Raw genomic sequence first — 72,089 nt, 5'->3', positions numbered from 1 at the left:
CTACGGTGAAGCATGGTGGTGGCAGAATCATGTTGTGGGGATGTTTTTCAGCAGTAGTGACTGTGAGACTAGTCAGGATCGAGGGAAAGATGAAGCAAAGTACAGAGAGATCCTTGATGAAAACCTTCTCCATAGCGCTCAGGACCTCAGACTGGGGCAAAGGTTCACCTTCCAAAGGGACAACGACCCTAAGCACACAGCCAAGACAACACAGGAGTTGCTTCGGGACAAGTCTCTAAATGTCCTTGTGTGGCCCAGCCAGAGCCCAGATTTGAACCCGATCCAACATCTCTGGAAAGACCTGAAAATAGCTGTGCAGCGACACTCCCAATCCAACCTGACAGAGCTTAAGGATCTGCAGAGAAGAATGGGAGAAACTTTGAGGCACCATAGATCATGCAAGAGGATTGGAGAGCTCCAATGCCCGTGGTAACAATCGTAACCTTCGTTATGTTGCACTATATTGGAACACTCCAACATGGTATCACAATACCAAATTAAATGCTGTAGTAATAGTGTCTTCAATCCAATGTGAGAGTCTGTTTCGATAGGCTCTTCCCCAGAACTCTGGTTAGGCTGGAGGATAACACTCTTGTCTGCACCCATTTGGAAAACATTCAGCTCTCACTGAAATAGCATGAAGTTCACCAGCCCTCTAAGTAGACATAATAGCCAACAGGAATGCCACCTTCATGGATAGGTGCTTCAAAACCGTTAACCCCATGGGGCTCGAAGGGTGGCTTAGCAAGTGTTGACAGCACCACATCAAGGTTCTAGTTTGGCACCGAACGGGCCTTCGCTGGATGCAGATTTCTAATTCTCTTCATAATCTTGGAGAGCAATGGGTGGCCACCCATGGGTCCCTCCGGACCATGGTCATGGCAAGCCAAAATTGAATACACTCTCAAAGTAGGTGCTCCTAGGCCCACATCAAGCAGTGATTGTAAAAAGTGTAAAACTGTTTGTACATCACACGTAATGGGGGCAACATTATGACCCTCACACCAAGTAGAGAATATGCCCATTTTAATGGCGTATTGGTGGAAAAAAGCCTGGCATTCTGCAACGTGTTCACCACATTGTCCTGAATGCCTAGACTTAGCCATTTGACGCCTCTCAAGCCCAAAGCTGGAGGTGGCACAGGTCCAGATGCCAGAGCGTCCCCCGAGCCTGAGAGAGCAGGTTGGGTCTCTGTGGCAGCTGCCATGGGGTCCCAGAGAGGAGGGACATGAGGCTGTACCATGGTCATCTCGGCCAGTATGGGGTTATCAGGAGTAGCCGGTGTCCCTTAAAACTGACCCTGTCTAGCGTCGCTGTGATCAGGGGAAATGGTGGGAACGCATAAAGTATCGTTGCCAGCCAATCATGACCGAGGGCATCCAAACGCAGAGGGCCTGAAGGGTCCGACATCGAGAATGAGCTAGGACAATGACTGTTCTCCTGAGATGCAAACAGGTCCACCTGCGCTCTCCCGAACCTTTCCTACAGCTGTAACACCACCTGAGGGTCTAGACTCCAGTGAGCCATTTCTCGAAAGCATGGCCATTACCCAGTTCAAGACCCCGGGAATGTGTGCTGTCCGCAGCAACGTTAAGCGGGTCTGAGCTCACAACAAGAGCCCCACGGCACCTCCACAAAATGGCTCGGATCTCCCCCCGATGAATAATATACGCCACTGCCGTGGTATTGTCTGATCTGACCAGGACATGCTTCCCCTCCAAGTGGGGCAGTAACTGTTGGGAGTGCCTGGCGAACCGCCCTGAGCCCCAGCAGATTGATGTGCTTGCCACTCTACGGGGGGCTACAGCGTCCACTCGCTGCCATGCCTCTGAACACTGCCCCCCAACTTGCTAGCGAGGCATCGGTGCACACTTGCTCCCTGCGGTGGACTCCCTGCAGTGGCCATTTCAAAACGATTGTAGAATAAAAAGGTACGGCCCAGGTCTGGCCTACATACTGCACAAAGGTATGGTTGAGTTCCCGCCTAGGTCCCCGGTACAGAGGTGGGCCAGATGCAGGCTGCCACACAGACCTTATATGGATTTACATTAAACCAGCTACTCCACAAGTTAAAGGGGAATTTCACCCTGGTGGAATCTGGGCTTGTTTTCATAATATCTGAGGCATTTCTAGGACAGTGAGATGTGTTTCACACATAATTGCCCAGAAGGAAGGCAGGTCAGGGCTTCACGCACTGCATGATACACCCTATGATGGCTTCCAGTGTATTGATGAGGAAAGGGGGTGAGATAAAAAAAATAAATGTAATCTTGCTTTGTGCCATTTTGAAGGCTTTATCTGTTTTTGTGGGTTTAGATATGGTTGTCCTTGTTTGATAGAGCCGGATTCATTGCTATATATACAAGCAGACAAAAAAATATTCTCTGAAAGACTACAAGTTGTGATGGGCAGTGCTTCGTGCTCTGGCCCACGTCCCTCAATTCAGACTTGTTTTAAAGGAGGCAGACACTAACAACAATCCTTTGGGTAAAACCGAATGAACTGAAAAAACGCAATGGCTTCAACTCTCATTAACAAGATGTTTTGTGCTGCTGCTATGTTGTTGCTACCATGTTGTTGTCATGTTGTGTTGCTACCATGCTGTGTTGTCATGTGTTTCTGCCTTGCTATGTTGTTGTCGTAGGTCTCTCTTTATGTAGTGTTGTCTCTCTTGTGGTGATGTGTGTTTTGTCCTATATTTTAATTTTAATTTTATATTTAATCCCAGGCCCCGTCCCAGCAGAAGGCCTTTTGGTAGGCCGTCATTGTAAATAAGAATTTGTTCTGAACTTGAATCAAATCAAATGTATTTATATAGCCCTTTTTACATCAGCTGATATCTCAAAGTGCTGTACAGAAACCCAGCCTAAAACCCCAAACAGCAAGCAATGCAGGTGTAGAATCACAGTGGCTAGGAATAACTCCCTAAGAAAGGCCATTTAACTCTATTTAACTAGTTAAATAGAATAAAAATGACGGAGCATCTATTAGCATCTATTACAGAGAACATCATTAACCAAAGCCTGGAACACAGCTGGGGAGTTGATGGTGACATTCAACCATACATGTTTCAACCAGAATATATAATTGGATTTAGCTAATGTTATTAGCTCAGCTACAGCCGATATTAGCACCAAGAGGGCAGATGACAAATACGCTGCCTAGCTAAGCATGTTATTTTTCCTGCAAGCCACCTAGCTAGCTATGTACCTTTTTTAGTTTATCTACTGAAACCCATATTGTGTATTAGAGTGGGGGGAAATTGTTCTGTTTGCTAACTAGCTTAGTTAGCTAAACAACTACAACTACTGGTAGTCATATCTATGACTAAAAATAGAAGAGGTTTTACAAATTGGAGCTCTTTTGTAAGGCTAGCTACTAAACAAAAAGCTATAACGTTACAACCAGCCACCTAAAGCTAGGTTCACCAGTAAATGTCTGACTGGAGCTGGCTAGCTAGTTAACCTGGTGCTTACTAATTTGTTATGTGCCATGCCTCACATTTGTAACTTGTTAGCAAATATGTGGAACATAAGCAACAGTACATTTTACTAGCTAGCTATGTAACATAATTGATGAGGGTTGACATTGGTTATGATTATGACCTTGGATACATGTCAATCTCACAAAATTATAGGCATGACGCAAGATAGGATTCCAAACAGATGTAAATAACAAGTATTGCATATCCAGCAAGCTAGCTAGCTAAGTCTACGAGCAACTAGGAGAAACAACAATTTACTATTGTAAATCTCTACAACTGAAGCTGGTTTTACTATAAAACAATTGCTGAAGCATCCCTGACAGACATGGCTGTAGGTAGTGGTGGAAAAAGTACTCAATTGTCATACTTGAGTAAAAGTAAAGATGCCTCAATAGAAATTGACTCAAGTAAAAGTGAAAGTCACCCAGTAAAATACCACTTGAGTAAAAGTCAAAGTATTTGGTTTTAAATATACTTAAGTATAAAAAGTAAAAGTATAATTTCAAATTCTTTATATTAAGCAAACCAGACAGTACAATTTTCTTTTTTTTATTGACGGATAGCAGGGGTACACTCCAACATTGACATAATTTACAAATGAAGCATTTGTGTTTAGTGAGTCTGCCAGATCAGAGGCAGTAGGGATGACCAGGGAAGTTCTCTTGATAAGTGTGTGAATTGGATCATTTTCCTGTGAAAATGAAAGTATAAAGTACATTATTTATATTAGACTAGATATTATTGCAAATGTTATCTCTGTGCCTGTGCACATGTATGCATGTTCAACTAGACTACCCTAATGTTGGTGATATGCTGGGGCACGGTCAAACTGTTGTTCAAACTGTACAATGGAGTATATATTTGTAGTTGTCTTACATTCCAATACCGTGGTGCCTGGGCTTCTTCCTGGATTGGATTCTAGATACAGAATTCCCTTGCCTGCGTGTATCATAACTGTATTCCTGTCGGGGGATTAGACATTATGCTGGATTTCAAGCAGGTGACACATGAGGAACTGGATGGCAGTTTTGTCATGACAACACCTCCCACAGCTTTGCAAGTATTCCCTGAATTTACTCTTTTTTTTTGAATGACAATTTCATAATGACCACCTCTCCCATGTGCTGATCACCAGTTCTCTTAGCTACAGATGTGATTTCACCAAAAACAAATGTTCAGCTGGAGAAGCTGAAACTCATGCTTATGACGATGAGCTTGTCCTGTCTGCGGTGAGTCTGCCGAACGCTGGGACAGGACAGCCCCCACTCCGACATCTGAAGTATCGGCCTCCACCACAAACTGGCAGGACGGGTCAGGGTGAACTAAGATGGGAGCTGTGGTGAAACGGTGTTTGAGATTTCGGAACGCCCGGTCAGCAGCTGGGGAACACGTGAATGGAACCTTGGGAGAGATGAGTGCAGACAGGAGGGAAGCCAGGGAGCTGTAACCCCGGATAAAGCGGCAATAAAGTTGGCGAATCCCAGGAAACTTTGCAGCTGCACCTTGGACATAGGCTGTGGCCAATCCACCACCACTCTCACCTTCCGGGGATCCATCTGTACACTCCCTGCACAGCAATGATGTACCCCAGGAAGGGGATGGTGAAGCGATGGATTTCGCACTTTCCCGCTTTCACAAAAAGCTGGTTCTCCAGGAGGCATTGGAGAACCTGTCGGACATGGAGCACGTGTTCTTGGGCAAAGCGGGAGAAGACAAGGTTGTCATTGAGGTAGACTAAGACGAACCGGTTCAACATGTCAAACAGAGAACATCATTAACCAAAGCCTGGAACACAGCTGGGGAGTTGATAAGGTCAAATGACATGACCAGATACTCGTAGTGACCGCTGGCCGTGTTGAAGGCAGTCTTCCACTCGTCCCCTTCCCGTATCTGCACCAGGTGGTAGGCATTCTGTAGGTCCAGCTTGGAGAACACGGTGGACCCCTGGAGTGGCTTGAAGGCAGAGGAGATGAGTGGTAGCGGGTAGCGGTTCTTCACCATGTCGTTGAGGCCCCGGTAGTCGATGCTGTTGGTGGAGGCAGAAGGACAGATGAAACCTGCATCTAGGGAGTCCTCAATGTAGGTCTCCATAGTCTTGCTCTCCGAAACCGACAGAGAGTAAAGTCATCCCCGGGGCAGAGTGGTGCCTGGGAAAAGGTCTATCTCACAGTCAGGGTCGGTGCGGCGGAAGCGAAGTGGCCTGGGCTTAACTGAACACCTCCCGGAGGTCCTGATACTCCGCGGGAATGGCGGAGAGGTCCGGGGCAACTTCCGAGCCCACAGGAAGATGTCCCGGGGCAGGCTGCGCTGACTTCAGACAATGGGCTTGTTAGACTGGACTGCTGGTGCCATTCCGTTCTATGATGGGATTGTGTTGCTGGAACCAAGAGAATCCCAAAACCACAGTAACCTGAGGGACTTAATCAGCATAAATTGGATTGCCTCGCAATAGTTCCCTGACACTCGTATGTTGATGGGAGTGGTATTGTGAGTGACCCGGCCTATAGAGCGTCCGTCCAGCACTCTCCCGCATGGGAAAGGAGAGAGACTGAGTGGGGATGCCCAGCTTGGATGCCAGGGTAGCGTCCAAAATACTCTCATCGGCCCCAGAGTCGACGAGTCCCCAGAGTGATTTCGACTGGTTCCCCCACAGCAGGGTGGCATGGAAAGGGGTGTGAGTAAGGGTAGAGGAAAAGTTATCCATAAGGCCCACCAGAGTACTCACCCCTTCTTGATGAGCCTGGATTTTTAATGGGCAGGTAGCTACAAAATGTCCCATTGCTTAACAACTATAGACAGCTCTGGGTGAGGAGTTGGCGTAAGCGCTCAGCCGGAGTCAATCTAGCTCTGTCCAGGTGCCTGGACTCCGAAGGAGGCGAGTCTGCAGCCCTCGGTGACTCCCGAGAGAACTTGGGTGACGTTGGTTTCACTCGGACATGTAGACTTCGGAGGACTCCGAAGGGCGAACGAGGGAAACAGGGCACAGATTCCCTCTCCCTTCTATCCGGATGGTCTAGGCTTACAGGGAGTCAAGGTCCATGGGCAGCTCCCGGGCTGCAAGCTCATCTTTGACCACCTCCGATAATCAGTGAAGGAACCTGTCGAACCATGCTTCCGGGATCCAGGAACTCTCAGCCGCCAACATGCGAAAATCCACTGCATAGTCTGCCACACTACGATAGTTTTGACATAGCTGGAGCAGCTTACGAGAAGCCTCTCTCCCGGACAACGGAGAATCGAAAACCTTCCGAACTTCCGCCACAAACTCCTCTAGACTGAGGCAGATGGCGGACTGTTGCCCTCACACTGCCGTAGCCCAGGCGAGTGCCCTCCCGGACATCAGCATTATGATATACTCTATCCTCGAGCGGTCCGAGGGGAACTAAGAAGGCTGCATCTCGAAAATGAGGGAGCACTGGGAGAGTAAAGCCCGGCAGGTTCCAGAATCTCCAGCATAGAACTCATGAGGTAAGCAGGGTTCTCGGAAAACTGGGGTAGGCTGGGTGTTTACGGGTGTGACCCGCTGCCCAGTGGGGAATCCTCAGAATTGCTCCAGCAAAGTCTCAAATGCCTGGTCATGGAGTCTGCCAGAGTATGGAGTCTCTCCGTAAGACATTGCAGTAATTCCTCATGTCGTCTAATGGTGGCTCCTTGCAGGGAGACAGCATTGTGGAGCTGGTCTGAGTCTGCTGGGTTGGTCATGGCCAGTTCATACTATCACGTTTTAGGGAAGACCCAGATTCAGACCGTACCTTCTCCACTATGCAATCTCGTTTCTGAGCTGGTCATGGGTGCACCTCAACCATGCTCAAGGTCCTAAATTATATAACTGCCATCGATAAAAGACAATACTGTGCAGCTGTCTTCATCGACCTGGCCAAGGCATTCGACTCTGTCAATCATCGCATTCTTATTGGCAGACTCAATAGCCTTGGAGTTCAGTGTGTCAAATCGGAGGGCCTGTTGTCCGGACCTCTGGCAGTCTCCATGGGGGTACCACCCAGGTTCAATTCTCAGGCCAAACCTTTTCTCTGTATAAATCAATGATGTTGCTCTTGCTGCTGGGGATTCTCTGATTCACCTCTACGCAGACGACACCATTCTGTATACATCTGGCCCTTCTTTGGAGACTGTGTTAACAAACCTCCAAACGAGCTTCAATGCCACACAACACTGCTTTTAAATGCTATTAAAACTAAATGCATGCTCTTCAACCGATCGCTGCCCGCACCCACCTGCCCGACTAGCATCACTACTCTAGACAGTTCTGACGTAGAATATGTCGAACTACAAATACCTAGGTATCTGTAAACTCTCCTTCCAGACTCACGTTAAGCATCTCCAATCCAAAATGAAATCTAGAATTGGCTTCCTATTTTTGGAACAGACATAACAAGACATGACAGTACCCCCCCCCCCACTCACCGAGCGCCTCCTGGCGCACTCGAGGAGGAAACCTGGCGGCAACGGAGGAAATCATCGATCAGCGAACGGTCCAGCACGTCCCGAGAGGGAACCCAACTCCTCTCCTCAGGACCGTACCCCTCCCAATCCACTAGGTACTGCTGACCACGGCCCCGAGGGCGCATGTCCAAAATCTTACGAACCCTGTAGATGGGTGCGCCCTCGACAAGGATGGGGGGGAGGGACGAGCGGGGGCGCGAAGAACGGGCTTAACACAGGAGACATGGAAGACCGGGTGAACGCGACGAAGATAGCGCGGGAGAAGAAGTCACACTGCGACAGGATTAATGACCTGAGAAATACGGAACGGACCAATGAACCGCGGGGCCAACTTGCGAGAAGCTGTCTTAAGGGGAAGGTTCTGAGTGGAGAGCCATACTCTCTGACCGCAACAATATCTAGGACTCTTGGTCCTACGCTTATTAGCGGCCCTCACAGTCTGCGCCCTATTACGGCAAAGTGCCGACCTGACCCCCTTCCAGGTGCGCTCGCAACGCTGGACAAAAGCCTGAGCGGAGGGGACGCAGGACTCGGCGAGCTGAGATGAGAACAGCGGAGGCTGGTACCCGAGGCTACACTGAAAAGGGGATAGACCGGTAGCAGACGAGGAAGCGAGTTGTGGGCGTACTCTGCCCAGGGGAGCTGTTCTGACCAAGACGCAGGGTTACGAAAAGAAAGGCTGCGTAAAATGCGACCAACAGTCTGATTGGCCCGTTCGGCTTGACCGTTAGACTGGGGATGAAAGCCGGACGAGAGACTGACGGAAGCCCCAATCAAACGGCAAAACTCCCTCCAAAATTGAGACGTGAACTGCGGGCCTCTGTCGGAAACGACGTCAGAAGGAAGGCCATGAATACGGAAAACATTCTCGATAATGATCTGAGCCGTCTCCTTAGCAGAAGGGAGCTTATCGAGAGGAATGAAATGAGCCGCCTTAGAGAATCTATCGACAACCGTAAGAATAACTGTCTTCCCCGCTGATGAAGGCAGTCCGGTGATAAAATCTAAAGCGATGTGAGACCACGGTCGAGAGGGAATGGGAAGCGGTCTGAGACGGCCGGCAGGAGGAGAGTTCCCAGATTTAGTCTGCGCGCAGACCGAACAAGCGGCGACAAATCGACACGCGTCACGTTCCCGAGTGGGCCACCAGAAACGCTGGCGAATGGAAGCGGCGTACCCCGAACGCCGGGGTGGCCGGCTAACTTGGCAGAGTGGGCCCACTGAAGAACGGCCGGACGAGTAGGAACGGAAACGAACAGAAGGTTCCTAGGACAAGCTCGCGGCGACGGAGTGTGAGCGAGTGCTTGCTTTACCTGCCTCTCAATTCCCCAGACAGTCAACCCGACAACACGCCCGTCAGGGAGAATCCCCTCGGGGTCGGTGGAGACCTCAGAAGAACTGAAGAGACGAGATAAAGCATCAGGCTTGGTGTTTTTGAGCCCGGACGATAAGAAATAACAAACTCGAAACGAGCGAAAAACAGAGCCCAACGAGCCTGACGCGCATTAAGTCGTTTGGCTGAACGGATGTACTCAAGGTTCCTATGGTCAGTCCAAACGACAAAAGGAACGGTCGCCCCCTCCAACCACTGTCGCCATTCGCCTAGGGCTAAGCGGATGGCGAGCAGTTCGCGATTACCAACATCATAGTTACGTTCTGACGGCGATAAGCGATGAGAGAAAAACGCGCAAGGATGGACCTTGCCGTCAGAGAGAGCGCTGAGAAAGAATGGCTCCCACGCCCACCTCTGACGCGTCAACCTCAACAACAAACTGTCTAGAGATGTCAGGTGTAACAAGAATAGGAGCGGATGTAAAACGATTCTTAAGAAGATCAAAAGCTCCCTGGGCGGAAACGGACCACTTAAAGCACGTCTTAACAGAAGTAAGGGCTGTGAGGGGAGCTGCCACCTGACCGAAATTACGGATGAAACGACGATAGAAATTAGCGAAGCCCAGAAAGCGCTGCAGCTCGACGCGTGACTTAGGAACGGGCCAATCAATGACAGCCTGGACCTTAGCGGGATCCATCTTAATGCCCTCAGCGGAAATAACGGAACCGAGAAAAGGGACAGAGGCGGCATGAAAAGTGCACTTCTCAGCCTTCACATAAAGACAGTTCTCCAAAAGGCGCTGGAGGACGCGTCGCACGTGCTGAACATGAATCGAGAGAGACGGAGAAAAAATCAGGATATCGTCCATGTAAACGAAAACAAAAATGTTCAGCATGTCTCTCAGGACGTCGTTAACTAGTGCCTGAAAGACAGCTGGAGCGTTAACGAGGCCGAAAGGAAGAACCCGGTATTCAAAGTGCCCTAACGGAGTGTTAAACGCCGTCTTCCACTCGTCCCCCTCCCTGATGCGCACGAGATGGTAGGCGTTACGAAGGTCCAATTTGGTGAAAAACCTGGCTCCCTGCAGGATCTCGAAGGCTGAAGACATAAGAGGAAGCGGATAACGATTCTTAACTGTTATGTCATTCAGCCCTCGATAATCCACGCATGGGCGCAGGGACCCGTCCTTCTTCTGAACAAAAAAAAACCCCGCTCCGGCGGGAGAGGAGGAGGAGACTATGGTACCGGCGTTGAGCGAAACCGACAAATAATCCTCGAGAGCCTTACGTTCGGGAGCCGACAGAGAGTATAATCTACCCCGGGGGGGAGTAGTTCCCGGAAGGAGATCAATACTACAGTCATACGACCGGTGTGGAGGGAGAGAAGTGGCCTTGGAACAACCGTGCGCAGATCGTGATACTCCTCCGGCACCCCTGTCAAATCGCCAGGCTCCTCCTGTGAAGAAGAGACAGAGGAAACAGGAGGGATAGCAGACATTAAACAGGTCACATGACAAGAAACATTCCAGGATAGGATAGTATTACTAGACCAATTAATAGAAGGGTTATGGCGCACTAGCCAGGGATGACCCAAAACAACAGGTGTAAAAGGTGAACGAAAAATTAAAAAAGAAATGGTTTCGCTATGATTACCAGAGACAGTGAGGGTTAAAGGCAGCGTCTCACGCTGAATCTTGGGGAGAGAACTACCATCTAAAGCGAACAAGGCCGTGGGCTCCCCTAACTGTCTGAGAGGAATGTCATGTTCCCGAGCCCAGGTCTCGTCCATAAAACAGCCCTCCGCCCCAGAGTCTATCAAGGCACTGCAGGAAGCAGATGAACCGGGCCAGCGGAGATGGACCGGAAAGGTAGTGCGTGATCCAGAAGGAGAGGCCTGAGTAGTTGCGCTCACCAGTAGCCCTCCCTTTACTGATGAGCTCTGGCTTTTACTGGACATGAGGTGACAAAATGACCAGCGGAGCCGCAGTAGAGACAGAGGCGATTGGTGATTCTCCGTTCCTTCTCCTTGGCCGAGATGCGGATACCCCCAGCTGCATAGGCTCAGCATCCGAGCCGGCGGAGGAGGGTGGCAGTGATGCGGCAGGTGGCAGTGATGTGGAGAGGGGAGCAACGGAGAACGCGAGCTCCTTTCCACGAGCTCGGCGACGAAGATCAAACCGTCGCTCTATGCGAATAGCGAGAGCTATTAAGGAGTCCAGACAGGAAGGAACCTCCCGGGAGAGGATCTCATCCTTAACCTCGACGAGGAGACCCTCCAGAAAACGAGCGAGCAAAGCCGGCTCGTTCCAGTCACTAGAGGCAGCGAGAGTGCGAAACTCAATAGAATAATCCGTTATGGATCTATTCCCCTGACATAGGGAAGACAGGGCCCTGGAAGCCTCCTCGCCAAAAACAGAACGGTCAAAAACCCGTATCATCTCCTCCTTAAAGTCCTGATACTGGTTAATACACTCAGCCCTCGCCTCCCAGATTGCCGTGCCCCACTCACGCGCCCGTCCGGTAGGAGGAGAAATGACGTAGGCGATGCGGGCTGCGCTCCTGGAGTAAGTGTTGGGCTGGAGAGAGAACACCACATCACACTGAGTGAGGAATGAGCGGCACTCAGTGGGCTCCCCAGAGTAACACGGCGGGTTGTTGATCCTGGGCTCCGGAGACTCGGAAACCCTGGAAGTGGGCGGTGGATCGAGGCGGAGTTGGTGAACCTGTCTTGTGAGGTCGGAGACTTGGACGGCCAGGGTCTCAACGGCATGTCGAGCAGCAGACAATTCCTCCTCGTGTCTGCCTAGCATCGCTCCCTGGATCTCGACGGCGGAGTGAAAAGGGTCCGGAGCCGCTGGGTCCATTCTTGGTCTGATTCTTCTGTTATGTACTTGAGTGAAGACCCAAAAGCGGTTTTAACAGAAAACAGAGTTCTTTAATAAAAAACAGGAATGGCATAAATCCTCTTCCAACGTAGTCAATGGAACAAAAGAACGTAGTATAATGCAGGATGCACCTGCCAGGCAGACTCCGACAGGATAGGACAAGGTGGAAGCAAACGGGACGACAGCTTGCTTCTGGTATCAAAAACACAAACAAGAATCAGACACTGAAAGTAGCAGGAACAGAGAGAGAAATAGAGACCTAATCAGAGGGGGAAGAGAGAACAGGTGGGGAAAGAGTGAATGAGCTAGTTAGGGGAAATGTAGAACAGCTGAAGAATGAGAGACAGAGAAGGTAACCTAAAAAGACCAGCAGAGAGAGACAGAGTGAAGAGAAAGGACAGGAACAGACATAACAAGACATGACAATTTTGCAACAAAGCATCCTTCATTCATCCTGCCAAACATACCCTCGTAAAACTGACTATCCTACCGATTCTTGACTTCGGCGATGTCATTTACAAAATAGCCCCCAACACTCTATTCAGCAAACTGGATGTAGTCTATCACAGTGCCATCCGTTTTGTCACCAAAGCCCCATATACTACCGATCACTGACCTGTATGCTCTCGTTAACTGGCCCTCGCTACATATTCGTCACCAAACCCACTGGCTCTTTAACAAGTCTTTGCTAGGTAAAGTCTTGCCTTATCTCAGCTCACTGGTCACCATAGCAACACCCACCTGTAGCACGCACTCCAGCATTTATATTTCACTGGTCATCCCCAAAGCCAACACTTTCTATTGCTGCTTTTCCGTCCAGTTCTCTGCTGCCAATGACTGGAACGAATTGCAAAAATCACTGAAGCTGAAGACTTATATCTCCCTCTCTAACTTTAAGCATCAGCTGTCAGAGCAGCTTACCGATGGCTGTGTACAGATACAGTGAATCTGTAAATAGCACACCCAACTACCTCATCCACATATTATTTATTTTTGCATTTTGCACCCCAGTACCTCTACTTGCACATCCATCACTCTAGTGTTAATGCTAAATTGAAATTATTTTGCATCTATTTATTGTCTTACCTCCCTAATCTTTTACATTTGCACACACTGTACATATAGATTTTTCTATTGTGTTATTGAGTGTACCTTTGTTTGTGTAACTCTGTGCTGTTGTTTTGTCGCACTGCTTTGCTTTATCTTGGCCAGGTTGCAGTTGTAAATAAGAACTTGTTCTGGTTAAATAAATGAAACAGGTCAAAACCTCAAAATTCTACCTAGTGTTAATAGGGTTAGTGTATATTTTCCAAGCTGCTGGAAGGAGAGACAGGAAAGATATCTATCCTCAGCGTTGGATGGACACATCCTCCCCATCTCTACCCCCAGTAGATCGCACATACCATCCCTCACTCCATACCATTCTCCACCCTCAAAATACACCCCTCTTCCCAAGTCCATCATGGTGCAGGTGTCTCCACACCCCTGGCTCCTCCCCTCTCCCTCCTTTCCAGTCTGCTGATTGCTGCAACCGCTGTTTCATGCCATTTCATGACCGACTCGACTTCGCTCTCGGATTCTTCCGGACGGCAGCTGATGAATAAGAGCACAAATGGTTGCAAATTTGTGAAAATGCAGTTGCAACAGGGTGAATGGAATACTGTAAAATGTAATCTTTCAAAAACAGTTTTAGATACAAAGTTGAATGAGATTTACCAGTATCAGTTTGAAATCAGCCCCCTGTAGTTTGATTTCTACTCGTCAAAACCAGTATGTAGGGGATCTAGTTTCAGGCGTTTATGTTATGCCTGCTATTTTAGGTTAACGTTAATGCTACCATGATTATGCATTATGGTTAATTATGAATTAATTGTGAATGATCAACAGTGAGGAAGTTAGAGTGACAAAGATCATATCCCTCCCAAAAAATTTAAATAAACCATACTAATCTTCCTTGTCATTGGTAATGGTGAGAGGTTAGCATGTGTTGTAGCTTCTGACTTTCTCACTCATCATTATTCATACCTAATTTTTCTTAATCATGGCATTATCATGATTTAGAAGTGTTCAGAAACATCTTATTTTATTTTTAAGTGAGTATATAAAGTGAGTCTAGTCATCATTCAGTTCAATTGGGCAAAACATAACCCCAAACAAACTGCAAAAGTCTAACGAGTGTGTAGTCACAAGCTTAATGTAGTCATTGCGTGCCAGGAATATGGTATTTTATTCAACTTTGAGTGAATTTGTCCAAATATGTATGAGTTCTTCAAATAGGGTTACTATACTGAACAAAAATAAAAACGCAACAAGTTCAAAGATTTTACTGTTACAGTTAATAAGGAAATCAGTCAATTGAAATGAATTCATCGGGTGCTAATTTATGGATTTCACATGACTGGGCAAAGGCGCAGCCATGGGTGGGCCTGGGGAGCTGTTGGCAGCCAGGCCCTCCCACTGGGGAGCCAGGCCCATCCAATCAGAATGAGTTTTTCCCCACAAAAGGGCTTTATTACAGACAGAAATACTCCTCAGCACACAGTCAGGCGATCCCGCAGGTGAAGAAGCTGGCTGTGGAGGTCCTGGACTGGTGTGGTTACACGTGGTCTGCGGTTGTGAGGCCGGTTGGAGGCACTGCCAAATTCTCTAAACGACGTTGGAGGTGGCTTATGGTAGATAAATGAATATTAAATTATCTGGCAACAGTTTTGATGGACATTCCTGCAGTCAGCCTGCCAATTGCACGCTCCCTCAAAACTTGAGACGTCTGTGGTGTTTTGTGTGACAGAACTGCACATTTCAGAGTGCCTTTTATTGTCCCCCAGCACAAGGTGCACCTGTCTGATGATCATGCTGTTTGATCAGCTTATTGATATACCACATCTCGGCAAGAAGAAATGCTCACTAATAGGGATGTAAAAAATTAGTGCCCCAAATTTGAGAGAAATAAGCTTTTTATGCATATGGAACATTTTGGATCTTTAATTTTAGCTCATGAAACATGGGACCAACACTTTACATGCTGCCTTTGTTTTTCTTCAGAATAGATATGTAAAGTGCTTTCATATGTATATAGTGGATATGTACAAATGAATATGATATTTGAGGCTCTCTTTCCCCAATTGATAGTACAAAGTACTACACACATACACTACCAAAAGTATGTGCACACCTGCTCGTCGAACATCTCATTCCAAAATCATGGGTTTGGAGTTTGTTCCCCCTTTGCTGCTATAACAGCCTCCACTCTTCTGGGAAGGCTTTCCACTAGATGTTGGAACATTGCTGCGGGGACTTTCTCCTGTTTAGCCACAAGCATTAGTGAGGTCGGGCACTAATCGGCATTCCAATTCATCCCAAAGGTGTTCGATGGAGTTGAGGTCAGGGCTTTGTGCAGGCCAGTCTAGTTCTTCCACACCGATACCGACAAACCATTTATGTATGGATCTTGCTTTGTGTACAGGGGGCTTTGTCATACTGAAACAAGAAAGGGCCTTCCCAAAATTGTTGCCACAAAGTTGGAAGCACAAAATCATCTAGAATGTCATTTTTTGTTATAACGTTAAGATTTCCCTTCAGTGGAACTAAGGGACCTAGCCCGAACCATGAAAAACAGCCCTAGACCATTATTCCTCCTCAACCAAACTTTACAGTTGGCACAATGCATTCGGGCAGGTAGTGTTTTCCTGGCATCCGCCAAACCAAGATTCGTCCATCGGACTGCCAGATGGTGAAGCGTGATTCATCACTCCAAAGAACTGCTTCAGAGTCCAATGACGGTGAGCTTTACACAACTCCAGCTGACGCATGGCTTTGCGCATGGTGATCCTAGGCTTGTGTGTGGCTGCTAGGCCATGGAAACCCATTTTGTGAAGCTCTCGACAAAGTTATTGTGCTGATGTTTCTTCCAGAGGCAGTTTGGAACTCGTTAGTGAGTGTTGCAACTGAGGACAGACAATTTTTACACGCTACGCGCTTCAGCACTAGAGGGTCCCGTTATGTGAGCTTGTGTGGCCTACCACTTCGCGGCTGAGCCTTTGTTACTCTTAGACGTTTCCACAATAACAGCACTTGCAGTTGCCTTGGGCAGCTCTTGCAGGGCAGAAATTTGACAAACTGACTTGTTGAAAAGTTGGCATCCTATGAAGGTGCCACGTTGAAAGTCACTGAGCTATTCAGTAAGTCCATTCTACTGCCAATGTTTGTCTTTGGAAATTGCATGGGTGTGTGCTCGATTTTACACACCTGTCAGCAACGGGTGTGGCTGAAATATCTGAATCTACTAATTTGAAAGTGTGCATATCTGCATATCTGTAATCCCAGTCATGTGAAATCCATAGTCTTAGGTTCTAATTTTGAGTAAATAACTCACGGACACTAGAGAAGCTTAAACAAGTTGAATTCTTCCCAAAGGGTCGATACAGCTGTAAGTCAAATCAAATCAAATGTATTTGTCACATACACATGGTTAGCAGATGTTAATGTGAGTGTAGCGAAATGCTTGTGCATCTAGTTCCGACAATGCATTAATAACCAACGAGTAATCTAACCTAACAATTCCAAAACTACTATCTTATACACAAGTGTAAAGGGATAAAGAATATGTACATAAATATATGCATGAGTGATGGTACAGAACAGTCTGACACAGACATGGCTTCCCCCATGGTAGTATACATACCCCACTTGGGGTGGAGTCTCCTTATCGCTACACATTGCATCATTATTGCTAAGCAGGGAGTGATATGAGCATTCAACGGTTTCTCCCCTTATCAGTAGTACCACATGAAATCGTTTCCCTGCACTCAACACATTCCAAGCTTAGTTGCACCCACTATATACCTTCCTCCTATAACACTTAACTTCTGGTGTAGACCCTCTAAACATTAGCACTCCATCAGTGACATGAATAAGTATATTTCATATTCTCAGAACCCAACAATAGATTAGGACCTAATGAATGTATTTCAATTGACTGATTTACTTATATGAACTTCAACTCAGTAAAATCATAGAAATTGTTGCATGTTGCGTTTATATTTTTGTTCAGTGTAGTTAGATTGCATCATATCACCTTTCAAAATGAATGATCAACTAATATCATCTTGAACATCAGTGTGTTTTAATAATATGCACAGGTGTGATAGTTGTGTGAATTAATCACAATGCAAGCCTACTCCATTAGAAAAAAAAACATTAGCAGTACTAATGCAATATTAGCTTCATAGTGAAACACCACTATTCTGACTATTAATCATTCTTAAACAGTCAGTAAGATAACTTATTTACCTTAAAAAAATCATAGTCTGTATGATATCATGCATGCAAGCTTACCTGTCATGTCCACAACGATGGATGTATTCAATGTGATATGGCTTAGAGGAAAAACATAGAATAGTACATATTGCATGCAGTCATATATAGAGAGACAAAAAAAGAACCACCAGCAACAAAAATGGGGAGTTGCAGCGATGAGACAAGACTGTAACTACCAATTGGATATTGGGGCGGAAAAGGGGTGATTTAAATTTTTTTTTAAATATATATATTTGTTGCATGCTTCATAAAAAACGTGGCTATATATATACACAGGGTATCAGCACTGAGTTGATGTGCATGGTTACAAGATGTTTGAGATAGATATGTACATATATACATGGGTAGAGTGACTCGGCAACAGGATAAATAAGCACTAGCAGCAGCGTATATTGTTAAGGGCTTGTGAGTAAGTATTTCACTGTAAGGTCTACACCTGTTGTATTCGGGGCATGTAACAAATACAATTTGAATAGATTTGATTTGAAAAGGGGCTCAATGCAGATAGTCCGGGTAGCTATTTGATGAACTATTTAGCAGTCTTATGGGTTGGGGGTAGAAGCTGTTAAGGGTCCTGTTGGTTCCTGACTTGGTGCATCGGTACCACTTCATGTGCGGTATCAGAGAGAACAGTCTATGACTTGGGTGGCTGGGGTCTTTGACAATTTTTAGATCCTTCCTCTGACACTGCCTGGTATAGAGGCCCTGGATGGCCGTACGCACTACCCTCTGTAGCAGCTTGCGGTCAGATGCCAAGCAGTTGCCATACCAGGTGATGATGCAGCCAGTCAAGATACTCTCAATGGTACAGCTGTAGACCTTCTTGAGGATCTTTTTCAGCCTCTTGAGGGGGAAAACATGTTGTCGTGCCTTCTTCACGACTATGTTGGTGTGTGGACTATGTTAATTCCTAGGTGATGGGGATACCTAGGAACTTGATGCTCTCGACCTGCTCCACTACAGTCCCATCGATGTGGATTGCTCAGCCCTCCGTTTCCTGTAGTCCACGATCAGCTGACGTTGAGGGAAAGTCTTGCTGACGTTGAGGGAAAGGTTGCCCCCTGGCACCACACTGCCAGGTCACTGACCTCTTCCCTGTAGGATGTCTCAGTCTTCAGTGATCAGGCCTACCACCGTCGTATCGCCAGCAAACTTAATGATGGTGTTGGAGTCATGTGCCGCCATGTGGGTGAATAAGGATTTATTTTGGATGTTCTGTTCATTTAATGATTTCTGACAGCTGTCATTTTAATGTTTTTTTAATATATGTTTTTTTACTGAGCCTTAAAAAAAACGTTTTTAAAAGCCTGTACAGTATATTGCAGATAACTATATACTATTTAAAGATATGGGCAGATCAGCAAAGTATGTTATAGCAGGACATAACATGCGGATTTGTTCCTGTGTCTGTACATATTTTGTATACAGTTACACTGTAGTTCATGATAAAATGTTATCAGTACAACCTTCCATTTTTGGATACTTCCTGCTGTTCAGGGCCCTTAATTTCCTCACTGTCATAAAAAAAAGAAGTTAACTTGAATTAAATGTCATGGGCTACTCTGCAAAAAAAGTGTAAAAATAGATTGCTTTTTCATACTGTCCCAAGGTTCTCTTTCAGCTATTTTTATGCATATTGTGCATGCATTAAGCATGATGAAAGGTGAAATGTTTCTCATTCCAATGGTCTCAACCAACCTGACTGACAACCTGTTTCTGCTTTGTTGCTGTCAGGCAAAACTTTGACAAATATTAGGCAAGACAATAGAGGTCGACCAATGATGATTTTTCAACGCCGATACCGATTATTGGAGGACCAAAAAAAAGCAGATGCCGATTTAATTGGACGATTTAAAAAAAAGAAAGTATTTAATAATGACAATTACAACAATACTGAATGAACACTTATTATAAATGAATATAATACATCAATAAAAATCCATTTAGCCTCAAGTAAATAATGAAACGTGTTCAATTTGGTTTAAATAATGCAAAAACAAAGTGTAAAGTGCAATATGTGCCATGTAAAAAAGCTAACGTTTAAGTCCCTTGCTCAGAACATGAGAACATATGAAAGTTGGTGGTTCCTTTTAACATGAGACTTCAATATTCAAAGGTAAAGGTTTTAGGTTGTGGTTAAAATAGTATTTATTGGACTATTTCTCTCTATACCATTTGTATTTCATATACCTTTGACTATTGGATGTTCTTATAGGCACTTTAGTATTGCCAGTGTAACAGTATAGCTTCCGTCCCTCTCCTCGCCCCTACCTGGGCTCGAACCAGGAACATAGACAACAGCCACCCTCGAAGCATCGTTACCCATGCAGAGCAAGGGGAACAACTACTCCAAGTCTCAGAGCGAGTGACGTTCAAAACACTTAGCGTGCACCCCGCTAACTAGCTAGCCATTTGACATAGTTTACACCAGCCTAATCTCGGGAGTTGATCGGCTTGAAGTCATAAACAGCGCAATGCTTGAAGCACAACGAAGAGCTACTGGCAAAACGCATGAAAGTGCTGTTCGAATGAATGCTTACGAGCCTGCTGCTGCCTACCATCGCCCAGTCAGACTGCTCTATCAAATATTAAATCATATCATAATAACACACAAATATGAGCCTTAGGTCATTAATATGGTCGAATCCGGAAAACAAAATGTTTTTATTATTTCAGTGAAATAATATTGTATCTAATATTTTATCTAACGGGTAGCATCCCTAAGTCTAAATATTCCTGTTACATTGTACAACCTTCAATATTATGGCATAATTACGTAAAATTCTCGCAACGAGCCAGGCTGCCCAAACTGTTGCATATACCCTGACTCTGCGTGCAATGAACGCAAGAGAAGTGACACAATTTAATCTGGTTAATATTGCCTGCTAACCTGGATTTCTTTTAGCTAAATATGCAGGTTTAAAAATATATACTTCTGTGTATTGATTTAAGAAAGGCATTGGTGTTTATGGTTAGGTACAGTCGTGCAACGATTGGGCTTTTTTCGCAGGCTACCCTGGGGCGGTAGGGTAGCCTAGTGGTTAGAGCGTTGGACTAGTAATCGAAAGGTTGCATGTTCGAATCCCCGATCTGACAAGGTACAAATCTGTCGTTCTGCCCCTGAACAGACAGTTAACCCACTGTTCCTAGGCCGTCATTGAAAATAAGAATTTGTTCTTAACTGACTTGCCTAGTTAAATAAAAATGTGCTTTTGTTAAATCATCCCCCTGCATTGCATCGATTATATGCAACGCAGAACACGCTAGATAACTACATATGGTTGATGATATTACTAGTTTAACTAGTGATTATGATTGATTGATTGCTTTTATAAGATAAGTTTAATGCAAGCAACTTACCTTGGCTACTTACTGCATTCGCTTAACAGGCAGGCTCCTTGTGGAGTGCAATGAGAGGCAGGTGGTTAGAGCGTTGGAATCCTGGAGCTGACAAGGTAAAAATCTGTCGTTCTGCCCCTGAACAAGGCAGTTAACCCACCGTTCCTAAGCCATTATTGAAAATAAGAAAGTGTCCTTAACTGACATGCCTAGTTAAATAAATGTGTAAAAAAAAGGGGGGGGAAAGAAAATCGGCCAAATCGGTGTCCAAATATACAGATTTCCGATTATGAAAACTTGAAATCGGCCCTAATTAAATTGGTCGAAACTCTACAAGACAATGACAAAAACAGATTGATGTCCACAAAGCACATTTTATGTGTTTGCAGACCACATTCATGTTAAACATTGCATTTGTTGGCTCAATCGGAAATTACCTTTAAATGGTGCATTGTCCAAATCAGCAATCGGATTGAATCCAGACCAACATTTTATGATCAGGATAACAATATAGAATGTCAGTATTTTGGCTAAGGGATACCTTTCAATTATATGGAGGATAAATGTCAGAAAAGCAGGAATTCATGATTAATTTCTACTTTGGTAGTTGCGATTAAAACAAATGCTGATCTTTTTATTAATTTTATTTTTTGAAGACTTTGGTAAAGTGGAGCTCCACTGTGAGAAGAACAACTAAGCCCACAACACCAATGACATCTCAGTGGTCCTTCCTGGTCACCTTTGACCTCCATGGCCCCTTCAGGCCCCCTGTGTTGACCATGGAGACAGGTAGCAAGCTCTGCTATACGATATATAGTATTGCTGAGATCTAAGTAACCTGGACAGAAAATACTGTTTATTTTTGGACAGATAGTACCTCACCATTTCATGCATTTTTGAAAGTTTTCCATTTCGTGCCTACTGAGCACAACCTTAAACTAATCCCCCACCTCCATCCAAAACCCCAGCCTTCAGAGACGTTGGGGAGCAAGTCCGTGTTCGGGCTCCCTGAGGCCGTGGGAAGTGTCAGTCACAAGTGTAACCAGCCCAGCAAACACCCCAGTGGGAGAGTACAGCCTGTATTTAAAGACAGGGGCCACTGCCACAGAGGGCACCACCCTGTAATGGTTTTACTATTTAATACATTTGCAAAAATAATGTGTGTGTAGCTTGATGAGCAAAAAAAATAAACTTTCATCCATTTTAGAATAAGGCTGTAACGTAACAAAAAATGTTGAAAAAGTCAAAGGGTCTGAATACTTTCCAAATGCATTGTAAGTAAAGTTTTACAGTATTAGCACGTTCAATGTAGATTCCCCACTGAGCATGGTTTTTAGTCCAAGGCTTAAATCAGGTCCTGGAAACCAGTCCTTAACTTACATTTTAGAAACATAACAGATTCTTAAGGAAACGTTATCATTTCAACATTATTTTCCTTGCCCAGATCAGAGCTAATGATGACAGAGGTGTCCTGATGGGGCGGTGGGATGGTCAGTACCTTGGTGACATATCTCCCACTCACTGGAACGGCAGTGTGGAGGTACTGAGGCGTTTGGCTCAAATATGGTGGCCATCCAGTCAAGTATGGCCAGTGTTGGGTGTTCCCAGGTGTAATGTGCACAGGTAGGCCAATCACTGTCTCTAAACCCTCTAGACATAGACATATCTGACAGTCAACAACTTTTGAATGATCCCATAAGGCCCATGATAATGTATGGTAAGTGCTATATGAGGTCATTATGGCTACTTAGAGAGGTGTCAATTGGATAAGGTCTTAGAGACGGTTGTGTTTCTGCTCAGGACATACCATGTGTGGATGGAGACTGCCTGATCTCTCTGCAGACTCCTTATGACGGCTGGCAAGCTGTAGCCTCCACCCCAAAGAAGAAAAGCACTGGTACGGTCCAACTTCCATCTCATCTCACACTAACACACTCCTGGGGTATTATGTGTTATTATTGCGCAGATTGACCTCAAGCTTATACTGAAAAGCAACCACCGTGTGACTCAGATACTACTAATCCATGTCAACACTCAGGCCATAAGATACACTGGCATCCCATCCTTCCAGGTAGACCGAATTGAAAGAACAGGAAATCCGTCCTAACCAAGGTAGAGTGACAATGTCGCCTGAACTCTTATGAGTAGGCCATTGGGAAACTCTTCTCAAAACCACATTACAGCTATTAACTTTTAGAAATCTTTGTCAACATCCTGGGTTTGACGCATGCATCAATCTCAATGATTGATTATGACAAAAAGGTGGTGTATTTCAGGAGGGCAAATAGTTAAGGTCTTGAAAAGGTCACTAACGTTGTCCTGTGACCTACACAGTATATGTTGGCCTGTGATACCATGACATTGAAATACATAATCTGTGGACAGATCTGACTATCCCCATCTCCTTCTGTGTATGGTGAGCACATGCTGGAGAACAACAGCATCAAGGTTTTGGCTGTGGTCACAGGCAAGGTCAATAGTGAGAAAGTGTACATCACAGAGAAAGACATTGCGCTAGAGAGGCCTTCCCTCGCCATCAAAGACTACAGTCCCGGCATTTTGTAATTTCGCAATCTGTCAGATCCCTCAGCCACTCCAATAACTTCCCTAGAACAACAACATTCTCTGAGTGACATTATGGAACAAGCCCCAAGGCTCTTTACATACTCTTAGGTAACCATTTTAATTTGTAGGTGGCAAACATTCTAGTAGCGAGAATAACAATTTGCAAGGGAAATAAACAGTTGGTCTGTGAATAAACTTGTTGCGAGACTGAAAAGAAAACACACTATTTTGATTTTCAGACATCTGAACAGTTAGTAAATCTAGTAAATACCATCCCAATATCAGTAACACCCACTAGATAAATGGTTTATTCAGTGTGAGTTTATTCAGTACTTCAAAAATGTCGCAGGTGAAAGACATTGATTATCCCGGACCAGGGCTTAAATACTTGAAAAGGGCCCTAATGCGGGCACCCTGATGAAATTACGGTGGCGAATTAATAAATCACCTCTATCCTCTGTTCTATTGCTGAATGTGCAATCACTAGAGAATAAACTGGCAAGTTCATTTTGAGACTATCCTATCAACAGGCCATTAAGAACTGTAATACACTATGCTTCTCTGGACATGGCTAATATACATCTAGCTGGTTTTTCTATGCATCGGCAAGACAAAACTGGTTAGTTTTGAGTCTGGTAAGATCGAGGGGAGGGGGTCCCTTAACAGCTGGTGCGCAATCTCTAATATTAAGGAAGTCTCAAGGTTCTTTTCGCCTGAGTTAGAATACCTCATGATACGATGTAGACCATAGATTCTCAAACCTTTTTTGTAGCTGTCTATTTACCACCAAACCGATGCGGTCATTAAGACCGCACTCAACGAGCTGTATAGGGCCATAAGAAAGTGAAAGTGGTCCGATGAAGGGGATGCTAAGCTTGAGGCCTGTTTTGCTAGCACAGACTGGAATATGTTAAGGGATTCATCTGATGGCATTTAGTTCAGCACTACCAGTCTGTAATACCTACATGTTTCAAGAAAACCACCATAGTTCCTGTGCCTACAATTGCCAAAGGTAACCTGTATAAATGACTACCGCCCGGTAGCACTCACATCTGTAGCCATCAAAGGCTAGTCATGGCTCACATCTACACCATCATCCAAAAAACCATGGATCCACCCCAATTCGCATACCGGCCCAACAGACCGACAGATGACTCAATCGCTATTGCACTCCACACTGCCTTTTCCCACTTGGACAAAAGGAACACTTGCATGAGTGTTCCTTTTGCTGTTCGTTGACTGCAGCTCAACACTATAGTGCCCTCCAAGCTCATCACAATTCTGTCTTGTGCTCGGATTTCTTCACTCGTAAAACCTGGGTTTTCAATTGAAAGTGTGGGTTCACAGCTCCAATTTAGATGTTGGTCATTACTGAGACGTGGCTAAAGAAGAGTGCTTTAAATGTTGATCTTAACCTTTCTCGGCAAGCTAGATCGTTAACAAGGAGGCCTGCTCATCATTTATATGCAGGCGATAGTCTTATACTCAGCTGGCCCCTTCCCCGTATTTTGTGCTAAACGCTCTACAAACAAGCTTTTTCTGCCCTTAACCTTGTTCTGAATATCTCCAAAACAAAGGTCATGTGGTTTGGTAAGAAGAATGCCCCTCCCACAGATGTCACCTCTGAGGGTTTAGAGCTTGAGGTAGTCACCTCATACAAGTACTTGGGAGTATGGCTAGACGGTACACTGTCCTTCTCTCAGCACATATCAAAGCTGGAGGCTAAAGTTAAATCTAGACTTGGTTACCTCTATCGAAATCGCTCCTCTTTCACCCCAGCTGCCAAACTAACCCTGATTCAGATGACCATCCTACCCATGCTAGATTACAGAGACATAAATTATACAGCAGCAAGTAGGGGTGCTCTCGAGCGGCTAGACGTTCTTTACCTTTCGGCCATCTGATTTGCCACCAATGCTCCTTATAGGACACGTCACTGCACTCAATACTCCTCTGTAAAATGGTCATCTCTGTATACCCCTCAGAAGACCCACTGGTTGATGCTCATTTATAAAACCATCTCACCCCCCCCTGAGACATCTACTACAGCAGACATCCTGCACATATAACACCCTTTCTGCTACTCACATTCTGTTAAAGGTCCCCAAAGCACACACAACCGTGGGTCGCTAGTCTTTTCAGTTCGCTTCAGCTAGCGATTGGAATAAGCTGCAACAAACACTCAAACTGGACAGTTCTCAGCCTCTTCATTCAAAGACTCAATCATGGACACTCTTACTGACAGTTGTGGCTACTTTGCGTGATGTATTGTTGTCGCTACCTTCTTGCCCTTTGTGCTGTTGTCTTGTGCCCAATATTTGTACCATGTTTTGTACAGCTACCATGTGTTGCTATGTCATGTTGTGTTGTCATGTGTTGCTGCCTTGCTATGTTGTCGTCTTAGGTCTCTTGTCGTGATGTGTTTTGTCCTATATTTGTAATCCCAGCTGGTCCCTGCAGGAGGTATTTTGATAGGCCGCCATTGTAAATAAGAATTTGCTTAACTGACTTGCCTAGTTAAATAAAGTGACCATTTACCAGAGATCCTATTAAATGACTAATTCTATGCTATTTGCCGTTTTACAAAAGTAATATTTGAATTGTTTGGTTGACAACGGAATCAAAAACATTTAAAGGAGATGTACCTACTGCTTGGATAGTTCCATCTGAGCCACTGGCTTAATTCTGTTCTTTAATTTAGATTTTTGTTTGAGCTGGCCTGAATCAAAAATATTTATTATTAACTTGTAGATTCCATTTCAAATTAACCAAATCTTGAAACTCTAGGCCTATATGTGATCTATTTTTAGTGTAAACCTGGATTGAATTTAAAAAAATGTTAATTACTTCCCAAATGCTATATCGGACTAAATGGCATCCATCACTGACGCTAGACAATTGATAAAGTAAAGTTACATTTCACTTGCTCTGTTGAACCATCCCTTTGGAATAACTTCAATAGCAACAGTGAATCTATTAAGTGGAGATTCCTCAAATCATTCTCACAATAGCACATTGGTAATAGTCAGTGACAATATCAAAGCTAAATAGTGCTGGTCTTAGTGTCCCATCCATGGATTTAACTGAAGGAATAGCTGAAAAGAAACTCTCCAGTAGGAGGTGCTGCACACCGTTTCTTTCCTTAACGTGGATATAACATTGAAGATCTGACGTTGTTTCAAAAAGTTACACATAGAAACCATGTAGAAAATTGGTTACCATGACAATCACGGATGAAATGTTACCCTCAAAACATTTTACTTTCAAATCCAATGTATTTGCTACAGATTCTACATCACAATACATTGACAAATTGTGTTGATTGAACTTCATGCGATGAGCAATCCCGTATCCGGGATCCTATTTATAGCCTCAAGCTCATTAGCATAACGCAACGTTAACTATTCATAAAAATCGCAAATGAAATAGATTTGCTCTCAAGCTTAGCCTTTTGTTAACAACACTCATCTCAGATTTTCAAAATATGCTATTGAACTATAGCTAAACAAGCATTTGTGTAAGAGTATTGATAGCTAGCATAGCTATTAGCCTAGAATTCAGCCGGCAACATTCACAAAAACAAGAAAAGCATTCAAATAAAATCATTTAACTTTGAAGAACTTCAGATGTTTTCAATGAGGAGACTCTCAGTTAGATAGCAAATGTTCAGTTTTTCAAAGAAGATTATTTGTGTAGGACAAATCGCTCCGTTTTGTTCATCACGTTTAGGTAAAAAAAAATTAAGTTATTACAACGCAAACTTTTTCCCAAATTAACTCCATAATATCGACAGAAACATGGCAAACGTTGTTTAAAATCAATCCTCAAGGTGTTTTTCACATATCTATCGATGATAAATCATTCGTGGCAGTTGGCTTTCTCCTCTGAAGCAAATGCAAACGCACACGGAGCCGGAGATTACGCAATAATTTCGGAGGACGACACCGGGCGGACACCTGGTAAATGTAGTCTCTTATGGTCAATCTTCCAATGATATGCCTACAAATACGTCACAATGCTGAAGACACCTTGGGGAAACGACAGAAAGTGCAGGCTCATTCCTTGCGCATTCACAGCCATATAAGGAGACATTGGAACACAGCGCATTCAAAATCTGGACCATTTCCTGTATGAAATTTCATCTTGGTTTCGCCTGTAGCATTAGTTCTGGGCACGTTTTCTTTCCAAAGCTATCAATTACATGCATAGTCGAGCATCTTTTCGTGACAAAATATCTTGTTTAAAACGGGAACGTTTATCCAAAAATTAAAAGAGCGCCCCTATCTCTAAGAAGTTATTAACCAGTTTGTGCCCAGTGTGATGTGACACTTCTCTGCTGGCTTTACGAACTAGGTTTCAGTTTGTCATAAAACCTAAATATCCATGTGGAACCAATTTAGCTCTTAATCTTGGAAACCCAGAAGTCTCACGGAATTGCCTCAGATGCTTGATTAGGTTCTGGCGGGAGAAATACTAGCGAAAATACTAGCGACTAGCAAAGTCTCCACCCCTCTAAACAGAAACTGTCAGCCAACATCCCCCCCTTCCCAAAACTTCCCGCTTGAAATCCCTTCCCCCACTACCTTCACACAATCCTTATGTCTAAATAACCAGTGACAGAAAACCAAAGCACCTGAACTACGATTGCTCATTAGTTGTCATATCTCAATCTTTTGACAGACTTGACGATACCATTTATGTAGTCTGCCCATGAGAGATTGAGCTCTTGGCTAAACTTAAAAGGACATGGATTGGTCATGTGGTTAAAGCTTCTCTCATCTGTGATATTTTACACACAACCTTGTGTGTGTTTGTAGTTTAGAAGTCTAAAAATGTTTTGGAGGTATAATTTGTACATGTCTCAGATTTTCTCTGCTAAAACCAGGGCATCAGGTACGTGTGCAGGTGCCCTTCACTCCAAAGAAGCTAGTGGCCAATTCACAGATAAAGGCAAGCTGCAATGTGACCGGTGTCTACAGGCAGAGACCGTAAAGCCCTCGTGAAGAATAACGAGAACCACTTCTGAAAAATAAATGTAATCCTGCTCATGTTTGAGTGCAAGGCGAGTTACTTTTATTTTGTATTTACAAAAGTGCCGGTCATTGTCATTTAATAAAATCATATTTTATAGCATGGTCTTCATTGTTGAACAATATTCAGCAAAAATTCTAATTTCCAAAAAGTGGGCAGCAGAAGTACACAGAAATCGCTTTCCCTCAATGTATAATACTGTAGTTTGACTGTGTAGAAATTATATGCAAACGGCATCTTGTTATTGTTCTTTGCAAAGTCAAGCCTGTTGATTAAAGATCTCCAAACAGACTTATGCCACTGCAAAACATCCAGCTAGATGAGTGGTAAAGCCAAAATTAAATCTATAAATATTTATACACACATGAAGCAAGATTTTTACGTTTTGCAAATATGTCTGCTGTCTTAATGATGTATAGAGTGTGTACACAAGGGGGAAGTAAACACACTTGTGTAACATTCAACAAAGTCCATTGAGCTCAGGGTCAGAGAGGATGGCCCCAGTCCTCTTCACACATGTGCACACACCCTCCCTTTCTCCATAAACGTGTACACACACACACCTTTGTCTCCATTCATCTCACGCACACCCTCCACTCATCATCTAGCTGGAGCTTTGAATTAGAGCTTTGATCTTCTGTAGGTTGTGATCCAGGGCCCCGTTCAGAAACTGCACCCAGTTCAGGTCTGCTTCTAAACACACGTGACTCACCCTGGGGGAGGAGGACAAGAAGGCTGTGTCAAAGTAGAGTACACTAAAAAGCAATACTTTTCTTCCCTCCCTCATTCATCCACTCAGACTGGTTCCCTTGATGGAAAACTAATAATATTGAGACAGAGAGTTTAAGTGAGATGTGATGTAAAGAGCAACTTAAGTCATTATTTCTCTCATGAAAGTGTGATGGCTGGCTTCCTCCCTACAACTATGATGCATCAGAAACTAGTGGCTCTCGGTAGACTGTAGCGCATCTGCTACCATTGTACAGTCGTGGCCAAAGGTTTTGAAAATGACAAATATTAATTTTCACAAAGTCTGCAGCCTCAGTTTGTATGATGGGATTTCACAAATACTCTAGAATGTTATGAAGAGTGATCAGATGAATTGCAAAGTCCCTCTTTGCCATGCAAATGAACGGAATCCCCAAAAACATTTCCACTGCATTTCAGCACTGCCACAAAAAGGTTACAGCTGACATCATGTCAGTGATTCTTTCATTAACACAGGTGTGGGTTGATGAGGACAAGGCTGAAGATCACTCCGTCATGCTGAGTGAGTTCGAATAACAGACTGGAAGTTTCAAAAGGAGGGTGGCTCTTGGAATCAATGTTCTCCCTCTGTCAACCGTGGTTACCTCCAAGGAAACATGTGCAGTCATCATTGCTTTGCACAAAAAGGGCTTCACAGGCAAGGATATTGCTGCAAGTAAGATTACATCTAAATCAACCATTTATCGGATCATCAAGAACTTCAAGGAGAGCAGTTCAATTGTTGTGAAGAAGGCTTCAGGGCACCCAAGTTCAGCAAGTGCCAGGACCGTCTCCTAAAGTTGATTCAGCTGCGGGATCGGGGCACCACCAGTACAGAGCTTGCTCAGGAATGGCAGCAGGCAGGTGTGAGTGTATCTGCACGCACAGTGAGGCAGGTGTGAGTGTATCTGCACGCACAGTGAGGCAAAGACTTTTGGAGGATGGCCTGGTGTCAAGAAGGGCAGCAAAGAAGCCAATTCTCTCCAGGAAAAACATCAAGGACAGACTGATATTCTGCAAAAGGTACAAGGATTGGACTGCTGAGGACGAGGGTAAAGTAATTTTCTCTGAATCCCCTTTCCGATTGTTTGGGGCATCCGGAAAAAAGCTTGTCCGGAGAAGACAAGGTGAGCGCTACCATCAGTCCTAATGTCATGCCAACAGTAAAGCGACCATTCATGTGTGGGGTTGCGTCTCAGCCAAAGGAGTGGGCTCACTCACAATTTCACCTAAGACACAGCCATGAATAAAGAATGGTACCAACACATCCTCCGAGAGCAACTTCTCCCAACCATCCAGGAACAGTTTGAAGACGAACAATGCTTTTTCCAGCATGATGGAGCACCTTGTCATAAGGCAAATGTGATAACTAAGTGGCTCGGGGAACAAAACATTGATATTTTGGGTCCATGGCAGGAAACTCCCCATTGAGAACTTGAAACTCCAAGCATTGATTTTGCAAGAACGGGCTGCCACCAGTCAGTATGTGGCCCAGAAGTTAATTGACAGCATGCCAGGGCGGATTGCAGAGGTCTTGAAAAAGAAGGGTCAACACTGCAAATATTGATTCTTTGCATCAACTTCATGTAATTGTCAATAAAAGCCTTTGACACTAATGAAATGCTTGTAATTATACTTCAGTATTCCATAGTAACATCTGACAAAAATATCTAAAGACACTGAAGCAGGAAACTTTGTGGAAATTAATATTTGTGTCATTCTCAAAACCTTTGGCCACGACTGTACTGTCTGACATTAGAAGCTATCAGGTCTTTTCTTAAGAATAATTTATAGATAAGCCCTGCCAAGTGGATGTTTCAGTAGCCAACAGATAAAAACATAACACTGTCTGTGTGGCTCACACAGACAAACAGGCCCTTCTATACACACCTGATGATATCCAACACTTTCTTTAGCACCAAGGTCAGTTTACATGCCTGGAACAAAGACAGAGGGTTTGGAAGAAACATCATAAAAGTAAATGTTGCTTTAACAATACAAGCCATCCCAAACATACATACTTCAACAGAAAATAAATTAAGTGTATACAACATGCCAAGTTGTCCGTCTCATCTATTGTGTTTCAACTACTTCAACAAAGCTTTTCAATAAGGAAATCCTAATAGCATTAACAAAGTAAAACATTTAAATAATGTTATTATTCATTTGGAGCCACCACTTCCAATTAAACAGCACAACTTTCGTCATGACTGAGGTACAATCACTTAATTATATACACTGTCTGACACAAATTATCCAAGCGCCTTACGTTTTGATCCACTCCTGGGTAATCCATGGGTGGGTAGAGACTGAGTACCAGGTCATCAACACTGGAAGCACACAGAGAGAGTCAGAGGTCAACCCCATAAACAAGCGTTGGTTCCTGAGTTAAGCGTATTGCAAAGATTACTTGATCGATCATATACTGTGACCTCGTCCCCAAGGTCAGTGCCTGGTGTGGGCACTATATGCACTTTGGCTAATGATGCACAAGCATGAGAAACTATTCTCAGTCATTACATGAGCATATCTGGCATTCAGTGTAGTTGTATCAACCTGCTTCCTAATTGTGCATCAATTAGCTACTAATGTACACTTTTTATTTAAAAATGACATTTTGCTGCTTCATGTACTTGATGGCAAGGGGCTTTGGAGGTACTAGGAACCAACCATTTATTAAACTTCTGCAGAGTAATGCAAAAACCCGTTTTCCTTGAATGTTGCTGTGTCTATGGTTTCAAAATTCTAGAAATTCACTCCAAATTCCCAGAAATCCTGCTCATTGGACTCCAGATTACTTGCTCCTGATTCTGGCAATATTCCAACCGGCATTTCTGGAAAACAGTGGAATTTTGGGAAAGTTACCACCGGTCCTGCACTTCTCATTTCTCTTATATATAGATCTGTCAATAGCCCCCGGATCTAATCTCGAGCGATGCATGTCATTTTTAGCTGACAGTACAGTCTGATTGTAGTGGGACACTAGCTACACCATTGCATTCAGAAGAAACTACTCCTTTGATTTGGTAGACATTTTATGCCACAAACAGCTTGTCTGTACTTGTTTTGGAGTATAAGTATATGGAGTAGCCAGCCAAATCTAAAAAAAATAGAGATATGTACATATGTTTTTTTTAAACGGCCTCATTCTATTCCCCCCCCAGCCTTGCCAATCATTTCATTTTATTTGGGAGGAGAGTGACAAAATAGACCCTCAAACGCCCACTTTTCATATTTTGTGGGGAGATGCCTTGCGTGTTAGTACATTACATTTGAATGGTTTATTGTGTTGCCTCTTTATACATTGAAATGTTCAGTCTTTTTTTGTGCCGGGCTGGGGGGGGGGGGGGGTGTAATTGGATTCCAGCCGAAATAAACAGCAAAATTATTGAATACTTGAATTACTTTACCTCCCAGATTGGTCAAATTTTCTGTGTTATTGAGTAGAAAGACATGACATTACAATTATTGAACATTTATTAATTCAGAGTGTTGTTTCAGATATTGTCTAGGCCAGGGGTCTCGAACCCTGTTCCAGGAAGGCTATCCTCCTGTAGGTTTTCGCTCCAACCCCCCAGTTGTAACTAACCTGGTTCAGTTTATCAACCAGCTAATTAGAATCAGGTGTGCGAGATTAGGGTTGGAGTGAAAACCTACAGGACCGTAAGTCTCCAGGAACAGGGTTGGAGAGCCCTAGTTTAGGCACAAATTTGGTAAGGTTTCAGACCTGTCAAATCTCTGGTTGGGACTTTGAGGGAAGACGGTAGCTAATTAATCTAGTCAGAAAAACTAGTCTACTGTTTCGATTTAGTTTGTGGCAAATGTAAGAAAACATTTGTTTTCTGTCAAATAAACATGGATTCCCTGTTGAGAAACATAGAATTGCAGAAAATTTGTGTTAAAAATGCAAACCCCCCGACAGATTGTAGAAAAGTGGGTGTGGACAAATCCAGGCGCCCATGAACTACAATTATGATTGAAGAATGAAGCAGGTGTTAAACATGGGCTTTGCTGCACAGAAAGCAGCAGTTAACTGCATTGTTGACACTAATCAAAATCAGTAGGCCTATATCAATATAAACTCGGCAAATTTTTTTAGATTTTCCCCCAGAAAACTTAACATGTGTAAATATTTGTATGAACATAAGATTCAACAAGAGACGAACTGAACAAGTTCCAGACATGTGACAGAAATGGTATAATGTGTCCCTGAACAAAGGGAGGGAGGGGGGCACTTTGAGATATCAGATGATGTAAAAAGGGCTTTATAAAAATAAAATAAAAGATTTGATGTGGCCACAAGCTGCGTTAAGTACTGCAGTGCATCTCCTCCTCATGGACTGCACTAGATTTGCCAGTTCTTGCTGTGAGATGTTACCCCAGTCTTCCACCAAGGCACCTGCACATTCCCAGACATTTCTGGTGGTATGGCCCTAGCACTCACCCTCCGATCCAACAGGTCCCAGACGTGCTCAATGGGATTGAGATCCGGGCTGCGTGAACTTGCAGTTCATTGTCATTGCAGGCAATCTCAACGCAGTGCGTTACAGGGAAGACATCCTCCTCCCGCATGTGGTGCCCTCCCTGCAGGCTCATCCTGAGATAACCCTCCAGCATGTTCTGTGCGTGACTTCCTGCAATACAGAAATGTCAGTGTTCTGCCATGGCCAGTGAAGAGCCCGGATCTCAATTCCATTGAGCACGTCCATAGGCGAAGTTGTTGCCGATGATGTCTGGTGAGGACCTGCCTTACAACAGGCCTACAAGCCCTCAGTTCAGTCTCTCTCAGTCTATTGCGGACAGTCTGAGCACCAGTGGAGGGATTGTGCATCCCTAGTGTAACTCGGGCAGTTGTTGTTGCCATCCTCTACCTGTCCCGCAGGTGTGATGTTCGGATGTACCGATCCTGTGCAGGTGTTGTTACACGTGGTCTGCCACTGCGAGGACGATCGGCTGTCCGTCCTGCCTCCCCTGTAGCGCTGTCTAGGCGTCTCAGTACGGACATTGTAATTTATTGCCCTGGCCACATCTGCAGTCCTCATGCCTCCTTGCAACATGCCTAAGGCATGATCACGCAGATGAGCAGGGACCCTGGGCATCTTTCTTTGTGTTTTTCAGTCAGTACAAAGACCTCCTTAGTGTCCTAAGTTTTCATAACTGTGACATTAATTGCCTACCGTCTGTAAGCGTCTTAACGACCGTTGCCCAGGTGCATGTTCATTAACTTCTTGGTGACAGGGGGCAGTATTTTCAAATCCGGATGAAATGCATGCCCAAATTCAACTGCCCGCTACTCATCCCCAGAAGATAAAATATGCATAGTATTGGTAGTTTTGAATAGAAAACACTGAAGTTTTTAAAACTGTTTGAATCATGTCTGTGAGTACAGAACAGAACTTATTTAGCAGGCGAAACCCCGAGGACAAACCATTCAGATTTTACATTTTTCTTTTGAGGTCACTCTTTTCAATAGGTTTTCATGGGAATCCAGATTTTTAAGGGACCTTCTTGCAGTTCCTACCACTTCCATTGGATGTCAAGTCTTTAGAAATTGTTTGAGGTTTTTCCCTTTGTGTAATGAAGAAGTACGGCTGTTCAGAACGAGGGTAACTTGAAGTGTACTGTTAGAGGCGCGTGACCAGAAAGCTAGCTACAGTTTGTTTTCCTCCCGTATTGAACACAGATCACCCAGTCTTCAATGTTATCGATTATTTACGTTAAAAAAATACCTAAAGTTGTATTACAAAAGTAGTTTGAAATGTTTTGGCAAAGTTTACAGGTAACTTTTGAGATATTTTGTCACGTTGCGCAAGTTGGAACCGGTGTTTTTCTGGATCAAACGCGCCAAATAAATGGACATTTTGGATATATACCAATGGAATTAATCGAACAAAAGGACCATTGTGATGTTTATGGGACATATTGGAGTGCCAACAAATGAAGCTCGTCAAAGTTAAGGCATGAATTATATTTTTATTTCAGCGTTTGGTGTCGTGCCTGCAGGGTTGAAATATGCTTCTTTTTGTTTGCTGGGGTGCTATCCTCAGATAGTAGCATCTTTTGCTTTCGCCGAAAAGCCTTATTGAAATCTGACATGTTGGCTGGATTCACAACAAGTGTAGCTTTAATTTGCTATCTTGCATGTGTGATTTAATGAAAGTTTGATTTTATGGTAATTTATTTGAATTTGGTGCTGTGCATTTTCCCTGGCTTTTGGCCAGGTGGGACGCGTCCCACATATCCCAGAGAGGTTAACTGTTTATGGTTCATTGAACAAGTATGGGAAACAAGGTTTAAACCCTTTACAATGAAGATATTTGGATTTTTACAAATGCTTTGAAAGACAGGGTCCTGAAAAAGGTATGTTTCTTTTTTTGCTGAGTTTGTAATAATACCATACAAGTAGCTTTTAAAAACCTTCAATCTGCTTTATTTTACCATATTTTGGACCAGAATGAGGCTCTCTCCACTACCTATTGTTCCTGCAGTGATGATTCAACATCGTCATCGAATGTTTTCATAATTTATCTGCAGATAATCTCCAAAATCGCTTTATTACTGATAGGCGCCTCTCCTATAAATACACTCAACAAAAATATAAAAACGCAACATGCAACAATATCAGTTCATTGCACAAAGTTGATCAGGCTGTTGATTGTGGCCTTTGGAATGTTGTCCCACTCCTCTCCAATGGCTGTGCAAAGTTGCTGGATATTCGCGGGAACTGGAACACGCTTTCGTACACGATCCAGAGCATCCCAAACAACTGGGTTGTGTCCATAGAAAAATAACAAATTATGGCAACGGAACAGATAGAAAGCTGGTTTGGGTAGCATCCCTAGATTTGTGCCTGGACTATATATCTTGTGGAATGATGAAATAGTATGAATAAATTCATCAAAACAACAACAAAATATGCCAATCATTATTTGAATATGTTGGTAACCCATCGTACACTGCTCAAAAAAATAAAGGGAACACTAAAATAACACATCCTAGATCTGAATGAATGAAATATTCTTAAATACATTTTTCTTTACATAGTTGAATGTGCTGACAACAAAATCACACAAATCAATGGAAATCAAATTTATCAACCCATGGAGGTCTGGATTTGGAGTCACACTCAAAATTAAAGTGGAAAACCACTGTACAGGCTGATCCAACTTTGATGTAATGTCCTTAAAACAAGTCAAAATGAGGCTCAGCAGTGTGTGTGGCCTCCACGTACCTGGATTAAAGCATCCGCCAACTCCTGGACAGTCTGTGGTGGATGGAGTGAGACAGTGATGGAGTGATCCCAGATGTGCTCAATTGGATTCAGGTCTGGGGAACAGACGGGCCAGTCCATAGCATCAATGCCTTCCTCTTGCAGGAACTGCTGACACACTCCTGCCACATGAGGTCTAGCATTGTCTTGCATTAGGAGGAACCCAGGGCCAACCACACCAGCATATGGTCTCACGAGGTGTCTGAGGATCTCATCTCGGTACCTAATGGCAGTCAGGCTACCTCTGGCGAGCACATGGAGGGCTGTGCGGCCCCCCAAAGAAATGCCACCCCACACCATGACTGACCCACCGCCAAACCGGTCATGCTGGAGGATGTTGCAGGCAGCAGAACGTTCTCCACTGCGTCTCCAGACTGTCACGTCTGTCACATGTGCTCAGTGTGAACCTGCTTTCATCTGTGAAGAGCACAGAGCACAATTTGCCAATCTTGGTGTTCTTCGGCAAATGCCAAACGTCCTACACGGTGTTGGGCTGTAAGCATAACCCCCACCTGTGGACGTCGAGCCCTCATACCACCCTCATGGAGTCTGTTTCTGGCCGTTTGAGCAGACACATGCACATTTGTGGCCTGCTGGAGGTCATTTTGCAGGGCTCTGGCAGTGCTCCTCCTTGCACAAAGGCGGAGGTAGCGGTCCTGCTGCTGGATTGTTGCCTTCATACGGCCTCTTCCACGTCTTGATGTACTGGCCTGTCTCCTGGTAGCGCCTCCATGCTATGGACACTATGCTGACAGACACAGCAAACCTTCTTGCCACAGCTCGCATTGATGTGCCATCCTGGATGAGCTGCACTACCTGAGCCACTTGTGTGGGTTGTAGACTGTCTCATGCTACCACTAGAGTGAAATCACCGCCAGCATTCAAAAGTGACCAAAACATCAGCCAGGAAGCATAGGAACTGAGAAGTGGTCTGTGGTCACCACCTGCAGAACCACTCCTTTATTGGGGGTGTCTTGCTAATTGCCTATAATTTCCACCTGTTGTCTATTCCATTTGCACAACAGCATGTGACATGTATTGTCAATCAGTGTTGCTTCCTAAGTGGACAGTTTGATTTCACAGAAGTGTGATTGACTTGGAGTTACATTGTGTTGTTTAAGTGTTCCCTTTATTTTTTTGAGCAGTATAAAAGTGATAATGCCCTCGAATACGGCGTTGAGGATATATTGGTACGGGACTTTACTGGTAGGTGTGTGCCTGCATAAGTGTGTGTCCCGGTTTTAATATGTGTGGGAGATAATTATGCATTTGCCTTATTTCTTTATTAATAGACAATTATATACACTTAATAAATAGTATGACCTTTCAATTCTGTTGAGTTCTGTGTTCCTGTAAAGGGATGGGTTCCACTTTAGCTTTCCGCAGTTAGTCTGGGCTATGGTCAAGGAAATGGGTTTTTGCCAGAGATAGAGTTGAAGTTTACATACACCTTAGCCAAATACATTTAAACTTTCAATTCCTGACATTTAATCCTAATAAAAATTCTGGTCTTAGGTCAGTTAGGATCACCACTTTATTTTAAGAATGTGAAATGTCAGAATAATAGTACAGAATTATTTATTTGTTTCATCACATTCCCAGTGGGTCAGAAGTTTAAATACCAAATACTAATTGAGTGTAGCATTGCCATTCAATTGTTTAACTTGGGTCAAACGTTTTGGGAAGCCAAGCTTCCACAAGCTTCCCACAATAAGCTGGGTGAATTTAGGCCCATTCCTCCTGACAAAGCTGGTGAAACTGAGTCAAGTGTGTAGGCCTCCTTACTCACACATGCTTATTCAGTTCTGCCCACATATTTTCTATGGGATTAAGGTCCGGGCTTTGTGATGGCCACTCCAACACCTCAACTCTGTTGTCCTGAAGCCATATTGTCAAATATTTGGAAGTATGCTTGGTGTCATTGTCCATTTGGAAGACCCATTTGGAACCAAGCTTTAACTTCCTGACTGATGTCTTGAGATGTTGCTTCAATATATCCACATAATTATTCTTCCTCATGAAGCCATCTATTTTGTGAAGTGCACCAGTCCCGCCTGCAGCAAAGCACCCCCACAACATAATGCTGCCACACCCATGCTTCACGGTTGGGATGGTGTTCTTCGGCTTGCAAGCCTCCCCCTTTCTCCTCCAAACATAATGATGGTTATTATAGCCAAACAGTTATACTTTTGTTTCATCAGACCAGAGAACATTTCTCCAAAAGGTAAGATTTTTGTCCACATGTGCAGTTGCAAACCGTAGTCTGGTTTATTTATGGAGGTTTTGGAGCAGTGGCTTCTTCCTTGCTGAGCGGCCTTTCGGGTTGTCGATATTGGACTCGTTTTACTGGATATAAATACTTTTGTACCCGTTTCCTCCAGCATCTTCACAAGGTCCTTTGCTGTTGTTCTGGGATTGATTTGCACTTTTCGCACCAAAGTATGTTCAATCTCTTGGAGACAGAACGTGTCTCCTTTCTGAAAGGTATGACTGCTGCATGGACCCATGGTGTTTATACTTGCGTACTATTGTTTGTACAGAGGAACATGGTACCTTCAGGCATTTGGAAATTGCTCCCAAGGATGAACCAGAATTGGAGGTCTACACTTTTTTTTTCCTGAGGTCTTGGCTGATTTCTTTTGGTTTTCCCATGATGTCAGCAAAGAGGCACTGAGTTTGAAGGTAGGCCTTGAAATATATCCTTAGGTCCACCTCCGATTAACTCCAATTATGTCAATTAGCCTATCAGAAGCTTCTAAAGCCATGACATCATTTTCTGGAAGTTTCCAAGTTGTTTAATTAAAAGGCACACTCAACTTAGTGTATGTAAACTTCTGACTCACTGGAATTGTGATAGTGAATAAGTGAAATAATCTGTCTGTAAACAATTGTTGGAAAAATTACTTGTGTCATGCACAAAGTAGATGTCCTAAACGACTTGCCAAAACTATAGTTTGTTAAAAATAAATTTGTGGAGTGGTTGAAAAATGATTTTTAATGAATCCAATCTTAGTGTATGTAAACTTCCGATTTCAACTGTAGCTTGAGTTGACAATAACTGATAAAAACCTACAGACTGCATTCCATAGACAAGACGTGGTGTGTGACCTGAGATAGGCGTTGTTGTAAACTCTTCCAGGCTCCTTGTCTCATCATCCTGGCATCTGGGAAACTAAGCCAGGGTTGGTGGTAAAACATCCGGTGTAAATAATCAGGAGATGAACCACGGTGGCTTATGAGAGTACTTGGAACCAGCGCTGACTAAGCACTTTTAAGTTCTATATCATGTCTATTTTATCATTATCAGTTATGCACTCGGCACCACACACTTCGGAGTGTGGGGTCGCCGGTTTCATTATTGCAATAATTAATCGATATTGAATAAAGTTGATTGTTTGAAGAAATGACAGTCTCACTTGATTAGAATATTCCACAACATACAGGCGACATACAAACATAACTCTGTGGTGAGTGTAATTCAACCATTCTCTAATGGATGAGTCATATGATGAGGGTGAATCAACTAGGCAAGGGGTAGAGTTTCCATGAAACGTTTTCATATTATAATCTACAGTACTTCTGACTAGTGCATTAGACTAGAATTGTTGTCAAAGTGAAATACTCTATAAAGTACTTTTCAGCAAGTGTTTTTATGGCATGTCAACGCATAGTAGTTGTGGTAAAGTTACAAGCTAGAAATTGCACTGTACACTATTTTGTCCTGTCACAACAAAATGGAATAACTTGTTCTCAGACTAGTTTTTACTAGCATTCTAGCTGAGAGAAACACCCTTAGTAACAAACCAAAGTACTAAAGAGCTGTTTTGATGACACCTTCAAGGTCATCTGCCGAAGACCAAAATCAACCCTCTAACCTAGCTCTACACCCTAATAAGCACTTATGTAGACTAAACTGCCTTAACTTATCCATCCCTTTAAATACATAGGTGAGGAAAGAGCTAGGAGTGGATTTGGAATTGACCATCCTCTTTTACCTGGGGCTGATCTCCTTGCTGATATCGGCCAGGTCGTCCAGCTGCGCTACAGTCTCTGGCATGCTTACGTTGCCATTGGCCTTGACGGCGGACAACAGCTTCCTCAGGCAGGCAGCAGATGCTTTCATCAGGCCCTGGCAGGGCGCCATGAGCTGGCGGTCCTCCTCGGACCAGTATGTGTCCTGGTTGCCCCGCGAGTCCTGGTCCTCGTCATCCAACACATCACTGAATGGGTCCTGGCTCTCAGCCTGTGCCTAGTGGGAGGGAGAGGGGATTTGAGCATATAAACTAGGGCTATGTCACAATTCCTTTCACTGATTTAAAAGGAAATTACTGGTACAAGACATATGGTGGAAACTCCCATCAGCATCCACAAATCCAATACTTTGTAATGAGTATACACTTCAGGAGAATTAAAAAATATATATTATTGGAACACACCCAAGCGAACAAGTATAGGATACAAAAGGAACATATGGAGACAGACGACATGGCAACATAAGGTGACATTACATTTTCAGCTCAACGAAAATGCTAATGTATTCATGGAAAATGTGTACAGCCATTTTTATTAAGTTAGCTACAACTATAAAAGGGTTATTTTCCTTAAGAAAATGTGGTGAGAAGTTGAAATGAAGCCATCATTGGTGAAAGAGTAAAGGGCACCTGTTCCATCTCCTCTATGGCATCCTTTACCACCCCGATATAGGAGGCCAAGACCCCCAGCACTGCTGCCCGGTTATCTGCATGGACAAACACGACAGGCACAGACATGCTCTATGGTTTTCGTAACAATCAGATTGTAGAAAGGGTTGTATAAAACACCAGCAGTTGCATGCCTGACCATGTATATTTATGGCTCTGGGCCAGACATTATATACACTACAGATTTTTTTTTTTTACAGGAATATACTGTATTAACATGAGAATGTACACAGTTGGGGATTGCTTTGGCATAGTTTTTCCTTGTACATAAAACACTTGATTAGTTGGGTGCCAATCAAAATGTATCATCCTTTTCTTACACAGCTTATCTTTTTCAGAAAAATATGTTTTAGACTAGAGCCAAGTATTATGAAATGTTTGGTTTTCGCCAGACATAATGACCCATTTCCCCAAAAAAGCACCTGGATGATCTTGGAAGAATGTTCCATGGACAGAGGAGTCAAATCAATTTTTGAACAAAATGGGTCCCATTATGCCTGCAGAAAACCAAACACTACATTCCTCAGTAAGAACCTTATACCAAAGGTCAAGCACGGTGGTGGTAGTGTGATGCTTTGAGGATGCTTTGCTGCTTCAGGACCTGGGTGACTTGCCTTGATAGAAAGAACCATGAATTTTGCTCTGAATCAGATCATTCTAAGGGAGAATGTCAGACCATCCGTATGGGAGCTGAAGCGGAGCAAAGTAATGATCCCGAACACACGATCGAGTCCACATAAAAATGTCTAAAAAGCAACAAATTTGAAGATTTGGAAAGGCACCATGTCAAAGTCCAGACCTAATCTCAATTGAGATGTGCAGGAAGTTCATGCTTGAAAACCCACAAATGTCGCCGTGGGCCAAAATTCCTCCACAGCAACGCGAGACTGACCCACAACTACAGAAAGCATTTGGTTGGAGTCATTGCAGCTAAAGGTGGCACAACCAGTTAAGAGTAAGGGGGGGGGGTAATTACTTTTTCACACTGGGGCATTGGGTGTTAGATAACGATTACTTACTTATTTCACAAACAAAGTTATTTGTTCACTCAGGTTCCCTTTATCTAATATTAGGTTTTGGTTGACGACCTGATAACATTCAGAATCAAAAAGAGAAAATTAGAAAGGGGGCAAATACTTTTTCACTGCACTGTATTACTTAAATGCCTCATGAGCTTTGATCAACCCAAAATATCAGCTTGTTTGACGCCAATGTTTGTAAATGTAAACAAACTGTTTAGCCTCAAAATACATTTAAAACAGTACTTAAAATAGTCCTTTCTTCCATAGCTCTGTCTATGAATTTGAGAAGTGTTACATTTCTCCAGGCCCATCCCCTTTTAACTAAAACAGAAGCAGGGTGGCCGCTTTGTTATTGCTACAATTAAGGATTCTTGCTTTAAAAAGAGCCCTGTACTACAAATGTAAGTTGAGGAGTTAGCGAGACAACTTTAGTCAACTTTGAGTTCTATTTAGGATAACCGGTACCATGAAATTGGCTCACCTTTTATACAGGTACATTTCTATGGCAACAAATCATTCAGATCTAACCTGCTCCGGGGTAGGCTAACTTAGGGCTAACTACATTTAACCTGAATGAAGTGTCAAGAGGCGCAAGTTGAGGACCAATGAAATCAGATTCCCTCCCTTTTACAAAGATTGCGTCATCATCCACTTGATTTGCGGAAGAGTGATTAAATATTTATTAAATCAAATGCGTTTTTGTGTGACAAATGCATTGGAAACTTCACACAGTAAAACTTTAGTGGGGAAGAAAGCTGCTTGTGCATTGATAACCACACCAAAGTAATAAAATAAAGACGGCACTTCTAAAAGTCAATTTCACACGATAGCCTGCTGAATTTGCAAAACTTCTTAATTGATGTTTCAACATCGTCTTACTGAAGAGTTCGGCGTTCGACTAGCAAGGTGTGACATGCACACGCAGTTACAAGTCTGCAAGAGTTAGCGGCAGGCAGACGAGCAATTTCCACTATCATAGTACGTATGAGGCCTGAGCTGGAATGGAAGGTAACTGAAACTGGCTAGCTTTAGAAAACCCTGAATAGATCTAGCTTGCTTCGTAGTATACTTTTCTGGACATGGAGGCCCAGGGCTGTATTCAGCAGGGCAAACCGTTGTGGAACATTCAGATAAAAATAGACACGTCTTGTTCACACAATCTGACAGCTCTATTCATGTCATTTTTATCTGCAACGTTCAGTACATGCTGAACTAGATGGATTCTGTAAAGTTTACTCACCTCTTGGTAAGTGTGCAAACTGGTCACACGCTGACCACACCCCACCTGTAGATTGGAGCTGTTCCTGTGATAAACTAAATAAAAAAGCTTTAGTAAGTATTGAGGGTCCTTCAATAAAACTGTATAATTATCCTGTCTGACACACTAGCTAGGATTCCATCCAATTGGTGACAGATTTTCATGCAAAAATCTGCATTAAAACAAAACGTACATTTTTCACCAGAGATAAAAGGCTGTGTGTGATGACGTAATGCACATTAAAAATAACTTTTGTGAAATTCCCATGTACCGAATAAAAAAAATACAAGTTAAGATGGTTTTCAATCTCATTTTCAACTCTACGAATGGTTGTCACAAAAACTGTTGCGTTATATAGCAAATGTGCCCACTCCCGTATTTGCACATGCAATCTGGTCAACAGCCCGTGGATACAGTGGAGGTAGGCTAGCCTAAATAGCGCTATTAAGAGCGAGATTATTTTTGTCAAATGGCAGCCAAGCATCAATCGCCATGTCACCAGAACAGAACCCTCAATATTTATTGGAAAAGAGCATCAAGCTCATCACCGTGCACTTTCACCACCCTGTGAAGTTCATAATTTATGTTATCTGTTGCCTAATAAACCACATGCTTTCCCAAGTAGTAGTGGGAGGACCACAACATATCATTGTGTGATTTGCGCATAAAAAGCTGTTTCCAATTGCCATTTCACGCATAATTAATTTTACTGACACAAAAAGATTCCACCATGTTCAAACAAATAAATTGTGTTTCGGCATTTATGAAATTGTACTGACATTTCCTTTTTCCATCAACCCAGCGTTGACTTTCCCCATGTGTCAGGTAATTAATCTGCATTGAACCGTTTGGATCGAAACCTGCTTACTGCTATAGTTGACATGCTAAAAAGGTCAAGTTCACCCAAGTGATTCCCCAAACATTTTTATAGAAAAGCCAACAATAAAGGCTTGCATAATTTTGTATTTTATTGTGTTGCACCGTTGGTGGTAGCCACACCTGATTCAGAAGTCCTGCACACCGGGTAGGCAAAGTGTTCCCATTTTGGACGATTTCATTTTTCTGAAAAGACTAACTTCGCCAACCCAGCATACTGGTGAAATCTGTGGCTAAGTATACATACTGTGCTGGCCAATCAGATAGCTCAAATCACTGTGCCTACAAGCTTCCACGACCTGGCCAGAGGAAAAGTTTGATACCAGCCTAAGAGAATATCAAACTTTTAAAACCATGACCAGAGACTGTCAAAGAATACAGCAAAGAGTGTCTGTTTTTATGAGTTCGTGTTTAAGTTTTTAATCAACACTATTACAAAACACACTTCTGCCACCTCCCACTTCAGCTGCAATGAATGAGTAGCCAAGTATATTGATATCCTTGCGTTTTTATTCATTATTAGCAGCTTGTCATGTCCTTTTTAGGATTGAGGAATATTTAACTTTCTCTGGTCATAGGAACAACATGAATTTGTGCATGAGGCAGATGCAGAGCGACTCAAGGTTTTCCGTCAGGTGGAAGACTGTGTCCCCTCTCTGGTCAGTCCCACCGGATGAAAGGAAGGAGAGAGCAGGGACCATGAGCAGCCTCTGCTGCTCTATCCCTCCTTCCGCGGATACTAATGCCATGTTCAAAACAAATGGGAACTCAGAAATCTCAGAATTCAGTGCATTCAACACAACTGGAAACTCAAAAACAGTCATCCAACTTGGCATTCCAAGTCAGAAACTCTGGGCTCTTTCTAGAGCAGTTGTCTTCAAAGCATGACCATCAATCCAGTAAAATAAAACATCTAATTATTTCAATTTATGTTCAGCTGTACCTTGCAATTGCTACACCAACTGATCTATTTTGCATCAAAGCTCAAGTTCTGAAATAATATGGTCTGAGAAGAACAATATTGGCAGGTCAGACATATAGCCAAAATGCTATAATAATATTAGGCCTACTGCACAAACCTCATTCCTACTAAACTGTTTTTACTAGGGTAATGTTTTTTTTTAAATGACAAAAAAATGTGAGTATAAGATCTCGGCTTGCTTTTTGACTGTGAAAGTGATCTTGACTCATTTCTAAGTGACCCCAAACTTAAGAACGGTAGTGGATGTTGTAGGCAAATCTAGAATAACGACCACTGTCCAACAAAATATTACATTTTTTGACGTCGCGACCGCCGAGCTTGGCCTGTCTCCCAGGCCTTCGATTCCCACAACGCATTGCGGCCTGATCCCTCCACCTCTATCGAGCTAAATGAGGGCATGAAAACTGTTACTGGGTGCATATTACCTACAGCGATACACATGCCTTAGTAACAAAATGATTGTTTGTGCAACTAAGCTTGAAGCAGCCTCAACTCCTTCAACTTCAAAACTGATTGACTGCCTGTCGGTCCACCTGCTTTACCCAAATGCTGTCAAAGCGAGCAAAGTTGGCTGCAAAGACTACAAGTTTTTGAAGGCAATTGCCAAAGAAGAAACATTTCGCTTGACAGAGCTTCAAGTAAGATTTCTTAAATAAGTTGTCAATGACATTTTCTGAGAGTATTAACAGTAGGTTGAATGAATACATGTGAGAAAAACAATTGGGAACCTTTTCCTTTAAGACTCTGCATCAATTCTACTAAGGACACAACTAAGGACATCCTGAAAAATAGTTATTTTATTGTTTGTTTTGTATCTGACTAAATATCTCCATAAAATTACTCTGTTCAATTCCAAACTCCTGCACTCCAAATGTAGGCAATAACAATTCCTACACAGTAAATAACCATGTAAAAAAGGTTTAGTTTAAATTCTAACTAATAACTAGCCTCAACATTGTAATGCATAACAATGTAGATTGTTTCAAGGCTGTGGGCAGTGTTACCTCTGTAGTGGGGAACTGACGATGACGTCCACCAGTTGCACAATGCCATCTAGCACCTCAGCTGTGGCATCTCTCACCAGTCTCCTCAATGTGATACCTACACAAGGAGTAGGAGAGAATTTTAAGACAACTAGCTTCCGTAGAGTACAACTAAAAACCAATAGGGTGCATCTGTTTGTTTTTTTGGGGGGCGGCATATTCAGGGATTAAAGCAACAACAAAACATGACTGAAAGTTAAGTCGAGCTGAGATTGATTTTCTGAGGACAGGTTAACCACCCCTTTCATGTAAAAAAAAGTAATGACCATCATCATTTCTCCATCATCATTTCTCCACATGCTTGTGGAGAAAGAGGGTAATTTTGTGCATGTATTAAACTGCGAGTTTGACCAATTCCAGTCCCCTTACATAGGATCCTCTCCAGGATCATGTTTATGTACAAGGACTGAGAATACTTTTTACACCAAAATTAATTCAAATTAAATGTTTGACACCATCTAAAATACAATTTGCACCTCCAGAAATTATCCCAATAACATATCATTTTAATATATTGGACCATGTGCCTAATATCATATACATCATTAGCAATAAGCACTATAAGCTATAGCCCAACTGATGCTGCATAGTGGCTATAAATACATAGGCTGAAGAATGGGGGTTGACCTTCTACATTTACCTATTGGACACAACATACTGATTATTATTATTTATTCTAAGAATTTTTTGGGGACTTATATTTTAAAGCATTTCATTGCCCTTGTTAGACACCATTGTCCCTTTATTAAGAGTGAGCCTTGAGAGGAATATTAATCTCGCATAGAACACACAAGCCGACTAGGTAAAAAGGTAAACTATTCTACTATGGGGTTGTCTGATTTTGTTTTCATAACATGGCAAAAATAGTACCACTGGAAAATTACACCCTGAGTGATAAAGTATAGGCTTTGAACCACTGTTTGAGTTGAGGGCTGCGGCAGTGCATATTATAAACTATTTAATTTCCTTCATCTGAATATCTGAGTGTCAGCAACAATCATGCATGCCAGTTCAATGCACAGAGCATAAACAGAGAAAATAAAATATTGTAGAATACATTTGGGGATTTATTTCATAGGACAGACATGATTCTGTAATCTTCAGTCCCCCCCACCACCTCCCCAGAGAATTGTATTGTGGATCTACACCGACCTCAAAGAGAACTCTTACCACCGCATATTATGTTGACTTCAAGCAATCCGAGTATTTCCTTATTGATCAGGGTAATAATTCCAACTAGGTATGCATATATCAGTCCTACATGCAGACACTTTCTGCATTTTCTGTAGCTTACCATGGCTTTTGGGCAACCAGTAATACACAGTGGATAGTGCCAAAACGCTCTTCTGGATGGATTCAGCAAACTTCTCACCATCCTGATGAGGAGGAAGAAGTGGAAACATTTACTAATGACAAAATGTTTACTAGCATTATGGTTATAACTCAATTAAAATTTAACTTCAAGCCCATGTTTTAGAGACGATGGGGAATGCAGCAGCAAAGTGTAAGAAGGGTTGAGGGGGATTGGTTAAGGTTTCAGACTTTCAGTTTTGGGATTTGTTTGACATGTTTTAATCTACAGTTTGAGGCATGGACCACCACGATTGGGAGACTGACTGTCGTGGTCTTCCATGCCTGACTGCAGTGCCTGTCAGCAATCCCCCTGTCGCTGGTGGCAGCTTCCCAGTAGTTTGTGTCAGTATTTTGGCCCAATAATTATGGATGAGGGATGATGTCAACTATTGTACCCTTGAGTAACAGTCACAGAGGAGAACCATATTACTTAGCTACATTTGTAAACTCAGTTTTACCTCTTGTGTTGGCAAGGGAGGCTTAGAGAAGGCAAGGCTGAGTTTAGTGGCTTCCTGTGAGGCTGCTTTCACTGCTTGCACTGGGGATTGGAGGGTTAGCGTTATTCACAGCTTTTCTTTTTTTTTTATCACCGAAGCCTTAGAAAGATGACCAAAGGAAATATTAAAGGAAATGTCAGTGCAATTGAGTCACACATCTTGCTGTGTGTTAAAGAAAGCAAAACTCAACTCAGCGTATCCCAGAAGTTTGACAGGTTGAACACCCCATTGGACTCGTTGGACTCCCCATCTGAAGAAAAAACAAAACAACGTTACAACAATTTCTGATTATGCTAATTAGCTAGCTATTTATATAATTAATTATAGCTTTAGCAACCGTGAGCTAGCTAGGAAGACTTGAGAAGCTAAAACACCCTATCCTTAATTAGCTTCCTCAGAAGGCACGCCATGTTTGCTATCTGCATCAAAACGGTGTTGTTAACGTTAGCGAAGCTATCCTCCTAGCCAACGTTACCACCATGTTGCTAGCTAACAACAGCCATCACATGGCTCTCGATTGAAGCAAGCTATCTAAATGGTAAACATATCAATACAAAAAGCTGATAACACCATTCACATAGCTACCCTTTACTCGGTCTCGAACACACTGGACCGAGTTTAGGAGATTCCGTAAAGGTACCGACACGTCCGCACAAGAATTATCAGCACTCATGGCACCATGTACACACGCACAACTTTATGCTATTCTGGAACAACTATTAGTTAGAACATTTTTGTAATGGCAGTCGGAAGAAAATAAGTGACACACCATCATAACTCGGTTTCTGACTCCACCTTGGGGCAGTCTCATGTTACTGCAATCAGATTAGTTTCTTTCACTAACAGTAAACCAACAAATTAATTCAGATATGCCTAATTTCTCTGAAGTTCTGTCAATTAAAAAAACAAATGGTGGTGCTCCAATAAACATTTTGATGAACCAGATAACAATAAACGTAATTCAAATGAACAGTTGTGTCAAATATGTTTATCCAAGATAGACCACGGCCTTGTTTCAAATTGGAGCAAATTAATCATAGTGGGCAGAGCCAATTACTCGCTAGCGAGATCCTATTGCCGCGTTCTAGCATATATTTGCATATTTCGGTTAGTACTTCATACATGAGTAAAATTAAAGATACCTTAATAGAACATGACCCAAGTAAAAGTCACCCAGTAAAATACGACTTTAGTAAAAGTCTTTAAAGTATTTGGTGTTAAATATACGTAAGTATCAAAAGTAAACATAGGCCAGCCCCCCGCAAGTGCCATGCGAGAGTATGCATCCAGCCAGGGCGTGTTGTGCCAGCCCAGGGTGTTTGGTCTCCAGTAGGCCGTTTCGGTCCAGGATATCCTGCGCTGCGTGCTGTGTCTCCAAGGCTCTAGGAGGGTGCAGTATGTTCCATGCCTGCACTCCTCCCGTGCCGGGCGAATGTGGGTATTGAGCGGAAGGGAGAGGTGCCAGTGGTATGCACCAGAGCTCCAGTGCTTACCCACAACCCGGTTCAACCTGTGCCTGCACTCAGGAGGATCCGGGCTAAAGTGGGCATCCAGCCTGGAGGAGTGGTGCCAAGGCTGCGCACCAGAGCTCCAGTGCTCCCCCACAGCCCGGTCCATCCGGTGCCTCCTCCATGCACCAGGCCTCCTGTAGGCTGTCTCTCTGTCTCCTCCCTACAGGTGCTCCCGCCTGTCCAGCGCTGCCAGAGCCTTCCTCCTGCCCAGCGCTGCCGGAGTCTCCCGCCTGTCCGACGCTGCCAGAGTCTCCCGCCTGTCCGACGCTGCCAGAGTCTCCCGCCTGTCCGACGCTGCCAGAGTCTCCCGCCTGTCCGACGCTGCCAGAGTCTCCCGCCTGTCCGACGCTGCCAGAGTCTCCCGCCTGTCCGACGCTGCCAGAGTCTCCCGCCTGTCCGACGCTGCCAGAGTCTCCCGCCTGTCTGGCGCTGCCGGAATCTCCCATCCATTCGGGACCCGTGGCTTGGGTCCCCAGTCCGAGGTCGGCGGCGAGGGTCGCCGCTCTAAAGAGGCCATGGAGGCGGGCTAAGAGGCGGACAAGGTCTATGGTGAAGTGGGGTCCACGTCCTGCGCCAGAGCCGCCACCGCGGTCAGACACCCACCCAGACCCTCCCCTATAGGTTCAGGTTTTGCGGCCGGAGTCCGCACCTTTGGGGGGGGTACTGTCACGTTCTGACCTTAGCTCTGTTTTTATATCTTTGTTTTAGTATGGTCAGGGCGTGAGTTGGGTGGGCAGTCTGTTTGCTTTTCTATGTTGGTTTTTGAGTTCGGCCTAGTATGGTTCTCAATCAGAGGCAGCTGTCAATTGTTGTCCCTGATTGAGAATCATACTTAGGTAGCCTGGGTTTCACTTTTGGGTTGTGGGTGTTTGTTTTCCGTGTGAGTGTTTGGTCCACACGGTACGTGTTTTCACGGTATCATTTGTTGTTTTGTTCAAGTGTTCTATTGTCTTTATTAAAAAACATTATGGATACTTACCACGCTGTGCATTGGTCCTCCGATCCTTCATACTACTCCTCTTTGTCAGATAGATGCATTCCAATAAGGCATGACATAAGGTATAGATCCTGTTGAAACAAGGCTCGTATAGCTCTATTGTTGTTGAATGGACTAAAAGAAAAACAAATGAGTCAACGGGGTTAATTGTAGGTATGTTCTGAGGGTTAAGTCTTGACACACATGGCATCTAAAACAATTGCAAAATTTTTAGGTGTTACAGGGATCTTGTAAAGTGATAAGAATTCCTTATAATTAAGTAAAAGACCCTCTGTATTTAAAAGTTGACTAACCAAATTGAATATGATTTCGGAACCAATATTCTGAAAACAAAGTATTTTTATACAATATGTCCCGATTATTCCATATATGTATTTGTGTGGAGAAAAATTATGCTTATAAATTAAGGACCATGACAAGAGAACCTGCCAATGAAAAGTAGAGAGTTTCACTGGAACTTTGTCTGTTACACCCTGATCTGTTTCACCTGTCCTTGTGCTTGTCTCCACCCCCCTCCAGGTGTCACCCATCTTCCCCACTTATCCCCTGGGTATTTATACCTGTATTTTCTGTCTGTCTGTGCCAGTTTGTCTTGTTTGCCAAGTCAACAAGCAGTTTTCTCTCAGCGCCTGGTTTTCACCAGTCTCTCTTTTTCTCGTCCTCCTGGTTTTGACCCCTTTTTTAAAGGGGTGGGTCAGCTTTAATATTGCGGGAAGACTGTTGCTTCCATTAATGTAAATGTCTGCATTTCCAATCACCCATATATATTTTTTGTTGTGTGTATTCATGTATTACACATACTTTTTTAGTGTATACCTTTATCATTCCCCGCAAACCCTACCACCCCTCCCATAATTGGCGTAAACAATAACACTTAGAAGCCTATCTTCAGTTTATACACATTTTATAGACACAATATATTTTACAATAGTCATATTATTTATTTTTAGTCCTTCCTCTTTCTGATGTCCAGCCAGTTTGATTTCTATTTGTAACCAGTATTTCACAATTTCTGAACCTATATATACATTTTACAGACCCCATATCTTTAATGGTTGTTGTTAGTCCCACCCTTCAGCTCCATTCAACCCCTCCCATCTATCTCTTAACACCATCCATTTTGGATTTCTATTTGCCTTATATTTTTCAACTGTGATGCTTCACAAAAGTTCTGCACCTTTCTATTCTCATAGCTTCTGCAGATTGTAAATTAAAGAAACATTTTTGCTAAAATAATTATATTATTGATTGACTATGACTTTTCAAATCACCCAGTATAGCTGGCAGCGTTAGTTTGAGGTAAATGTTGCAATTCTTGAGTCATTCGTGGACCTGTGACCAAAAACGAGCTGCATATGGACAGTACCAAAATAAATGATCTAATGACTGTGCCTCCTGACTTTGCCTTAAAATCTGCAGAGCTGGGAAGAGTATATCCCCCATATATATATAACATTCTATTGGTTGCAAGAAGTTTGTATAATTTGAAGTTTTGAATCCGGTGTTTTGCGTGTCAATTCATAAACCATGTGCCATGGAATAGGTACATCACAAATCTCCCAACTATTTTGCAATTTATATGGCACAGCTGTCAATTTTTCGGTCCTTAAATTAAATTGGTATGTTTTTATTTAGCACAATTTTCTTTAACCATTTAAGGTCTTTAATGCAGGGCCGACAGACAAGTTTCTTACTTTTCCCCCTTCTACCTGGCTCTTCCATTTTATTGTTAATGCTGCAATTAGTTGGTTGTAATTTTGGGTAGAGCAAACATGTCTGTGTTAGCTGCATGTGTGGCATAACTCCACCAGTCCTATTTATGATATCATTTACAAAAATTATACCTTTTAAAAAGAAAATATTGAATAAAACTTATTTTTTTATCAATTAGTATATTTGAGTTTAACCACAATATTTCTTGTACTATTTGTTCTGTCTTTTCAGGTGGATTAAACTGAAATTGCAACCAACTTTCTATGGCTTGTTTAAAAAATAACGTTATGAAAAATCACCGAAAGTGAGCAGTTGTAATCTGAATAAAGGGGAAAAACCCCATTCTTGAACATGGGGAGACATTCCTACCAATTTACTAGAGAACCATTTCAGATTTAGGTACAGTGCCTTGCGAAAGTATTCGGCCCCCTTGAACTTTGCGACCTTTTGCCACATTTCAGGCTTCAAACATAAAGATATAAAACTGTATTTTTTTGTGAAGACTCAACAACAAGTGGGACACAATCATGAAGTGGAACGACATTTATTGGATATTTCAAACTTTTTTAACAAATCAAAAACTGAAAACTTGGGCGTGCAAAATTATATCCAGGTGTTAGAATGGCCAAGTCAAAGTCCAGACCTGAATCCAATCGAGAATCTGTGGAAAGAACTGAAAACTGCTGTTCACAAATGCTCTCCATCCAACCTCACTGAGCTCGAGCTGTTTTGCAAGGAGGAATGGGAAAAAATTTCAGTCTCTCGATGTGCAAAACTGATAGAGACATACTCCAAGCGACTTACAGCTGTAATCGCAGCAAAAGGTGGCGCTACAAAGTATTAACTTAAGGGGGCTGAATAATTTTGCACGCCCAATTTTTTAGTTTTTGATTTGTTAAAAAAGTTTGAAATATCCAATAAATGTCGTTCCACTTCATGATTGTGTCCCACTTGTTGTTGATTCTTCACAAAAAAATACAGTTTTATATCTTTATGTTTGAAGCCTGAAATGTGGCAAAAGGTCGCAAAGTTCAAGGGGGCCGAATACTTTCGCGAGGCACTATATAACTTTTGTGTGACTGATGCCTTTAGTGAGAGGTCTAATGCTTTAATATTTAATAATTTCTGCCCTCTGAATTCATATTCGTTATAAAAATTGGCCCTTTCAATTTTGTCTGGCTTGCCATTCCAAAAAAATAGGCAAACAGGCAAAACCATAAGCAAATAGGTAAACTGTGATATGACTAAAGAGTTAATCAGGGTGATTTTTCCACCCATAAACAGGTATTTTCCTTTCCATGGTAGCAAGTTGTTATCTATTTTTGCTAACTTTCTATAAAAATGTATTGGACAGAGATCATTTCTCTCTGGATTTGTATACCGAGTATGTCGACATCCCTGTCAGACCATTTTTATTGGTAAACTACAAGGTATTGTAGAAGTTGCATTTTTTAGTGATCCAATACATAATATAGTACAATTATCATAATTTAGTTTTAATCCAGAGAGGTTAGCAAAAGTATCTAGATCCTCTATGAGGCCGTGGAGGGATTCTAATTGCTGTTTTAAAAGAACATGAATCAGCGTACCTGTCACACCCTGATCTTAGAGAGCCTTTTTATTTCTCTATTTGGTTAGGGCGGGGTGTGATTTGGGTGGGCATTCTAGTTTTTCTATTTCTTTGTTGGCCAGGTATGGTTCCCAACCTTCACGGTCCAGTATATCCTGTGCCAGCTCCATGCACCCGGCCTCCAGTGAGTGTCTCAAGTCTGGTAGGTCCTGTGCCTCCTCCACGCACAAAGCCTCCAGTGACGATCCATGGCCCAGAGCCTCCGGCGACGATCCATGGCCCGGAGTCTCCTGCGACGTTCCATGGCCCGGAGTCTCCTGCGATGATCCATGGCCCAGAGTCTCCTGCGACGATCCATGGCCCGGAGTCTCCTGCGACGATCCATGGCCCGGAGTCTCCGGCGACGGTCTGCAGTCCGGAGCCCCCTGCGAGGGTCTGCAGTCTAGAGCCTCCTGCGACGGTTCCCAGTCCGGAGCCTCTGGCGACAGTCGGCTGTCCGGAGCCTCCGGCGACGATCCACGGTCCGGTTCCATGGAAGCGGGATGATCAGCGAGCGGAGCGGTGTCTACGTCCCGAACCGGAGCGGCGACCAAGGCTAGGACCCTCTCCCATGGAGTCAGGTTTTGCGGCCGGAGTCCGCACCTTTGGGGGGGGTACTGTCATGTCCTGACCTTAGAGAGCCTTTTTATTTCTCTATTTGGTTAGGTTGGGGTGTGATTTGGGTGGGCATTCTACGCCTACCACGCTGCACCTTGGTCCAATCCATCTCTAAACGATCGTGACAGTACCTTTGTTTTTAAGCCACAGATTTTTAATCCCTTAATATTGTTGTTGGATTTAATTTGAACCTCTTACAGCTACCCCCCTACTTTGTGCAATATCCACCTGAAGATATACCCAAATCTAACAGCCTGTAGCTCAGGCACAGAACTAAGGATATGCATATTCTTGGTACCATTTGAAAGAAAACTGAAGTTTGTGTAAATGTGAACTGAATGTAGGAGAATATAACACAATAGATCTGGTTTAGATAAAACAATGGAAAAAAACATACGTTTTTTATTTTTATTTTTGTATCATCTTTAAAATGAACAAGATAAAACAAACATTCAGATAGGATGATGGGGAAATTTCAGTGAAAATATACGAGGGCAACAGTACTTGTGCAAAGTTTCAGAATGATAACTTCCAAAATGAGTGTGCTGCATGACATTTATCATGAAGTTACCCAGATGTCCCACACAAGTAGCCCAAATGTACCCAAGTGGCCAAATTGGTGAAGGTATACATTTTGAAAGAAATAACTATGTATAAAATACCAAAATGGTATTCTAACACCCCCCCCCTCCCCCAAAAATTAAATTTGAGAAAAAAATGGGGAAAAAATAATCTATTTATATAGCCCCAGCCTAAAACCCCAAACAGCAAGCAATGCAGGTGTAGAAGCACGGTGGCTAGGAAAAACTCCCTAGAAAGGCAAAAACCTAGGAAGAAACCTAAAGAGGAACCAGGCTATGAGGGGTGGCCAGTCCTCTTCTGGCTGTGCCGGGTGGAGATCACAGTGGTTGTAGAGGGTGTAACAGGACAGCACCTCAAGTAAAAATGAACAGTTTAGGGTTCCATAGCCACAGGCAGAACAGTTGAAACGGGAACAGCAGCAAGGCCAGGTGGACTGGGGACCGCAAGTAGTCATCATGCCAGGTAGTCCTGACGCATGGTCCTAGGGCTCAGGTCCTCCTCCGAGAGAAAGAGAGAATTAGAGAGAGCATACTTAAATTCACACAGGACACCGGATAAGACTCCCATCCGGAGTCAGTGTCACTGTGAAAAAAAATGTTCAGTTAGAATTGTTTCACATATGAGCCCCGTATCAACAGGTATAATAAACAGATATATAGAGAGAGTACAGGGAACATAAGGTTGAATATATTATTATTACCTGCTAGATCTACTGTCTCTTTTATATTATGACATTTCAGCTAGATCTACTGTCTTTATTATATGACAACAGACCAGCTGTATCTACTGTCTCCATTCCACTTTGGCCATTGTTGTGGGCCTGCCCTCCCCTCAACAGCCTCAAATAGGCTATTTCATGTGGGTTAGGGTGGGGTGGCAGACAGACGCATCTCACATTTCATGACATTACATGTTTATATATTGCTTCTAAAATGTGAAAAAAAATCACAAATAATATTTTCTATTATTAATTTCAAACAAGGGCATTAGCATGATAAGAACTTACCAGTCCAAAATGATGTCCTCTCCAGTTCAAAAAATATTCCTCCACAATCGCTAAATTAATCATCCTACAACAATCTCTGTCTCACTTGCCCAATCAATTTATTCTAAAATTGTGTACATCTGTATATCTAGACTTAGATTTAGCTTTCCCTGACTTAGTCGCCATACTGATTGATATTGAAACAGCTGAATCTGCGCGTTTACCAAACAATGCAGTGCGTAATATGTGTTTCTCCTTCCAGTATGAAATTTCAACAGCGAATGACTCTCTTACGCTGGAGCTTACTACATGGGTTGGTCTTGCAACACATAAACATGGCCTATTGCCGTTTACCTCAGCTCAGCGTTTACCTTGGCTATCTACCCAGCTAGATTTCAAGACGATCAGTGGTCATTGGGTTAAAAGACAGTCAATCAACGGAACAGCGGGCAAATCATTGGTGCACAATGATGTCATGACTTGTTGTCTTCAAAACGGTTTCTTTCAGTCAATACGTCCCGCGAAATGGCCCATCAGCTTTGATTGTGTTACAAACAAACCAGTTGATTGCAGTGAAACCAAACATGACTGTAAAAGTCACGTTTTGTGTGGGTTATTTAACTGGAATGTGTCGTCGAAAATTAAATGAGACGGAATTCACGACACAAGCAGTTCACAAAATGTTTTGTGTTAGGCTATAAAAACGGATTTTATCAAACAAAAGATCATTCATTGTGTAACAATGAGCATTGGAATTGCAAACAGACGAAGATCGTCAAAGGTAAATTATTTATTTTAATGCAGTTTGTGATTATGTTACGCCTGTGCTGGTTAAAATTTTTGTTTTTTATGGGGCTCTATGCTCAGATAATCGCATCGTATTCTTTCGCAGTAAATCCTTTTTTTAAATCTGACAACGCAGCTGGATTAGCAAGATTCTAGGCTTTCGATACATGTGGTGCCTGGTTGGGTTGTTCCAACCTTTGCCCATCCCCAGCTGGCCCTGGTCCCACCTGTCGCTAGACTTTATCACAGGGTTAGCTCCATCCCAAGGGCTTACCACTATCCTGGTGGTCATTGATCGGTTCTCCAAAACAGCCCATTTCATTGTCTTACCCAAGTTGCCCTCAGCGAAAGAGACCGCTGATCTCATGACTACCCATGTCTTTCGACTACACAGACTTCCCCAGGACATTGTCTCGGATCGTGGGCCTCAGTTCGTCGCACGGTATTGGAAAGCCTTCTGTTCCCTGTTGGGGGTGTCAGTGAGTCTCTCCTCGGGGTTCCACCCACAGTCTAATGGGCAAGCGGAGCGGGCCAACCAGGAACTGGAGAAGTTCCTCTGCTGCTTATTCCCCACCCAGACCAGCAACTGGAGCAAGTTCCTCATCTTGTCAGATTATGCTCACAACCCACTGCCTGAACTCGTCCACTGGACTGTCGCCGTTCAAGTGTCAATTCGGGTTCGCCTGAACAAGAGTCCTAAGTGGGGATGCCATCAGCCGAGGTGTTCATTAGATGATGTTGCAGCACCTGGATCAAAGCACGATCCTCCTTGCTCCGCTCCTCTACCCAACACTAACACAGGCAAACTGGCACCAAAGGCCTCTTCGGCACCCCCGAACAGGTCAATGAGTGTGGCTGTCCACCCGTGATCTTCCCTTAAAGATGGACTCACGGAAGCTCGCTCCACGCTACATAGGACCATTCAAGATCCTGAGTCGCATCAACCGGTCACCTATCGTCTCCAGCTTCCCAGGTCTATGAGGGTCAGTCCATCCTTCCATGTCTCCCATCTCAAGCTGGTACGGCCCAGTCCCTTCTCTTCCCCTACAACTGCTCCTCCGCTGACTCGACTTGTTGATGGTCGCCCGGCCTACACTGCATGGCGTCTGTTGGAGGCTCGTCGGGTCCGAGGCACACTGCAGTACCTGGTGGACTGGGAGGGCTACAGCCCTGAGGAGCGGGAGTGGGTGCCTACCTGGGACATCCTAGATCCAGGCAGTACTTCAACCAACTATGTGGTGGTCATCCTGGCTCTGCGGCTGGAATCACTCCTAGAAGGGAGGGGTACTGTCATGGTTCCACCTGTCACCAGAGGGCGCAGAGACCGTCCTAGAGACATTAATGGCACTCAGGTGTGGTGTCCTATTCACGCATTATGATTTCCTTGTTAAAAAAGGTATGTTTTCTGTTGTCCTTTGCAGAAGCTTGAATTGTGTGCCGTGTGCGTGTGTCTCCTGAGTGAGTTTGTGACTTAGTGTTTGTTGTTTTCCCAGTGTTACTGTGATCCTTCCGTTACAATTTCTCTGAAAAGTATTATCTTTATCCTTAACCACTGATTCCTCGTCTGGTCTCCTCTCTGCACCTGGGTCCAGCTTCACCGTGTCACAGTTACAGATCAATGTGCAAAGTTTGATGTCAAATATGGACCTTCTTGATATCTGGGTGCATGACACAAGCCCGGATATTTTGGTTCTCACAGTGACTTAGCTAAACGGCTTGATACCGAAAAAGTACATTGACATTGCTGATTACAACATCTTCAGGTGTTACAGACTGAAAAAAGGGGGAGGGGTGGCTATTAGTGGTGGTCGGTGCCATATAAGATGAGGAAGGACAAAAACAATGTTTTAATGAGGATGGCCTTATTTCTATTACAGCGTATTGGATGACTGTCATTCATATTCCATTCACCCAGCTCAATGTAACATCGATAGATTTATGCTACTACATGATGCTCAAATGTTCATATACACACTTGTATTTTCATGAATGTTTAATATGACTATTTATGTAGCAATCACCGTATGTTGTGGAATTTCAGCCCGCTAGCGGGTTCCTGTGCGCAGAGAGGTTAGCAGCTAACATTTCGATGGCAATAAAAAATAGATATGCCGATAGTGGAGAACCTTGCTTCACTCCTCTTGACAGTTTAAATCTTTCTGAGATGTAGACATTATTTACTATTTTACATCTAGGGTTACTATACATAACGTTAACCCATTTTATAAGAGATTCTCCAAAATTGAAATATTCTAGGCATTTATATATATATAAGCTCCAGTCATACTTTATCAAAAGCCTTTTCAGGTAAAAAAACAACCTATCTGATTAGGATGAATAATATTGTCAAATGGCGTGCGTACTGGGAGCGGAGTCAGGTGCAGGAGAGCAGAGAGTTGTGAACAGCCGCACACTTTATTTAGGCAGGAGAAACCAACAGACGGCCGCCACTGCGTCAACCTCCAGCCAATGCAAAAGTGCAAACACGCAAACAGTCACAATAATATTGTATAAACACAAGAAAATACTTTGAAATAAAATATGGAATAAACGCATACCAGTAAAGCGCGTCAACATAGACGCATAACACAAAACAATCTCACACAAAGACATGAGGGGGAACAGAGGAATAAATATATGTTGTGTGATTGGGGAATGAAAACCAGGTGTGCAGGGAACAAGACAAAATAAATGGATAAATAAAAAATGGAGTGGCGATGGCTAGGAAGCCGATGATGTCGACTGCCGAATGCCGCCTGAACAAGGAGAGGGGCCTACTTCGGCGGAAGTCGTGACAAGTATCTGACAATACCTTTTTAATTCTATGCGCCAAGCATTTAGATAGAATTTTTGCATAACAACACTGAAGGGTAAGAGGCCTCCAATTTTTTTAAATGGACTGGATCTTTATATATACCACTTCGATCCTGTTTCAGTAATAATGAAATCAGACCTTGTTGCGTGTCCGATAATCTACCGCTTATATAGTGGTAGATTGGTTAAAACATGCTCATAATGGTCCTCTGAGTATATAAAAAAAAGTTTGATATTCTTCCACTGGTATGCCACCCAGCCCTGGAGTTTTCCAAGCCTTTATCATGTTCATCATAACGAGGAGACCAAGGCGCAGCATGATATGAATGCATTCTTCTTTATTTAAACGAAGAACACTAAACAAACTAACAAAATAACAAAACTAATGTGAAGTTATAACACGAGTGCTGACATGCAACTACACATAGACAATAACCCACAAAACCAAAATGGAAAATGGCAACCTAAATAGGATCCCCAATCAGAGACAACGATAAACAGCTGTCTCTGATTGGCAACCAATTCAGGCCACCACATATATACCTAGACATACTAAAACCCCATAGATGTACAAAAACACCTAGACAATTCAAAAACTAAACCAACCACCCTTGTCACACCCTGACCTAACCAAAATAATAAAGAAAACAAAGATAACTAAGGTCAGGGCGTGACAGCCTTAAAGGCTTTAATTGCATCAAGAAGTTCCTCCTCTGTAATTTGGCCTTCACATGAGTATTCCTGTACAGATGTTAATTTTACGTAATTAATAGGGAAAAAATCCATGCATTTTGCTTCGGTTAGTGGAGATGGAGGAGACTGAAACAAAAACATATGCTTCAAGTACTTTACTTTCTCTTTCAAAATATCATTCAGTGACTCATGCGTGACTCCATTTGTAACAAGTTTCAATATATGTTTTTGGTAGCATTTCTATGTTGAAGATTGAAAAGGAATTTAGTGCATTTTCCCCCATATTCCATCCAGTTCGCTTTATTTTTTAATATTATATTACACTGGATCTTTCTTGAATAAATTCCTCCATTTCTTTTAGTTTTTCCTCTAACTTATTCTGTGCCTCTATGTTTGTAATGAACATGATGGGGGACAGACAGCTGGTTTCAAGCGCAGGGCGCAGCAGGTGTTTATTGTGAAGGACCACAGGAGTAGGCAGGTAGCTGGGTCCAGGGGCAGGCAGAAGGTCATACACAGGGGGTCCAAAAAGGCAACAGTACAGGCAGGGAAAAGGCTAGTAATGTCATCTGGGAGATCAGCCAAAAGGTTAAGTACAGGCAGGGAATAGGCAAAAAGCGTTGTTAGTGAGGCAGGCAAACTATCATACACGGGGGGATTAAATTAGGGGAAAAAGAGCTCTGAATAGAAGTGTCACAAAGCAAACAATACCTCACAATGATGGGGTGCAAGGAACTGAACGAAATAGTGTGATAATGACATACAGGTGATTGTGATCTGGAGAATTAGCTGCGTTCAGGGGATCTACGTGTTTGAGAGTGTGAGTTGGAAGCAGACGTTAGTTGTACAGTTTTTATCTAACTGTACTGTTAGTCCTTCAACTTACTTTTGTTAATATGGACTCTTTTGATCTAAATTGCTTTCGTTTTATAGACGAGGACTGAATTGCATGGCCCCTAAAGGCACATTTAAAACTGTCCCATACAATAAGGGGATCTGCTGTACCTATGCTATGTCGGGGAAAAAGTCAGTTATAAATTCTTCTGTCCTAGTTATAAACAAGTTATCATCCAGAAGGCTTTGATAAAATTTCCAATATCCTCGCCAATGTGGAAAGTCTGTAAGAGAAAAATTATGCTTATAAATTAAGGACCATGACAAGAAAACCTGCCAATGAAAAGCAGATAGTTTCACTGGAATGTTGTCTGTCACACCCTGATCTGTTTCACCTGTCCTTGTGCTTGTCTCCACCCCCCTCCAAGTAATCAAGACGACTAGCTTGATTAAGCTTCAGCAATGTATACAGTGCCTTGCGAAAGTATTCGGCCCCCTTGAACTTTGCGACCTTTTGCCACATTTCAGGCTTCAAACATAAAGATATAAAACTGTATTTTTTTGTGAAGAATCAACAACAAGTGGGACACAATCATGAAGTGGAACGACATTTATTGGATATTTCAAACTTTTTTAACAAACCAAAAACTGAAAAATTGGGTGTGCAAAATTATTCAGCCCCTTTACTTTCAGTGCAGCAAACTCTCTCCAGAAGTTCAGTGAGGATCTCTGAATGATCCAATGTTGACCTAAATGACTAATGATGATAAATACAATCCACCTGTGTGTAATCAAGTCTCCGTATAAATGCACCTGCACTGTGATAGTCTCAGAGGTCCGTTAAAAGCGCAGAGAGCATCATGAAGAACAAGGAACACACCAGGCAGGTCCGAGATACTGTTGTGAAGAAGTTTAAACCCGGATTTGGATACAAAAAGATTTCCCAAGCTTTAAACATCCCAATGAGCACTGTGCAAGCGATAATATTGCAATAGAAGGAGTATCAGACCACTGCAAATCTAACAAGACCTGGCCGTCCCTCTAAACTTTCAGCTCATACAAGGAGAAACTGATCAGAGATGCAGCCAAGAGGCCCACGATCACTCTGGATGAACTGCAGAGATCTACAGCTGAGGTGGGAGACTCTGTCCATAGGACAACAATCAGTCGTATGTTGCACAAATCTGGACTTTATGGAAGAGTGGCAAGAAGAAAGCCATTTCTTAAAGCTCATCACTCTGAACATACCATCCCCACTGTCAAACATGGTGGTGGCAGCATCATGGTTTGGGACTGCTTTTCTTCAGCAGGGACAGGGAAGATGGTTAAAATTGATGGGAAGATGGATGGAGCCAAATACAGGACCATTCTGGAAGAAAACCTGATGGAGTCTGCAAAAGACCTGAGACTGGGACGGAGATTTGTCTTCCAACAAGACAATGATCCAAAACATAAAGCAAAATCTACAATGGAATGGTTCAAAAATAAACATATCCAGGTGTTAGAATGGCCAAGTCAAAGTCCAGACCTGAATCCAATCGAGAATCTGTGGAAAGAACTGAAAACTGCTGTTCAAAAATGCTCTCCATCCAACCTCACTGAGCTCGAGCTGTTTTGCAAGGAGGAATGGGAAAACATTTCAGTATCTCGATGTGCAAAACTGATAGAGACATACCCCAAGCGACTTACAGCTGTAATCGCAGCAAAAGGTGGCGCTACAAAGTATTAACTTAAGGGGGCTGAATAATTTTGCACGCCCAATTTTTCAGTTTTTGATTTGTTAAAAAAGTTTGAAATATCCAATTAATGTTGTTCCACTTCATGATTGTGTCCCACTTGTTGTTGATCCTTCACAAAAAAATACAGTTTTATATCTTTATGTTTGAAGCCTAAAATGTGGCAAAAGGTCGCAAAGTTCAAGGGGGCCGAATACTTTCGCGAGGCACTGTATCTCACTAGGTCAGGGTATTTAAGCCTCCATATATCCACTAATTCCAATATATCCATGACATTCATGATTTCCATAAGTGCCTGAGGGTGATAGTTTGTGGTGTGATTTCCTTTATGGTCCATAGAGGTATTTAAAACCATATTAAAATCCCCCCACCATAATAGAGTCTAGTGTTGCTTGTGGAGTTGATAAATTCTTAAATATTTTCAAAGAAGCTTGGATCATCATTATTTGGACCATTAATAAGCCATATCTGTTTATTGTCCAATAATATATTTAAAATAATCTACCTTGCTGATCTGTTTGGACAATTTGCACATTTAGATCACCCCTTTTGAATTTCTTTGTCCATGGGAGAAATATATTTTGCCACCCCCCCAGTCCTTTTTCCACAACTTCATCTAAAATTGTTGAATGAGTTTCCTGTAAAAACTATATATTATATTCCTTCTCTTTTAGCCAGGTAAATACTGATCGTCTTTTCTTATAATCTGCTCAGCCATTACAATTATAACTGGCTATACGTATTTCACCACTTACCATAATGAGACACAAGTTTCAATTCTATTTATCAAAATATGTTTGTAAATGTACCATTAAAAAGTAACATTCTGATTTAGTGTCTATGTAGCTGTGCCATGATATTTGCATTGCTACTAAGTCAACCTCCAATTGGTCCCCACTATTCCACCCTCTAAAATCCCTCGTCATCCCAAATTGGGTTGTCAAATTGGGTGCCACAAACACCCACAACATGGTCTCCCGTATTGGCCATCTTCCAAAACATCTCCGTGCAGTCAGACCTTTGATTTTGTGCCACCAGGACCACAATAATATGCCCCCTCTCTGAATGTCTGAGTTTGACGCCCTCCCTATCTGCATTTAAAAGTTGTATTTCGGAACCAATATTCTTAAAAACAAAGTGTTTTATACAATGTCCCGATTATTCCATATATAATATGTCTAGAGAAAAATTATGCTTATAAGTTAAGGACCATGACAAGAAAACCTGCCAATGAAAAGCAGAAAGTTTCACTGGAACTTTGTCTGTCACACCCTGATCTGTTTCACCTGTCCTTGTGCTTGTCTCCACCCCCCTCCAGGTGTCACCCATCTTCTCCACTTATCCCCTGGGTATTTATACCTGTTTTCTGTCTTGTTTGCCAAGTCAACCAGCAGTTTTCTCTGAGCTCCTGTTTTTCCCAGTATCTTTTTCTTTTCCTCCTGGTTTTGACCCTAGCCTGTCCTGACTCTGAGCCCGCCTACCTGACCACTCTGCCTGCCCCTGACCTCGAGCCTGCCTGCCGCCCTGTACCGTTTTGGACTCTGTCCCGACTATGAACGCTTGCCTGTCTCCGACCTGCCTTTTGTTTATCACTTGGATTATAATAAATACCAGAACTCAAACCATCTGCCTCCTGTGTCTGCATCTGGGTCTCGCCTTTTGTCGTAATATTGTCAATATTATAACTGCAAACCAACATGAGGTTAAGGCCACCAAAAGTAAAGACACGATGAGGAATAAAGTTCCACATAGAAGTGGGTCTTCTTAGGAATTGTTTTATCCAATGAATCTTAAAAGTATTATTTAAGGTAGTAAAGTCCAGAAAATTCAGCCCACCATACTCATAAGTGTTCATTTCAACAATTTTCCTAATGTAATTGGTACGGTTCTCCACAGAATGTTGAAAGCATCTGTTCTCTCTTTGCTTATTTTATCAACAAGATATAAATAAATAGCTGCATATGTTAGTCTAGAGATACCTTCAGCCTTGGTTATTAGGACTCTGCCCTTTTAAAGATTAACTTAACTTCCAGTGTTGTGAGAGCGGCTTTCTCAATGCTATGTCATACTGGCTGAATTTCTGCCTGCTTGAACAGCAATATCTCAGATGCACATTAAAACATGACTTGACCCAGGAAATCGATAGAACATTGCTCAGAGTGTCAAGACTGTGGGTAACTGGTAAAGGAGTCAGACGCAGGAGAGCTGAGATGTGTGGACAAGGTATTTAATTCAAGAAAACACCAATATAAACACAATACTATGGTGCTGTAAAAATACCGGTACCACGAAATAAATGGGCGTAATAACAAAACCAGGCAGCAATATACTAGCCGTCAGATACAGCCTTACAATAAAACAAACACGCACACAAACATGGGGGAAACCAGAGGGTTAAATAATGAACATGTAATGGGGAAATTGAAACCAGGTGTGTAAAAAACAAAGACAAAACAAATGGAAAATGGAAAGTGGATCGGTGATGGCTAGAAGGCCGGTGACGTCGACCGCCCCGCGGCCAAGGAGAGGGACCGACTCCGGCGGAAGTCGTGACACAGAGATGCACAAAAACAATAACATTCAAAATGGGTGAATCTTTACTCTAAGTATCAAAAGTAAAAGTATTAAAAAAATCAAATTCCTTATATTAAGCAAACCAGACAGCACACCTTTTGTATTTTTTTTTCTTTCAATTTACAGATAGCCAGGGGCACACTCCAACACTCAGACATCGTTTGTGTGTTTAGTGAGTCCATCAGATCAGAGACAGTACAGATGACCAGGGATGTTCTCATGATAAGTGTGTGAATTGGACCCTTTTCCTGTCCTACTAACCATTCAAAATGTAATGACTACTTTTGGGTGTAAATTATTTTTTTAAGGAATGTAGTAAATTATCAGTTGTAAAAAATATAAATAGTAAAGTAAAGATACCCAACAAAAAATGACTGAAGTAGTACTTTAAAGTATTTTACTAAAGTACTTCACACCACTGACTCCTAAACAACACCATTTAAAAAAAAACGGTTAGTAACAGATTCTAGTTTTGGGAACAGGAAACGGTATTGAGATCAAATGTTTCATCGATGAGAAAATGTGCAGAATGTCGGCCAAAATCCATCTCGCTCCATCTTCTCCCACTGCAGGCCAGTAGGCTTCTCTCATCACCATATTTGGTGGTGAGAGGAAATGTCAACCGGATGGTTCACGTGTCTGCATCCGGTGAAAAATGTAGCTCATTTTTCTATCTGTGGTTGTGTCTTTCAGGAGTTCTACCTGAAGCTTCATGAAGACTTTTTTTTACTTCTTATTTGACCTTTATCAGGCATCATGGACAATTAAACATAAAATGATGTAGTTTAAAGAGAGTTTTACTTTTGACAATTGAAATTACTTAGGCTATTTGAAAATAGTAGAATATTATATTCATGCTATCGTAACAGATTGCATGTAACGTTCACATGTTGCACACTATCAACCTTCATCATTAACTTTCCACACCATCGATCATCACAATACAACACTTTCATGTGTCTCCCTTAGATATTTGTAAATATAGATACGTAAGTAATATTATTAGTATCCCAGGCTTTTAAGACTAAGACTGAACTTGGCATAACCAGAGGTGATGCTTTTGTGAGTTGCAAAGCCCAGACCTACGTCATCGCTGACACTTGACACTTTGACTCCAGCCTTCTATCAAAGGGCATGTTTGCTGTTTGAGGTGCTCTTCCATGACGTACATGCTCAATACCTCACTTCTGTCCAGTTACACAAACCCAAACTCTCAGGTAAAAAAAAACGTGTTTTAATAGCAAAACACCCTCAAGGTGTTTGTTTAACCTATGGAACAAAGAGATTATAGACACAGAGATTCTCAAAGAACAGTTCATGTTTACTGCTGCGCTTCAAATTCAAGCCCATATACTTATCCTCCTGGATATCTTTACTTTGCAGAGTCTATAAAGTTCTTCAACCATAAACTTTAGGAGAAAAATCATTTACTGAGATGATATGGATAACATGTACTTTATGTAATAAACAAATAACTAAAAGCACTGCATTGAATACTGTTGGACGCTCCTCTGCAATGTTTGTTCTTGTTGCAATGACAACGAAGTTGATGATAGGTGAAAGAAAAAGCTAGATTTTTTTATGTGAATTCAGAATCGGTTTGTAAAGAGATGATCAAACAGTCAAGAGATTATTTGTTTATATATGATATATATGTTATATTGTAGGCCTACTTGATGTACACCATACACAGTATTGCTAGTGTGGTTGTGTATGGGTCACTCTTACTTTTAAGCAAAAAAGTTTAATTTTTAGTCATGTTACAATCCACAGTCTAAATTTGACTTGGGTTAAAAATGTTGACACCTAAAAAAAAGAAGAAAACTATGCTTCCAGCACACAAACAATACATAATTGCCTCCCCACCACTAAACTTGCTGACCGTTTGCAAGAATCAGATAACTTATCAGTAGTTGTTGAGCAACGTAGTCATGAAATCCATCCGGTTAACTTATTATCAGCTGTTTATGTTCTATCTGTAACACTGTAACAAGGATGAGTAAGGTAATGTCCCTTTCCGACGAATAACAATAGGGTTCCTTGTTTTTAGCGTAGCCTATTTTCTTGTTTGCACAGCATTGTGAGTTTGAAATAAATATGTTGTGTAGGTTTTAATGTCAGATAACTGTTTCTGGAAATCTAATGTCAACATGTACATGTAGTGGAGCAGCTGAGATGAAATTTCTAGAACAATTGTTTGTTTTGTGATAAAATCATCAAATTTGGCAGATGTAGATTTAGATGTCATGAAAAGATTTAGATATCAGTCCATCACAGATTTGGCTCATGGAGGGTGTGGCACCCAGTTTACAAAATAAAGGTCGAACAAAATAAATAAAAGTTTAATATAATAAACACTTCCAGGAAGGAGCAGCATTACCCTTGATGCACAGGACTGACAGGAATGACTCATAGTTAAATGTTTTGAAATTATGGAATGTTTTGATGGTATGTGAAGAAGACAATGGCACTGCACTAGCTAAAGCATGGGAGCTGCTAGATAACGACACCGATACATTTCACTTAGCACATGCTGCAAATATTGTTAATTTGTAACAGAGTCAGATTGTGTCGGAGAAACTTACCCACAGCTTTAAATGGCGCAAGTGAATAGTATCCTTTTCAGTGTCACAACTGGTTAGTACATTGTCAAGCAGGGTGGTCATGTGTTGTCACGAATATTACCGACGGTGGCTCCCTTTCTGGTTCAGGTGGCGCTCAGCGGGCGTCGTCGCCGGTCTACTAGCTGCCACCGATCCTTTGTTCTGTGTTCATTTGTTTTGTCTCATTGGTTTCACCTGTTCCTTGTTTGGTTGTTGGGGTTGGGTTATTTAAGTTCGTTTAGCCCGCTTCTGTTTGTGCGGGCGTGTTCATTCTGTATGTGTTAGAGTGGTTAGTGTTTTGATCGGGTTTCTCGCAGTCCTTATATTTCACGTTAGGGTACATTTTAGTTTTGTAGTTATACCAGGTTTGGGTATACTATTTTGTTCCTGTGATTATTTTTGACATTAAAGCATGTCTGTGCCTGACTCCACACCTATTCACTCATTGAGCGTTACATGTGTGTTGGTTTGACAGAGGGTACTATATCAAGTACTGTAGGGTAACGATGTTGTGAGTGCGGAAGCAATACTGCTAAGCAGCACATTGACACCTGTTGTAGTGGTGCCATAAAGACCCAGATTAATTAATCTACATCTGTGCCAAATTTGGTACTCATATCAAAAAATAATATGTTAAGCTACATAAATAATATGACAGACTCATTTTCTTTAATTTTAGCATAAATCAACTTCATTTTCAGACTAGTCATGGGGCATAGTTTTCTCGAGATACTGACTTGTTAGCATTTTGTTATATGTACAATTTACCTAGTTGACATCAAATCATGGAAATGTCTCCGGTACCATAAATGCCAAGAATAATCATCTTTAATCATGATGCAATTGGTGCAGAATAAATGTACAAAATGTCTGGTTACCACATTTGTTTGTTTTTAATTGTGAACAATTTGATTGATCCACATTAGCTGTACAGGCAGCATTTCCCTATTTTATTTATTCCGACCAAAATCATAATTTTTAACAAGAATAGGCCCAACGGCAGGGCACTGATGCAAAAACAGGCACATCTGTGTGAACAACCTGGGTTATAAAACATATACACATTTTTATACTGTACTTGATGTTAAACATAAAACTCTCTCAGATATTCACTCAGATAGTTTGCCTACCAATTCCTTTGAAATATATATAAAATAAATATTTATATCAATATAAAATAAATGTATCATCTACTATTCTTAAAACATATATTATCCTAAAAAGAAATTGTTCAGCTGTTGTCTAGCCTAGTGTATCTTCTCAAGATTGACAAGATGCCTAAATTCATCAAGCTTTTTTTCATTACGTCGAGAGCTTCAAGTTCCTCGGTGTCCACATCATTAAGGACCTATAATGGTCCAAACACACCAGAACAGTTGTTAAGAGGGCACGGCAACGTCTCTTCCCCCTCAGAAGGCTAAAAATATTTGGCACGGTGTCATGCCTTGACCTTAGATATCTCTGTTTTCTTTATATTTTGGTTAGGTCAGGGCGTGACTAGGGTGGGTACGCTAGTTTATGTATTGTCTACAGTTAGGTGCCTGTGTGCACACGAGTAGCTTCACGTTTCGTTTGGTTGTTTGTTGTTTTGTTTCGGTGAGTTTCAGTTGATAAAAAATATGTGGAACTCTATTCACGCTGCGCCTTGGTCTCATCTCTATGACGACCTTGACACACGGGCCCTCAGATCCTCAAAAGGTTCTACAGCTGCACCAAAGTTTCAAAGTATCAAGTTTAAATGTCATGTACACAAGTACAGTGAAATTCCTTTATCGCAATTTCTAGACCCAACAATGCAGTAATCAATATCAATATAGTACTAAAAATGACATAAGGTAGAACAAAATCACACAAGAAAATGTTAATAAGAAATCAAAAGAACACGAAAAGGTAAGAAGCTATGTACAGGGTCAGTTCCAATAACATGTTTACAATGTCCAGGATACTGGAACAATATAGGTAAGATGTAAAGGGGTAAGGTGACTAGGCATCAGGATGTCTGATAAAAAGAGTAGCAGCAGCGTAAATGACGATTGTGAGTGTGTGCATGACTGTAGATTCAATATAAATCTGTGAATGTTACAGTGGGGCAAAAAAAGTGTTTAGTCAGCCACCAATTATGCAAGTTCTCCCCTGTAAAAGGCCTGTGGAGTTTGGAGTGGAGTTTGGAGTGTGACTGTTTGAGGTTGTGGACAGGTGTCTTTTATACTGACAACAAGTTCAAACAGGTGCTATTAATACAGGTAACGAGTGGAGGATAGAGGAGCCTCTTAAAGAAGAAGTTACAGGTCTGTGAGAGCCAGAAATCTTGCTTGTTTGTAGGTGACCAAATACTTATTTTCCACCATAATTTGCAAATAAATTCATAAAAAATCCTACAATGTGATTTTCTGGATTTTTTTTCTCATTTTGTCTGTCATAGTTGAAGTGAACTTGCACAATTGGTGGCTGACTAAATACTTTTTTGCCCCACTGTATGTGTGTGTTGGACTGTGTCGAGTCATGTGAGTGTGCATAGAGACAGTGCAAAAATAACCAATAAATACAAGGGTCAACTCTGGTAGTCCGTGTAGCCATTTTGTTAGCTATTTATCAGTCTTATGGCTTGGGGATAGAAGCTGTTCAGGAGCCTGTTCGTGTCAGACTTGATGCACTTGCCATGCTGAAGCAAAGAAAACATTCTATGGTTTGGGTGGCAGGAGTCTTTAACAATTTTTCAGACCTTCCTGATATTTTTTACATTTATTTCTCCTTTATTTAACCAGGTAGGCCAGTTGAGAACAAGTTCTCATTTACAACTGCGACCTGGCCAAGATAAAGCAAAGCAGTTCCACAAAAACAACAACACAGAGTAACATGTGGGATAAACAAATGTACAGTCAATAACACAATATAAACATCTATATACAGTGTGTGCACATGTAAGTAAAATTAGGGGAGTAAGGCAATAATTAGGGGAGTAAGGCAATAAATATGCCATAGTGGCAAAATAATTACAATTTAGCATTAACACTGGAGTGATAGACGTGCAGATGATGATTTGCAAGTAGTGATACCAGGGTGCAAAAGAGCAATAACAATATGGGGATGAGGTATTTCGGTGGGCAATTTACAGATGGGCTGTGTACAGTTTCAGTGATCGGTAAGCTGCTCTGACAGCTGACGCTTAAAGTTAGTGAGTGAGATATACAGTGGGGAGAACAAGTATTTGATACACTGCCAATTTTGCAGGTTTTCCTACTTACAAAGCATGTAGAGGTCTGTAATTATTTATCATAGGTACACTTAAACTGTGTAAAATCGTCAGTGTATCAACTACTTGTTCTCCCCACTGTAAGTCTCCAGCTTTAGTGATTTTTGCAATTCGTTCCTCTCATTGGCAGTAGAGAACTGGAAGGAAAGGCAGCCAAAGCAGGTGTTGGCTTTGGGGATGACCAGTAAAATATACCTGCTGGAGCACGTGCTACGGGTGGGTGTTGCTATGGTGACCAGTGAGCTAAGATAAGGCGGGGCTTTACCTAGCAAAGACTTATAGATGACCTAGAGCCAGTGGGTTTGGTGACGAATATGAAGCAAGGGCCAGCCCACGAGAGCATACAGGTCGCAGTGATCGGTAGTATATTGGGCTTTGGTGACAAAACGGATGGCACTGTGATAGACTACATCCAATTTACTGAGTAGAGTGTTGGAGGCTATTTTGTAAATTACTTTCGCCAAAGTCAAAGATACTCAGTTTTACGAGGGTATGTTTAGCAGCATGAGTGAAGGAGGCTTTTTGCCGAAATAGGAAGCCGATTCTAGATTTAATTTTGGATTGGAGATGCTTAATGATATAGAGGTCCTGGATGGCAGGAGCTCTACACCAGTGAT

The 72,089-nt window shown here is 42.6% G+C and overlaps 1 protein-coding gene across 1 annotated transcript; it reads right to left on the bottom strand.

The window, feature by feature from the left end:
• Nucleotides 1-28,441: 28,441 nt before the first annotated feature.
• On the bottom strand, nucleotides 28,442-48,896 carry ccndbp1 (cyclin D-type binding-protein 1). The gene is made up of 11 exons (XM_064965478.1): nucleotides 48,750-48,896; nucleotides 48,355-48,414; nucleotides 48,126-48,205; nucleotides 47,609-47,690; nucleotides 46,276-46,372; nucleotides 43,396-43,469; nucleotides 41,095-41,171; nucleotides 40,429-40,682; nucleotides 31,433-31,493; nucleotides 31,054-31,100; nucleotides 28,442-29,129 (listed from the first exon to the last, which is right to left on the bottom strand). The coding sequence occupies exons 1-11, from the start codon at nucleotides 48,835-48,837 to the stop codon at nucleotides 29,021-29,023; spliced, it is 1,029 nt and encodes a 342-aa protein (XP_064821550.1). The 5' UTR covers nucleotides 48,838-48,896; the 3' UTR covers nucleotides 28,442-29,020.
• Between the last annotated feature and the right edge of the window lie 23,193 nt (nucleotides 48,897-72,089).

The sequence above is a fragment of the Oncorhynchus masou genome, chromosome 5 (assembly GCF_036934945.1).
Source record: "Oncorhynchus masou masou isolate Uvic2021 chromosome 5, UVic_Omas_1.1, whole genome shotgun sequence".
NCBI classification, from domain to species: Eukaryota; Metazoa; Chordata; class Actinopteri; order Salmoniformes; family Salmonidae; genus Oncorhynchus; species Oncorhynchus masou.
The sequence above is the reverse complement of the archived record's forward strand: the minus strand, read 5'-3'. Positions and strand labels throughout refer to the sequence as shown.

Excerpts from the sequence above, each read along its gene's own strand:
- ccndbp1 (XM_064965478.1), bottom strand. The coding sequence starts at position 48,837 with ATGAGTGCTGATAATTCTTGTGCGGACGTGTCGGTACCTTTACGGAAT. Across the intron at positions 41,172-43,395 it reads GTTTGCACACTTACCAAGAG|ATAACCGGGCAGCAGTGCTG; the intron begins GTGAGTAAACTT and ends TTGTCCATGCAG. Across the intron at positions 31,101-31,432 it reads ACCCAGGAGTGGATCAAAAC|GCATGTAAACTGACCTTGGT; the intron begins GTAAGGCGCTTG and ends TCTTTGTTCCAG.